The sequence below is a fragment of the Aquarana catesbeiana genome, linkage group LG13 (assembly GCF_042186555.1).
Source record: "Aquarana catesbeiana isolate 2022-GZ linkage group LG13, ASM4218655v1, whole genome shotgun sequence".
Classification (NCBI taxonomy): domain Eukaryota; kingdom Metazoa; phylum Chordata; class Amphibia; order Anura; family Ranidae; genus Aquarana; species Aquarana catesbeiana.
In genome coordinates, this window is record NC_133336.1 from 35,123,920 (window position 1) to 35,196,008 (window position 72,089).

The window sequence follows — 72,089 nt, forward strand, 5'->3', positions numbered from 1 at the left end:
CAGTGTTAGTTTTCCACCACACATAGCGTTTTGCTTTTAGGCCAAAAAGTTCAATTTTGGAATCATCTGACCAGAGCACCTTCCTCCATGTGTTTGCTGTGTCCCCCACATGGCTTCTCACAAACTGCAAACGAGACTTCTTATGGCTTTCTTTGAACAATGTCTTTCTTCTTGCCACTCATCCATAAAGGTCAGATTTGTGGAGAGCACGACTAATAGTTGTCCTGTGGACAGATTCTCCCACCTGAGATGTGGATCTCTCTAGAGTTACCATGGGCATCTTGGCTGCTTCTCTGATGAATGCTATCCTTGCCCGGCCTGTCAGTACAGGTGGACGGCCATGTCTTGGTAGGTTTGCAGTTGTGCCATACTCTCCATTTTTGGATGATGGATTGAATAGAGCTCCGTGAGATGTTCAAAGCTTAGGATATTTGTTTACAACCTAACCCTGCGTTAAACTTCTCCACAACTTTATCCCTGACCTGTCTGGTGTGTTCCTTGACCTTCATGATGCTATTTGTTTACTACGGTTCTCTAACAGACCTCTGAGAGCTTCACAGAACAGCTGTATTTATTCTGAGATTAAATTACACACAGGTGGACTCTATTTACTAATTAGCTGACTTCTGAAGGCAATTGGCTCCACTAGATTTTAGTTAGGGGTATCAGAGTAAAGGGGGCTGAATACAAATGCATGTCACACTTTTCAGATATTTATTTGTAAAAAAATTGTAAAACCATTTATCATTTTCCTTCTACTTCACAATTATGTGCCACATTGTGTTGGTCTATCACATAAAATCCCAATAAAATACATTTACGTTTTTGGTTGTAACATGACAAAGTTACATAGTAGGTGAGGTTGAAAAAAGTCCATCAAGTCCAACCTACAGTGCCTTGCAAAAGTATTCACCCCCCTTGGCATGTTTTGTTGCCTCTCAACCTGGAATTAACATGGATTGTTTGAGGATTTGCATCATTTAATTTACAGAACATGCCCACAACTTTGAAGATGTTTTTTTTTTTTTACTGAAGCAAACAACAAATAGGACAGAATAACAGAGAAAGTCCAATGTGCATAAGTCAACACTTTGCAGAGCCACCTTTTGCGGCTATCACAGCTCCAAGTTGCTTTGGATAAGTCTCTATGAGCTTGCCACATCTTACCACTGGGATTTTTGCCCATTCCTCCTTGCAAAACTGCTCCAGCTCCTTCAAGTTGGATGGTTTGCGCTTTTGAACGTCTGACCACAGATTTTCTATTGGATTGAGGTCTGGGCTTTGACTAGGCCATTCCATCACATTTACATGTTTCCCCTTAAACCACTCAAGTGTTGCTTTAGCAGTGTGTTTGGGGCATAGGCGTGCGCAGCCTGTTGCATTAGGGTGTGCACCCTTAACCGAAGCTTAAACACACATGCGTGTGTGTACGCATAATATATATATATATATACACATATATACACACACACTTTTTATTTTTTTTATACATTTACATGCCGCAGATTCAATTACACCCTCTGTTGGTTTTAGTAGGTGTAGTACCCACTGACAGTGACAAATTTAAATGAATGCCGGTGCTCTGCAAGCACTGTTCCAGTGTGCAGTATGAGCTGAACACACAGCTTACACCTAGGGTGGGGCACAGGAACTCAAGTGACTCTTTGCTAGGACACAGATGGCACCTTTGCATTGTAATTGGAGAGGGGGACCTAGAATTGTGATAGGAGGCGGGCATTGTGACAGGGGGAGGGTACCTGGGCAGTGTGACAGGAGAGGGGGTACCTGGGCAATGTGACAGAAGGGGGGGTATCTGGGCAGTATTACAGGGGGGGGGTACCTGGGCAATATTACAGGAGGGGGGTACCTGGGCAGTATTACAGGAGTGGGGGGGCACCTGGGCAGTGTGACAGGAGGGGGGTATCTGGGCAGTATTACAGGAGAGGGTTTACCTGGGCAGTATTACAGGAGTAGGGGGTACCTGGGCAATGTGACAGAAGGGGGGGTATCTGGGCAGTATTACAGGAGGGGTGTACCTGGGCAGTATTACAGGAGGGGTGTACCTGGGCAGTATTACAGGAGGGGTGTACCTGGGCAGTATTACAGGAGGGGTGTACCTGGGCAGTATTACAGGAGGGGTGTACCTGGGCAGTATTACAGGAGGGGGGTATCTGGGCAGTATTACAGGAGTGGGGGGGGCACCTGGGCAGTGTGACAGGAGGGGGGTATCTGGGCAGTATTACAGGAGAGGGTTTACCTGGGCAGTATTACAGGAGAGGGTTTACCTGGGCAGTATTACAGGAGGGGGGTACCTGGGCAATGTGACAGAAGGGGGGTATCTGGGCAGTATTACAGGCGTGGGTACCTGGGCAGTATGACAGGAGGGGGGGTACCTGGGCAGTATTACAGGAGAGGGGTACCTGGGCAGTGTGACAGGAGGGGGGGTACCTGGGCAGTATTACAGGAGGGTGGGTACCTGGGCAGTGTGACAGGAGGGGGGTATCTGGGCAGTGTGACAGGAGGGGGGTACCTGGGCAGTATTACAGGAGGGGGTACCTGGGCAGTATTACAGGAGGGAGGTATCTGGGCAGTATTGCAGGAGGGGGGTACCTGGGCAGTATTACAGGAGGGGGTACCTGGGCAGTATTGCAGGATGGGGGGGTACCTGGGCAGTATTGCAGGATGGGGGGGTACCTGGGCAGTATTGCAGGATGGGGGGGTACCTGGGCAGTATGACAGGAGGGGGGGTACCTGGGCAGTGTGACAGGAGATTGGCAGGATAACAAGAGTAGGGGGCAGACTAACATAAGGAGGACAGACAGTGTGACAGGAGGACACGTGGAGGGGACACACTATTCTCTCTCACTGTGTCTTATGCTGGCACCGGCCCTCACTCAATCAACACACAGTCACAAAGAATGATAACAATTCCCCCTCAACCCCCCCTCCTCCTGCTCTGAAGGGGAGGGGGCAGGGCTGGACCGAGTTGGTTGCCAGAATCTCTCTTCTTCAGCGGCATCTTCATCAGCAGAAACTCTCAGAGAGAACTTCTCTTCTTCTCCCCCCTGCAGGATACTGGCTCCTTATATATATATAAATAAATGCACACTTACTTTCTTGCTGACAAGTCAGGCAGAGTTCATATCGAGTTGCTTTTTTTGGTCCATCGTGTGTCTGGCTGCCTGCCCTGCTCAGTGCTGTCTCACTGCTCACCTCACTGAGCCACCCGCCTGCCGATATCCAGGCTGAGGCTCCGCTGCTTCTTCCAAGGGAGAGAGAGGAGGCTGTGGGTGGGCGGAGTGCAGATGTATATCACTCCGCCACCACCTGTGGAACCTGCAGCCGGAACTACAGAAGACCCATCGGGAAATGCGGCTGGATTACTCCGCGGCCGTGGTCCCGGCGACACCCTAGTCCCTGCTTAATCACATCCCACTCGCAGCACACAGATGTTTTTGCTTGCCCAGTGGTGACATGAGCTACACAGACAATGTCGCAGGCTCGCAGCAGTCACAACTAGCACTAGCAGTGAGAGCACAGGGATGATTAGGGTGTGCCTGGGCACACCCGGCACACCCCGTGGGCACGCCTATGGTTTGGGGTCATTGTCCTGCTGGAAGGTGAACCTCCTTCCTAGCCTCAAATCACACACAGAGTGGTACAGGTTTTGCTCAAGAATATCCCTGTGTTTAGCACCATCTTTCCCTCAACTCTGACCAGTTTCCCAGTCCTGACTGCTGAAAAACATCCCCACAGCATAATGCTGCCACCACCATTTTTCACTGTGGGGATGGTGTTCTTTGGGTGATGTGATATGTTGGGTTTGCAGCAGACATAGCGTTTTCTTTGATGGCCAAAAAGTTCAATTTTAGTCTCATCAGAGCAGAGCACCTTCCTCCATACATTTTGGGAGTCTCCCACATGCCTTTTCGCAAAATCAAAACGTGCCATTTTGTTTTTTGCTGAAAGTAATGTCTTTCTTCTGGCCACTCTGCCATAAACCCCAACTCTATGGAGTGTACGTCTTATTGTCGTCCTATGTACAGATACTCCAGTCTCTGCTGTGGAACTCTACAGCTCCTCCAGGGTTACCTTAGGTCTCTGTGCTGCCTCTCTGATTAATGCCCTCCTTGCCCGGTCCGTGTGTTTTGGTGTGTGGCCGTCTCTTGGCAGGTTTGCTGTTGTGCCACGTTCTTTCCATTTGGTTATGATAGATTTGATGGTGCTTCTAGGGATCATCAAAGATTTGGATATTTTTTTAAAACCTAACCCTGACTTGTACTTCTCAACAACATTGTCCCTTACTTGTTTGGAGAGTTCCTTGGTCTTCATAGCAGTGTTTGGTTAGTGGTGCCTCTTGCTTAGGTGTTGCAGCCTCTGGGGCCTTTCCTGTACAGTCCTCATTTAGGTGCAGTCCATCCCTTCTATAGCACTGGTGACCGACTGAGAAGTCGGCTCAGTTCTCCAGGAACCCAAACCCCTCCTTACTACACCAGCTCCTCAGCCACTTGTTTACTTCCCTAATCTCCCTCTGCCTTTCTGATGTGGCTCGAGGTACCGGTATTTCTGAGAATACTACCTTGGAGGTCCTTTTCCTCAATTTAGCTCCTAAGTCCCTAAAATCGTTCTTTAGGACACTCCATCTGCCTCTGACTTTGTCATTGGTGCCAACGTGCACCATGACAGCTGGTTCTTCCGCCAGCCCCTCCCAGTAATCTGTCCACGAGATCCGTGATGTGCCGAACCCGAGCGCCTGGTAGACAGCATACAGTTTGGTGCTTCAGGTCTTTGTCACAAATTGCCCTCTCTGTCCTTCTAAGAATTGAGTCCCCTACCTCCAGAATCTGTCTTTCCTTTCCCTTCGCCCCCCCCCCCCACTCTCACTGGAGGAGTTCTTCCCCTGGCAACTAGAGAAGTCCCTCAGCTCCAGCAGTGCTGGTGCCTGACTAGTTTCACCAATGTCACTCAATGGACCTTACTTATTGGGATGTTCCAGCCCAGGATCAGCCTCCCTGGCACTTCCCCCTCTACCCTTCCTGACTGTCACCCATCTACTCTTTCCTAGTGCCTGCACCTCTTTGTCTCCACCCGCCTCTGTGCTGGCCCCTGCCGGCACCTGCCGTGTACGTTCCTGGCTCTCCTTTAGTATGGAGGGACTTCTCAGTGCTGACAGTTGCTTCCCCAGATTCAGAACCTGGGCTTCCAGGGAAACAATGTGCTTACATTTTGCACAGCAGTATTTGCTCTTGATCGGATAATCAAGGAACGCAAACATGCCGCAAGATGTACACCAAGACGCATCTCCACACCTGCCGGGCATCTTACCTAATAATGTAATGAGGATTGGGGATTATACCCTGTCCAAATTAACTTACTAACTTCCTAACTAGCTTCCTGACACGAATACTCAACAATACACAGGTACTGAACAATACAATACACAGGCACTCACAGGCCACGTGCACTTGCAGCCCATGTGCACTCGCAGCCCACGTGCGCTTGCAGTCCACGTCTACTTGCAGTCCATGTGCACTCGCAGCCCACGTGTACATACAGTGCACGTGCACTCGCAGTCCACGTGCACTAACAGCCCACATGTACTCGCAGTCGATGTGCACTCGCAGCCCACGTGTACATACAGTCCAGGTGCATTCGCAATCCACGTTTATTCGTAGTCCACGTGCACTCACAGTCCATGTGCACTTGCAGTCCATGTGTATTCGTAGTCCACGTGCACTCGCAGCCCACGTGTACTCACAGCCCAGTGCACTCTCAGTCCACATGACTTGCAGTCCATGTGCACTCGCAGTCCACGTGCACTCGCAGCCCACGTGTACTCGCAGCCCAGTGCACTCTCAGTCCACATGTACTTGCAGTCCACATGCCCTCGCAGCCCACGTGTACTCGCAGCCCAGTGCATTCGCAGTCCACGTGTACTCGCATCCCACGTGCACTCGCAGCACTTGTGTACTCACTGCCCACGTGCACTCACAATACACAGGTACACACAATAATCAGGTACTAACGATCCACACACTACTCAGATACACACAACACTCAGTCTCTGGTTCCCAGTACATCGGTGGGTACTATTTATCACCTTCCTCACACTCTTTTCACTTTTTTTTCTTGAGCTCACAATGTTGGTTTCCCTCACCCCTTCACTTACCTCTCCTTTACTTCACATAGTTTCAATAAAATATAATTCCTATTTATCACATCTTCCCTACAGAGACCTCACTTGAATGGTCACCCACCACTCACATTCCCAGAGTGCCCTGCAGTTCCTTGTCCACCCCGGAAGGCGCCTGTGTTGGCTGCCGTGGCTGACCTGTCCACCTCAGCTCCTGTCCATAATGTCCATAGATGGCTCACTGCCTTCAGCTGTTCACCATCAACATAGGTCTTTAGTGTGTAGACATGCAATTTTTTTTTTTTGGGGGGGGGGGGGTGTTCTCTATCCCATCTGTGTCTATGTTGATATATGTTAGACCATTTAGAGACTGTATATATCTTTCAACTACAGATACACCAGTGATCCAAATGATCTGGTGGATGGGGGGATTATGGTGTGGGGTTGTTTTTCAGGGGTTGGGCTTGGCCCCTTAGTTCCAGTGAAGGGAACTCTTAAGGCGTCAGCATACCAAGACATTTTGGACAATTTCATGCTCCCAACTTTGTGGGAACAGTTTGGGGATGGCCCCTTCCTGTTCCAACATGACTGCCAGTGCACAAAGCAAGGTCCATAAAGACATGGATGAGTGAGTTTGGTGTGGAGGAACATGACTGGCCTGCACAGAGTCCTGACCTCAACCCAAAAGAACACCTTTGGGATGAATTAGAATGTAGACTGCGAGCCAGGCCATCTTGTCTAACATCAGTGCCTGACCTCACAAATGTGCTTCTGGAAGAATAGTCAAACATTCCCATAGACACACTCCTAAACCTTGTGGACAGCCTTCCCAGAAGAGTTGAAGCTGTTATAGCTGCAAAGGGTGGGCCAACTCAATAATAATGAACCCTACGGACTAAGACTGGGATGCCATTAAAGTTCATGTGCATGTAAAGGCAGTTGTCCCAATACGGTTGGCAATATAGTGTAGATAGTATGGGCCAACTTGGCCCAAACGAACTATTTAAAGTAAGTGTAAACCTGGAGTTTGGCTTTAAAAGACTAAAAAGTCAAAAAAGTGAATTGTTAGGGTTTACGTAGACTAATATTATATAGGATTTGTCTACTGTGCATTATTTAGAGTTATTTCTATCCAACAGCAGGTAAACATACCTGGGGCCCCTTGGGAGGTAACAAAACCCTGAATCAAGTGGAATTACAATGGTTAATCAACCTTAACAGCTGTCAGAGTGGCGTCCATATGGGAAATATACTGTGAAGTTGCAGATTTGTACAGTTAATTCATTTAGCTCAGAGGCAGATCAAGGTCAGTCATTATGACTGTGTCAGCCATAAGTGATGTTTTCCTACCGCTGGAAAATCTCTTGGCCTGGTGATGTGACTGATGGCAGCCATCTTGTTGTCAAGGAGATGTCATCATGTTGTCCGGTAGGAGGTTAACTGAGGGGAGAGGATTCATGTTTTGGTCCTCGATTTATCTTCATTTTAAACATGAAATCTTTCAGCCAAGCTCAGCCAGCTGATGAAATATTAAGACCCATCAAGTAATTTAATATGCTTCAGACGCCCCGTCTTGGTCCAGTGCCATGGCACTTTGTGTTATATCTCAGTTGCGTAATTTAATGGGGCCTACGTGTTCTTTGCAGTTAACTTTATCTGTGTTTGGAGCAAGGCGGAGAAACTTCCAGAGTCTGACACACAGTTGAAAATGTGGAATTACATGTGCATCGAAAAAAAAAAAAATCTGTGTGTCTCGCTGGCTTTCTGCCGCGTTGCAACATTTATAGGCTTTTAAACTACCGTAGAAATAGGCTCACATGGAGGTTGTTATTCTATCGCAAAAATACAGAAGGAGAACGCACAGTATATTCCAAAATCATCAGCTTTTAAAATTAGCCTTTGACATTTTTTTTTTTTTAAACCGTGCTTGAATTTGTGCGCAGCCTTTTTTTTTTTAAGTTGTTGCTTTCAGAAGTATTTACCCAAGCCTAAAAATAACCGAAAACAGGTTAAAAATGAAATTGCTTTACCTGCTTTCCAAAGGGTACGGTATAAAACTGAATCAGCAGGATCACAATTTCAGCAAGCTGTGGGCTTTTAACAGAGAAAAAAACAAAACACAAAGTGATGAAAACGTAATATAAATGTTTGTGCAAAAAAACAAACAAAAAAACAAAACAAAAAAGCATCTTCATGGTGCTACAGTTTTATTCCTTTTATTGAAAGAGAAAAAAATGTGTTAAAATAACCATTGTAAATTAAAAAATGCATGCGTGGAATTATGCCGCGTACACACGACCAGACTTTCCGTCAGAATAGACTCCGACGGTCTTTCTGACGGAATTCCGCTGACTTGCCTACACATGATCACACCAAAGTCCGATCATTTAGAATGTGATGACGTACGACGGGACTAGAAAAAGGAGGTTCAATAGCCAGTAGCCAATAGCTGCCTTTGCGTCGTTTTTGGTCCGTCGGAATAGCATACAGACGAGCGGTTTTCCCGATAGGAACTGATTCCGTCGGAAAGATTTGAAATATGTTCTATTTCTAGGTCCGTCAGAATTTTAGAAAGAAAAAGTCAGATGAAGCCCACACACGATTGGAATGTCCGACGGAATGATTCCGTTTGACCTTTTCTGCCGGAAAATCCAGTCGTGTGTATGCGGCATTACTACAACAAGAATGTAGCGAGGACTTTGGTCCACCATGCTTTCTTAAGTGAGGAGGTGCATGGAACAGTAGACTAGGATAAGGTTCTCTTCGGGTTATGCAGCGTACACGCGGTCTGACTTTTCGACCGGACTTGTCCGATGGACGCCGACGGACCAAATCCGGCGGACAATCCGATCGGGTGTGGGCTTCACCGGACCTTCAGCGGACTTTTCCAGTCGCAAATCTGACAGACTTTAGATTTGGAACATGGTTCAAATCTTTACGTTGTAACTCCGCCAGACCTAGAAATCCGCTCGTCTGTATGCTAGTCCGACGGACAAAAACCGACACTAGGGCAGCTATTGGCTACTGGCTATCAACTTCCTTATTTTAGTCCGGTCGTACGTCATCACGTACAAATCCATGGGACTTTGGTGTGATCGTGTGTAGGCAAGTCCGTTCGTTAAAAAGTCCATCGGAAGTCCGTCAAAAGTCCGTCAAAAGTCCACTGGAAAGTCTGTCGGACAAGTCCGGTCGAAAAGTCCGCTTGTGTGTACGCGGCATTAGAGAACAATGCCCTGTCTTTGGTATAAGCCCTGCACCACAGGCAGGTGAATTTGCAAGATTTTGGTGGAGGGTCAGAATAGAAAGGACAATGCTGAAGAGTCTGCCGAAGGTGTTCTGTACCCAATGACTAAAGCCTCGTACACACGATCGGATTTTCTGACGGGAAATGTGTGATGACAGGCTGTTGGTGGAAAATCCAACCGTTTGCATGCTCCATCAGACAATTGTTGGCCAACTTTCCGTGGACAAATGTTGGTTGGCAGGTTTATACATTTTCTGAGGACAAATGTCTGTTGTTGGATTTTCCGAGCGTGTGTACACAAGTCCGTCGGACTTTATAAGTCCAAAGTACAAACACACATGCTCAGAAACAAGGATGAGCCGGAAGCGGTCGGTCTTGTAAACTTCGTAATGGAGAATTAACATTCGTGGCAAATTATGAAATCTTGAAATGCAGCGCACAATTCTCTTCTTCTTTAATGGGATAATAATGAAGCTGCTTTGCTGGTGATACTGATGGAGTTCTGCCAAACTAATTTTCAAAGGCTTTTATTTTCTAGTGATATCAAGAATAATATTATTATGTTTTTTTTTTTTTTTTTTTGGGCAAGTTACCACAACACCATTATCCCGTAGTTTATAAGATCAAAGATACAACTATGTTGGTGTCCCTTGTCAATTTTACATTGTTTTTTTTTATGTAACTGCCTACTCCCAAACTGTCATTTGAAGTAAAACACATAGCCAAGTATTATTCTACACAATTTTTTTTATTGTGTATTAAAAAATGAAAACAAATAAAATTAGACATGCTATCTGCCAATAGAACTTAACCAAAAAGTGCATTCTATGCATCCAAAAATATAGAAAATATAACAAATCAAATCATTATTATTCAACCAAAAAATAAAATAAAAGTCTCATGCATGGATCCTGCTTCTTAATATAGGGGGTCAACAATGCCAAGAGTTGGTGAAAGCAGGGGTCCGTCATCCGGAGATAATTCCGAAAATCATCTGGATTATTCTCCTGGAGCTGCCGCAGCAAAGGCATATCACATAATTGGTCACCATTAATAAAGCAACCAATTTTTGGTCCAAGAAATCCTCCTCCTCCTGTTCCTGGACTAGACTTGGGTCAAAGCAATAACTCCAAGGCCAATAATAAATAACACGTTATTTCCTGTGATTCCGCAACATGGCTGGTTGACGAACGGCCGTTCAGAAACGAACTGAAAAGCGTAAATCGAAAAGCGCAAAATGAAAAGTGCAAATCAACACTCACCAAACTTCTACTAACATGAAATTAGCAGAAGGAGCCCAAAGGGTGGCGCTAAAGAGCTGAAAAACCACGTAGTACGTCACTACGTTCGTGTTTGTTGGCCGACAATTCCTTGCCATTTGTATGCAAGACAAAATCCAGGCACACGCCTTCGGACAAAAGTCAGAGGTTTTGTCTGCGGAAAATCCGATCGTGTGTATGAGGCTTAACAATACCACAGATGAAACGAGTGCAGCATCCAATATCTTAAAGTGGTTCTAAAGCATAAGATCCCTTTCACAATGAGGAGTTTTTCAAGCGTGTTGGCGTTAAAAAAAAATCGCCTGAAAATCTCAGGATAAATGCTGCCCGTTAAAATCAATGAATGCTTTCACACAGGGGTTGTGCGCTGGCAGTGTGGTGAAAAAAATCCTGCATGCAGCATCTTTGGAGCATATTTGGGGAGCTGAAAAAAGTGACCAAAAAATGCCCCTTTCTATTAAAATGAATGGGAAGCGCCTGAAAAGTGTTTCAAAAGTACCTTAAAAACGGTTTTTTTGGAGCAGTTTTTGAGTACCGTGCCCTTCAAAAGGCACCGCAAATGCCTGAAGAGCGCCTGAAAAGCACCGCAAAAGCGCTGCAAAAGCGTTGCAAAAGCGTTCATTGTTTTATGGGCAGTTTAGAGGCGCCTCAGTGTGAAAGGGCTCTTCAGGTTTTTCTTTACCTTAAGGCCCCGTTCACACCTGATCGATTTTCAGCTTGTAAATCGCTCAGCTCTGAAGCTCCAAAATGCCCAATAAGCAAATGTCCATTCATTTCAATGGCCCCTGTTCACATATGAGTGTTCTGTCTTCTGAAGCAAAACAAGTGAAGTTCAAAAAAGTACCTGCGCTTCTTTTTGGCAGATTACAACTGTCTTTGGCCTCATAGCAATCAATAGAAATGCCTGACTTGAGCAGAAAATCACTCCTAAAACGCTCGTAAAATGCTCAGTCAGCAGCTCTCCACCCCTAATTTCCTCTCCCTCTCCTCCCCTCAGTGCTTTCTATTGCTTTCTATTGGTTAAACAAAAATGCCTGAAGCTGTAAAACGCTTGCAATAAACTTCTAAACTTCTAAAAAAGCTTGTAAAAAGTTGCAAAAAAACAAACATTCTATGCATTAAAGTAGAACTAAAGGCAAAACTTATTTTTTTCATTTTGAATAGAGCAAGGGAGAGTTATAACCCCTGTCAGATTTTTCTTTGCCATCTGTGTCCCATTGCGGAGATTTCCCTTCGCTTCCTGTCCCATAGCCAAAGAGGAAGTGAGAGGAAATCCCTGCAAATTAACCACTTGCCGACCGCCTAACGTAGATATACGTCGGCAGAATGGCACGGGCAGGCAGAATCACGTATATATACGTGATCTGCCTCCCGCGGGCGGGGGGTCCGATCGGACCCCCCCCCGGTGCCAGCGGCGGTCGGCATCTGACTGGGAGCGTCGGGAGGCGAGGGGGAGACCATCCGATCGTGGCCCCCCCCTCGCGATCGCTCCCAGCCAATGGGAATCCTCCTCTGCCTGTGTGTAGTTTCACACAGGCAGAGGATGTGATGTCATCTCTCCTCGGTCTGGCAGTTTCCGTCCAGCGCCGAGGAGAGAAGACATGTAAGTGCACAACACACACACACACAGTAGAACATGCCAGGCATACCTTACACCCCCGATCCCCCCCCCGATCGCCCCCCGATCGCCCCCAATCACCCCCCCCCCTGTCACAAACTGACATTAGCAGTATTTTTTTTTTTTTTTTCTGATTACTGCATAGTGTCAGTTTGTGACAGTTACAGTGTTAGGGCAGTGAATATTACCCCCCTGTAGGTCTAGGATACCCCCCTAACCCCCCCTAATAAAGTTTTAACCCCTTGATCACCCCCTGTCACCAGTGTCACTAAGCGATCATTTTTCTGATCGCTGTATTAGTGTCGCTGGTGACGCTAGTTAGTGAGGTAAATATTTAGGTTCGCCGTCAGCGTTTTATAGCGACAGGGACCCCCATATACTACCTAATAAATGTTTTAACCCCTTGATTGCCCCCTAGTTAACCCTTTCACCACTGATCACCGTATAACTGTTACGAGTGACGCTGGTTAGTTCGTTTATTTTTTATAGTGTCAGGGCACCCGCCGTTTATTACCGAATAAAAGTTTAGCCCCCCGATCGCCCGGCGGTGATATGCGTCGCCCCAGGCAGCGTCAGATTAGCGCCAGTACTGCTAACACCCACGCACGCAGCATACGCCTCCCTTAGTGGTATAGTATCTGTACGGATCAATATCTGATCCGATCAGATCTATACTAGCGTCCCCAGCAGTTTAGGGTTCCCAAAAACGCAGTGTTAGTGGGATCAGCCCAGATACCCGCTAGCACCTGCGTTTTGCCCCTCTGCCCGGCCCACCCAAGTGCAGTATCGATCGATCACTGTCACTTACAAAACACTAAATGCATAACTGCAGCGTTCGCAGAGTCAGGCCTGATCCCTGCGATCGCTAACAGTTTTTTTGGTAGCATTTTGGTGAACTGGCAAGCACCAGCCCCAGGCAGCGTCAGGTTAGCGCCAGTACTGCTAACACCCACGCACGCAGCATACGCCTCCCTTAGTGGTATAGTATCTGATCGGATCAATATCTGATCCGATCAGATCTATACTAGCGTCCCCAGCAGTTTAGGGTTCCCACAAACGCAGTGTTAGTGGGATCAGCCCAGATACCTGCTAGCACCTGCGTTTTGCCCCTCCGCCCGGCCCAGCCCAGCCCACCCAAGTGCAGTATCGATCGATCACTGACACTTACAAAACACTAAACACATAACTGCAGTGTTCGCAGAGTCAGGCCTGATCCTTGCGATCGCTAACAGTTTTTTTGGTAGCGTTTTGGTGAACTGGCAAGCGCCAGCGGCCTAGTACACCCCGGTCGTAGTCAAACCAGCACTGCAGTAACACTTGGTGACGTGGCGAGTCCCATAAGTGTAGTTCAAGCTGGTGAGGTGGCAAGCACAAGTAGTGTCCCGCTGCCACCAAGAAGACAAACACAGGCCCGTCGTGCCCATAGTGCCCTTCCTGCTGCATTCGCCAATCCTAATTGGGAACCCACCGCTTCTGCAGCGCCCGTACTTCCCCCATTCACATCCCCAACCAAATGCAGTCGGCTGCATGAGAGGCATTTTCTTTATGTCCTCCCGAGTACCCCTACCCAACGAACCCCCAAAAAAGATGTTGTGTCTGCAGGAAGCGCGGATATAGGCATGACACCCGCTATTATTGTCCCTCCTGTCCTGACAATCCTGGTCTTTGCATTGGTGAATGTTTTGAACGCTACCATTCATTAGTTGAGTATTAGCGTAGGGTACAGCATTGCACAGACTAGGCACACTTTCACAGGGTCTCCCAAGATGCCATCGCATTTTGAGAGACCCGAACCTGGAACCGGTTACAGTTATAAAAGTTAGTTACAAAAAAAAGTGTAAAAAAAAAAAAAAAAAAAAAAAACACATACAAAAATATAAAATAAAAAAAAATAGTTGTCGTTTTATTGTTCTCTCTCTCTCTATTCTCTCTCTATAGTTCTGCTCTTTTTTACTGTATTCTATTCTGCAATGTTTTATTGTTATTATGTTTTATCATGTTTGCTTTTCAGGTATGCAATTTTTATACTTTACCGTTTACTGTGCTTTATTGTTAACCATTTTTTTGTCTTCAGGTACGCCATTCACGACTTTGAGTGGTTATACCAGAATGATGCCTGCAGGTTTAGGTATCATCTTGGTATCATTCTTTTCAGCCAGCGGTCGGCTTTCATGTAAAAGCAATCCTAGCGGCTAATTAGCCTCTAGACTGCTTTTACAAGCAGTGGGAGGGAATGCCCCTCCCCCCCCAACGTCTTCCGTGTTTTTCTCTGGCTCTCCTGTCTCAACAGGGAACCTGAAAATGCAGCCGGTGATTCAGCCAGCTGACCATAGAGCTGATCAGAGACCAGAGTGGCTCCAAACATCTCTATGGCCTAAGAAACCGGAAGCTACGAGCATTTTATGACTTAGATTTCGCCGGATGTAAACAGCGCCATTGGGAAATTGGGAAAGCATTTTATCACACCGATCTTGGTGTGGTCAGATGCTTTGAGGGCAGAGGAGAAATCTAGGGTCTAATAGACCCCAATTTTTGCAAAAAAGAGTACCTGTCATTACCTATTGCTATGATAGGGGATATTTACATTCCCTGAGATAACAATAAAAATGATAAAAAAAAAAAAATGAAAGGAACAGTTTAAAAATAAGATAAAAAAATAATAATAATAAAGAAAAAAAAAAAAAAAAAGCACCCCTGTCCCCCCTGCTCTCGCGCTAAGGCGAACGCAAGCGTCGGTCTGGCGTCAAATGTAAACAGCAATTGCACCATGCATGTGAGGTATCGCCGCGAAGGTCAGATCGAGGGCAGTAAGTTTAGCAGTAGACCTCCTCTGTAAATCTAAAGTGGTAACCTGTAAAGGCTTTTAAAAATGTATTTAGTTTGTCGCCACTGCACGTTTGTGCGCAATTTTAAAGCATGTCATGTTTGGTATCCATGTACTCGGCCTAAGATCATCTTTTTTATTTCATCAAACATTTGGGCAATATAGTGTGTTTTAGTGCATTAAAATGTAAAAAAGTGTGTTTTTTCCCCAAAAAATGCGTTTGAAAAATCGCTGCGCAAATACTGTGTGAAAAAAAAAAATGAAACACCCACCATTTTAATCTGTAGGGCATTTGCTTTAAAAAAAATATATAATGTTTGGGGGTTCAAAGTAATTTTCTTGCAAAAAAAAATTATTTTTTTATGTAAACAATAAGTGTCAGAAAGGGCTTTGTCTTCAAGTGGTTAGAAGTGTGGGTGATGTGTGACATAAGCTTCTAGATGTTGTGCATAAAATGCCAGGACAGTTCAAAACCCCCCCAAATGACCCCATTTTGGAAAGTAGACACCCCAAGCTATTTGCTGAGAGTCATGTTGAGTCCATGGAATAATTTATATTGTGACACAAGTTGCGGGAAAGAGACAATTTTTTATTTTTTTTATTTTTTTTTGCGCAAAGTTGTCACTAAATGATATATTGCTCAAACATGCCATGGGAATATGTGAAATTACACCCCAAAATACATTCTGCTGCTTCTCCTGAGTATGGGGATACCACATGTGTGAGACTTTTTGGGAGCCTAGCCGCGTACGGGACCCCGAAAACCAAGCACCGCCTTCAGGCTTTCTAAGGCCGTAAATTTTTGATTTCACTCTTCACTGCCTATCACAGTTTCGGAGGCCATGGAATGCCCAGGTGGCAAAAAAACCCCCCAAATGACCCCATTTTGGAAAGTAGACACCCCAAGCTATTTGATGAGAGGTATAGTGAGTATTTTGCAGACCTCACTTTTTGTCACAAAGTTTTGAAAATTGAAAAAAGAAAAAAAAAAATTTTTTTTTCTCGTCTTTCTTTATTTTCAAAAACAAATGAGAGCTGCAAAATACTCACCATGCCTCTCAGCAAATAGCTTGGGGTGTCTACTTTCCAAAATGGGGTCATTTGGGGGGGGTTTGTGCCATCTGGGCATTCCATGGCCTCCGAAACTGTGATAGGCAGTGAGGAGTAAAATCAAAAATGTACGCCCTTAGAAATCCTGAAGGCAGTGATTGGTTTTCGGGGCCCCGTACGCGGCTAGGCTCCCAAAAAGTCCCACACATGTGGTATCCCCATACTCAGGAGAAGCAGCTAAATGTATTTTGGGGTGCAATTCCACATATGCCCATGGCCTGTGTGAGCAATATAGCATTTAGTGACAACTTTTTGTAATTTTTTTTTTTTTTTTTGTCATTGTTCAATCACTTGGGACAAAAAAAATGAATATTCAATGGGCTCAACATGCCTCTCAGCAAATTCCTTGGGGTGTCTACTTTCCAAAATGGGGTCATTTGTGGGGGTTTTGTACTGCCCTGCCATTTTAGCACCTCAAGAAACGACATAGGCAGTCATAAATTAAAGGCTGTGTAAATTCCAGAAAATGTACCCTAGTTTGTAGACGCTATAACTTTTGCGCAAACCAATAAATATACACTTATTGACATTTTTTTTACCAAAGACATGTGGCCGAATACATTTTGGCCTAAATGTATGACTAAAATTGAGTTTATTGGATTTTTTTTAGAACAAAAAGTAGAAAATATCATTTTTTTTCAAAATTTTCGGTCTTTTTCCGTGTATAGCGCAAAAAAATAAAACGGCAGAGGTGATCAAATACTATCAAAAGAAAGCTCTATTTGTGGGAAGAAAAGGACGCAAATTTCGTTTGGGTACAGCATTGCATGACCGCGCAATTAGCAGTTAAAGCGACGCAGTGCCGAATTGTAAAAAGTGCTCTGGTCAGGAAGGGGGTAAAACCTTCCGGGGCTGAAGTGGTTAAGGGAATTCCTTAGGGACCCCCAGGTCACCAGAACTAGTGTCCCCATTGGAAGAATTCCCCTCTATTACTTTTCTGGGGACAACCCAAAATTTGGGATTTTCTTTTCCTTTCACTTTCAATTATAAATGGTAAACAGGACAAATGGAGAGGGTGAAACGGGGGGCACAGACAGCAATAAAAAAATGTCAAAAACAGAGAAAGGGACAAAGAGGTAACAAACCTCAGGACTTTAAAGGTGTTGGGGTATAAAGATCAAGAATTGTCAAGTTGCATAAAATTCAATAATTTTATTTAAATAGAAAGATTATCTTTGTCAATAGATGCAAACCGGACAGCTCCGGAGTGAGCCCGCACGTGTGCCCCTATTAGAAGCAACTTCTATGGTGACACTCACCAAAGAGGAGGAGCACCGGCGGGGGACCCTAGAAGAAGAGGAGTGGGGCTGCTGTGTACAAACCCATTGCACAGAGCAGGTAAGTATAACATGTATATATATATATATATATAAAAAGGAACCTTTAATATCACTTTAAACAGAACCTTTCCATTCCCCAAGAATGTAATCCTAGTGATACCTTTCTTTCGTGAAAACATAAAGACCAACTCCAGGTACAATTTAAAAACAAACTCTTGCAATAGGCTCTCCAATAGGGGTTGTAAAGGTTCGTGTTTTTTTCACCTTAATGTATCATATGCATTTAGGTGAAAAAACACCTGTCCGTGACCGACCCCCCCAGCCCCCCGTTTTACTTACCTGAACCCTCTAACTTGTCCCACGAGGATGCACTCTTTCTCTCTGCCCGGGGTTCTCGGCTCTTGATTGGATAGATTGATAGCAGTGCAGCCTTTGGCTCCCGCTGCTGTCAATCAAATCCAATGACGTGGGCTCCGGGGGGCGGGGCTGAGTCCTGCATTCAGTGTCTATGGACGCCAAATGTTGGACTCGGGAGCGCACCCGCAGGGTAACCCCCCCCTGGGAGAGCGTTTCTCCTAGGGGGTTATCTGATGTGGGGAGGAACCGCGAGAGCCGCCGAGGGACCCCAGGGGACCAGGTTCGGGGCCACTCTGTGCAAAACAAGCTGCACAGTGGAGGTAAGTATGACATGTTTGTTATTTAAAAAAAAAAACCCGAACCTTTAGTGTCACTTTAAGTCTGAGGTTGTGAGAGAGACTGTATTAATTGCCTTCTGTCAGGCTTGGAGTCTAAGCCCCAGCCTGTATCTTCACCAGGGCCCCCGATGGTGGGGGTGGACTTGCAGCAGACTGGAACCAGGTCAAGGCCCCCAGGTACACCCATCTGAAGATGCAGAGAACACATGCATGTGCAGAATACAGATGGCAGGAGACAGGATACAAGCCAAGGTCATGGCACATGGCAGGCAAACAACAACGGTGGTTGAAGCTGGGAGTTGGTACACAGGAAGTCAAACACAGAATACGCAGGAAAGCAGGAGCACTGGGAAACTAGGCAGTTGCTCAGGCAATGCAAGCTGTCTATATATAGAGAAGCAGGCTGGAAGGCGGACCAGGAAGTGACTCAGATAGCAAGAAATTGTGCTGCAAGTTTAAAAATGACTTGCTAAGCTATTGCTAGACTTACCAGGCTTCACAAGTTTGTTGCGCGATTTCAGCATTGAATGACTCCAGATCAACTTTCTTTACAAAGATTCTGCAAGTCTGCTGCAAGTTCAGGTTCAGTTATGTTGTGCAATAGTCATCCCACCACAGGGGTCACTGTGGCTGAATTTTCATGCTGTAGACTTGCAGAGCTCTTGCTGTAGACTCATCATTGCAACTTTGCTCTTGCTAGAGACTTGCTACGCAAATTTGCCACAAATTGGAAAAATGTCAACTAGAACTTGTGCTTCAAGTGCTCTGCAAATGTACAACTCTCCAGTGAAAATGTGCAGCAAGTTACAGACTTACAATTCAACACTGCCACAAATTTGTGGCAGGTTATTCTTGTTCTCTGGATGATAGAAGGGAAAGGGATATAAATCCACCGTAGAGAAGGTGATGCCCATAGGTGAACATGGAAGCCAGCAGCACATGTGAGTAGAACCACAGGTCCAGCAGAACCACTGCAGAAAGGAGATAAGAATTTCACAAGCAGGAATTTTAGGCTAAACTGTGACAGCCTTCTCCTCGCTACAGCAGGTTCCCTTGACTAGTCTTTCACAGCTTCCTCTCCAAGCCGCTCTTGGCTACGGTCACAAGTTTGCCCCTCCACATACAATGTAGGGCTTATAGCATTGTAAGTGATACTACAGAGGGCCCACTCACAGCCCAGAGGGAGCTTCAGGCAGAAGAGAAGAGCTCCTGAAGTGGGGAATCGTGTAAGTAATGCACCCTCTTGCACTACTCCCTAGACCAGGGGTCTCCAAACTTTTTAAACAAAGAACCAGACTGTAGAGGGGCTGGATTGTGGCCAATGTGAGTAGAAAATGCCCTAACATCGGTGGGAGTAAATGACTCATGGTTGGGAGTCAGTGGTAGTAAAAAATGTTTTTTCTTTTTCACATATTACATTATTTTCAAAGTTACATTCAGTAAAAAAAATTAAATAGCACTTGTGGTTAGTAGGAGGAGGAAAAGTGTCCCGTCATTGGTATTAGTGGGAGGAACAATGTTGGGAGTAAACACTGTTAAAGATATAGCACAGGATTTTCTATATGCTAAAAGGATCTTTCACGTGGGATACTATTAAACCTATTGGTACTGAGCACTTACATTTTTCTATTATTATTTGGACTTAAACTTTTATTTTATTTTAGAATTGTATGTTGTATAATAGTCAATTATTATTATATGTAAGCACTATTCACACACAGAGCATACACTCTTATGGGTTATGTTTTGTGATAGCAGCTGCACAAATTTGCACAAGAGTATTGTGAATATATACTGTATATACATATGAATTAATTCGCATTAACCGTATCCTTCAGTGGAAACATCTCAACTTATTTATTTGGAGAGGTGTTAACATACTTTAGGGCAGCCTTTCTCAACCAGGGTGCCCAGGAATCCTGGGGTGCCTTGAGGTTTCTTCAGGGTGGCTTGGCAAAATGCCTAAAAATTGCCCAAAAATTGTATACAAGCCAGCATATGGATGAAGGCTGCCTTTTAGTTACACAAAGCCACAGAATTTCATTGTGCAACATTACAACCTACCAGCTGCTGACGTCCTAATGACCAGGCGTGGATTGGGACAAAAAATAGGCCTGGGCAGAGAGCACAGGGAAGAACCTTGAGTACATGGGGTGGGGGAGAGCACAGGGGGGCTGGAGAGCACGGTGGGGGGAAGCGGAGAGCATGGGGGGCTGTAGAGCACAAGAGGGAGGCGGAGAACACTGGGAGTAAGAGGAGAGCACAAAGGGGCCGGAGAGCATGGGGGATTGGAGAGCACAGGGGGTTGGAGAGCACAGGGGGAAGCAAAAACATGGGGTGGGGCGGAGAGAACACAGGGAGGGCAGGAGAGCACGGGGGCAGAGAGCACAGGTGGGAGGCGGAGATCACTGGGGGGGGGGTCTGGAGAGCACTGGGGGCACTTGAGAGCATTGGTGGAGAGGCGGAGGGCACAGGGGGGCTGAAGAGCACTTGGGGGGAGAGCATGGGGGGAGGTGGAGATCACAGGGGGAGGTAGAGAGCACAGGGGGAGGTGGAGAGCACAGGGGGGCTGAAGTGCACTGGGGAAGAAATGGAGGGCACAGGGGGCAGCGGAGAGCATGGGGGGAGGTGGAGAGCAAAGGGTGGAGGTGGAGAGCATGGGGGGAGGAGAGCACAGGGGGGAGGTGGAGAGCACTGGGGGGGGGGCTGGAGAGCACTGGGGGAGAGGCAGAGGGCATGGGGGGCAGCAGAGAGCATGGGGGTAGTTGGAGAGCACAGGGGGGAGGTGGAGAGCACAGTTGGGGCTGGAGAGCACTGGGGGAGAGACAGAGGGCACAGGGGGGCAGCTGAGAGCACAGGGGGGAGGTGAAGAGCACTGGGGGGCTGGAGAGCACTGGGGAAGACACAGAGAGCATGGGGGGAGTTGGAGAGCACAGGGGGGAGGTGGAGAGCACAGGGGGGCTGGAGAGCACTGGGGGAGAGTTGGAGGGCACAGGGGGGCAGTGGAGAGCATGGGGGAGGTGAAGAGCACAGGGGGAGGCAGAGAGCACTGGAGGGGCTGGAGAGCACTGGGGGGGAGGCGGAGGGCAAAGGGGGGCAGCAGAGAGCACAGGGGGGGCTGGAGAGCACTGGGGGGGCAGCAGGATAAGAGGAGCGGGGGGGGGCTGTATATAGAAGAATAATTCTCTCCATCTTCCTCCCGCAGTCTGAAAGCCTGCGAGAGGAAGAGGAAAAGAGAGCAGAAGCAAGCATTCAGAGACTGTGGGAGGAAGATGGAGAGAATGATTCTTCTATATGCAGCCACCCCCACCGCTCCCCCTATCCAGGTTACGGGGGGCGCAATCACGTTCTCTCTAATCCGGCTCCATGGTGTCTGCAGCAGGTGTCTCCTCTAGCTCCTCCCCCTTCGTGGTCACACCCCCTGGCACAGACGGCTGAACTACACTGGCGGCTGTGGAGAAACCGAAGGTGTCTCCTCTAGCTCCTCCCCCTTCATGTTTCCACCCCCCTGGTGCAGATGGCTGAGCTGAACTGGCATCCAGGCGGCCGCGGAGTTGCCGGTTGAGCGGCGCGGCTCAAAGAGCAGCCCAGCTGCCAAGGACATGCGGCCCGGCGGCCCTGGCCCACCAGACAAGTGCCCGGTTTTCCCCAATGGCCAATCCTGGCCCGCTAACGACCACTGGCATGATCAGTGGATAAGGAGGATGTTAGTCGCCTACATAGCATCTATATTTGACCCTCCCTTGCCGCTCTCCATCAGCATTGGGGTCACTTTAATGATGGAGAAAAACCGAGGGAGAAGAGAAACATTGGCATACTAGTCAGTACCAGTGTGCAAAACTGTATTTACTTTGGAAGAGTAAATCACCTCTAACATTGGGTGTCCTTCGTGTGTGGATGTTGCTGCTTTATGTAAAACTATTATAATAGTTACATTTTAGAATGGGATGCCTCAAGACTGTCCATAATTTTTAACGGATGCCTCGAGAGTGTCCATAATTTTTAGAGTACCTTACCTTAAAAAGGGTTGAGAAACACTGGGTTGGGGCATATAGTGGTAAGTGTGACATTTAAGTTATCTACAAATGTTTGGTCATTTAGTGTAAGGCCAGTAAAATAACATGGTTGGGGGTATCAGGGAAAGCATACTTATCTCCAGTTTTGCATAATTCAGGGCCTACATAGCCCTTGAAAGATCTACATTTAAAAGTAACAATAATAGTTCTTTTATATAAAAATAACTTGTATTTTCTGTTAATAGTTCTTGATGGTACAAAAAAAAAAAATGTTGTTATAGCATCTTTCGTAACTCTATAAAAGGAAAACGAGACATGTGGGAGATTTTCTTAATTTGTTTGCATCTGTCCTGCTCAGCATATGAGCGTACCATTCTTCTCCTTTGTTTCATCAACATATTTTTTTTTTGCAGTGCTTTCATGTTTTCAGCAATTTAGTTGTAAAATGTTTGTTGTTTCTGTTGCCAAAGAGATAATAAATACCCAAGGGGCCATTAAAACAACAGCATAATAGCCAATTGTCACGTTCTGTTATGTAAGGAGATAACAGATCTCAGTAATAACGTGCGGAGAGCAGATCAAAACCCATCAGATTGTGACTTATTAAGGTGGCATTATCTTGAAAACAAACATTGTTGTAGCATCAGGTAAAAATGAACCTTGGCATTGCTGCAGGTGGCTGTTTTATCTTGCCAGAAACTGGGAAATGCTGAACCATGCTGATGAATAGTGAAAAGAATGGATACCCAAAAATAAAATTATATTCCTGCTAACACGGTTCTGAAAGACTAGGAGCCTAATGCCGTGTACACACGGGCGGACTTTTCGACCGGACTGGTCCGACGGAACGAATCCGTTGGACAATCCGACCGCGTGTGGGCTTCATTGGACCTGCAGCGGACTTTTTCGGTCGAAAATCAGACGGACTTTAGATTTAAAACATGTTTCAAATCTTCCCGACGGATTCGAGTCCGGTCGAAAAATCTGTTCGTCTGTATGCTAGCCCGACGGACGAAAACCGATGCTAGGGCAGCTATTGGCTACTGGCTATGAACTTCCTTATTTTAGTTCGGTCGCACATCATCACGTACGAATCTGTCGGACTTTGGTGTGATCGTGTGTAGGCAAGTCCGTTCGTTCGAAAATCCATCAGAAGTCCGTCAAAAGTCCGTCGGAAAGACCATCGGACCTTTGATGCCGAAAAGTCCGCCTGTGTGTACGCGGCATAAAGCTGTTGGCTGATAGTAGATGGCGAGCCAACACTTCCGTAGAAGGAGATGACTGGTAGGATGAGTCAGTCCCTGGATTCTTATATAGAGTGCAGAGAAGAGAGCACCAAGCCAGGAGTATAAAGTCTACAACTGATTTTATTAAGAGTTGTTTTTCCATAAAAGCCTATGCAATTTTAAGACTCAAAAATCCTCCTTTATCAGGCCTTGAAAATACTGGAGGCAAAGTATTCTAAACTTTTAGAGCCACAAAATTGTAAAGATTACTGCTTATACTAGGATACATTCTTATTATCCCATGATACTCCTTTTGAGGAAAGTATGGAATAACAGAATCTTTTACGAAGAGGATTAAGTATCCACTAGCTCCCATCCACTAAAATGGGAGCCAAAGAACTACAAATGGAGATTTGGAGTAGACAGACCACCAAAATCATTTGGGTATTGCAAGGTTTCTAAGCGAATCTTAGGTTGCTTTTTCATCTCGAAATAGGCCAATAATCTGCTTTAAAAAATTGAAGGACCTCTGTTTTTTAAAAAAAATGAAGACATGTTGGCTTGGCAGCCTTGGTTGCTTACATGTCCTTAAACAGCAAGATCTATCTGCCATAGTTCCTAACTATGTTCCCATCCATCAGAAGGTTCTGAGTATTCCCGTCCACCATTGTGTGCTCTAAGGCACTCTCTAGAATGTGAAATATATGAAAAATAAGGACATTGGCTTTCTCCCACCTACATCACCAAGGAAATGAATCACACAGACATCACCATTAGAGACTTTGAGAGATATAAGAGATTCCCAGGCTGCTTTACTCATCTGCATCCACCAAAAATACATTATATTGTCAAAAGTATTGAGACACCTGCCTTTATACGCACATGAACTTTAATGGCATCCCAGTCTTATTCCGTAGGGTTCAATATTGAGTTGGCCCACCCTTTGCAGCTTTAACAACTTAAACTATTCTGGGAAGGCTGTCCACAAGGTTTAGGATTGTGTCTATGGGAAGTTTTTAATCATTCTTCCAGAAGCGCATTTGTGAGGTCAGGCACTGATGTTGGATGAGAAGGCCTGGCTCGCAGTCTCCCCTCTAATTCATCCTAAAGGTGTTCTATCAGGTTAAGGTCAGGACTTTGTGCAGGCCAGTCAAGTTCCACCACCCCACACCACTGGAATCAGTCCAGGCACCACGTCATCATGACAATGAAGTCTGGATCTGCCAGGTGCCTGGCCTGATAGCTATCTCAGCCTCTCAGCGAGCTGCTGAGAAGGCTGCTCCTCACCCCTTCACAGCTCAGCGCTCCAGTGAGCGTGGAGGAGCAGAGCAGGAGAGCTGCTGATTGACAGACAGCAGCTCTCTGCTCGGGGAGACAAGAGAACCGGCGATGTTCGATGGCTCGGTTCTCAGTGCAGAGATGCCGAGGGACAGATCGGTCCGATGCTGCATCCACCTAGGTAAGTATGATTATGGGAAAAAATGGATTCCCATACTTCTCTTTTAAGAGCTCCCTTCACAGGAACTAAGGGGCCAAGCCCAACCCCTGAAACACAACCCCACACTATAATCCCCCTCCACCAAATGATTTGGACCAGTTCACAAAGCAAGGTCCATAAAGACATGGATTAGCAAGTTTGGGGTGGAGGAACTACAACCCGATAGAACACCTTTGGGATGACTTAGAGCGGAGACTGTGAGTCAGGCCTTCTTGTCCAACATCAGTGCTTGACCTCACAAATACGCTTCTGGAAGAATAGTCAAAACATTCCCATAGACACACTCCTAAACCTTGTGGACAGCCTTCCCAGAAGAGTTGAAGCTGTTTTAAATGCAAAGGATGGGCCAATTCAATATTAAACCCTACGGACTAAGACTGGGATGCCATTAATGTTCATGTGCGTGTAAAGGCAGGCGTCCCAATACTTTTGGTAATATAGTGTATGTTTTTGGTGGACTAACCTTTAAACTGAATTCATTATTTTATCTGATGATCATTTTGAAATCATGGTGTTTAGTTCTCCTGTCTAAATATCGCTACAGACCTACTTATATTCACTGTGCCAGTTCTCCCCTCACAGCTCCTGCCTCCATCGCACCTGGTGACAATATCCAGCATTTGCTGGTGCATATTATTTCTTCCCCTGTGACAACCTAGCAGCCAATTGCTAGGCCTGAGCACTGTCACATGACCAAGGAAGTGATGGCACTGCAGGGGAGGGCTGGTATGGTGAGTATACGGGTCAGGGAGGGCCTTTGCATTGAAACTGTCACTTTGCCCTCCACGGGCTTGAAGAATTGAACAATTGTCTTTTACATACACGTGCCAAAAAAAAAAAACCACTGCTGTGCCCCACATCATAATAAACAACTAAAGTCATATAAGACAAACACCGCCAGACCCACTAGTAGCGCCTGGCATAGCACACTCTGACGTCAGCCGTGGAGATCACATGGCCGCCCAGCCTCTCCTGCAGTAGCCCTGGAAACCGGCCGAGAGTCAAGTGACCGGCCTGAAGATTGCGCTAAAATGGTATTTATAGCGCTAGTTTTTATTAAAGACTAATGCCGTGTGCTATGCCAGGATATAATAGAGGGGCTGGCAGTGTGCATTTACAATTTTTAATTTTACTAAAAGCGAAGGGGGGGCAGAGACGGAGACACACAGACACGAGCTGACAGGCAGGAAGGAGGGGGTGAGGGGGAAAGAGGAGAGCAGAGAGGACAGCTGCGTATGACGGAGAGGGGTACAAACTGACCACAGTGGTCAGGGCTCAGAAGCCCTGGTTATCGTAGTCAGTACAGAGAGGGAATAGAGGAAGTGGCAGGTTCAGGGAGTTTTTTATAACAGTTTAGAGGGGGCAGATTACCCGACACAAGCACTGTGCTGTTTAATCTGCTTTAAGGGACCAGGAAATACTTTTTTTTTTTTTTTTTGGGGGGGGTTAACAAACACTTTAATGAAAAGTAAAATGGACCAATTTGCCAGTTCATTAAGCTAATTGTTTCACCTATTGGAGCAAATCAGCAATTTGTGGCAAACATCCAATTGCCATGGACCATCCAGATTTTCTCTGAGACCAGGTTCTAGGAATTTTTTTTCCCCATCAGCACCCAAGGATACTGCTGCAACCCTATTTGCTTTTGGACTTTTTCGTGCCCTGTTATTCCACTGAATTTTCAAGCTTTATCGACAAAAACAATTTCAGCACAAAGATATTTTTTTTCCCTATTTTGTATTGAGCTCTCCACTCTCTGCCTGTAATTACTTTGCCTGTTCTGGGTTTTAAGGATTGTGTGTTAAGTATATTTTAAGTACTTCTCGTCTTCTTACAGAGTATCTAATTTAAGTGAGTAATTCAGCTTTTATGTAAAGAGCGCTCAGTCAGTCTAGAGTCTCAATTACAGTAATTTGGTTCATACGTACACTGATAAGTGCGTTAGAGTTATTTTTTATTTCTAAGATTTCATTAGAGTGGACTAGGCAGCTCCATGCTTTAGAGACAGTTAAAGACGAGTTATCTGCAAAAAATATGGAAAATTCTGCAAATAAAGTGCAATCCCAGCTTATAAAACCTTTATGCCCAGACTACTGTTTTGTAATATGCAGTATATGTTGTATTGCCCATAGATATTTAGGGGAGTTCAGGCTGAATGACACAGCAAAGATCCATTTATTATTATCTGCAGCCTTGACTTGCTATGCTCTAAAAGCTCTGCTTTTTTTTTCTACGATGTACAAAGCCCATGGGAATGAACACATCAACTACACTGCTATACCTTAGCTGCCCCAAAACAAACAAGAGGTAAAAACAGGATTTCCTGAAGGAGGGGAGCTATGTTATAGTGAGCGCAGGGGCGGATCCAGGGGGGGGCAACGGGGCAATTGCCCCCTCCGAGAAATGCAGGTGACTGTGAGAGCAGGGTGTGTGAGAGAGCCGCCGGGCGGCTCCGTGAGTGAAAGAGGAGCCGGGCGGCTTCGTGACTGAGAGAGCCGCTGGGCGGCTCCGTCCGTGACTGAGAGAGCCGCTGGGCGGCTCGGTGACTGAGAGAGCCGCTGGGCGGCTCGGTGGCTGAGGGAGCCGCTGGGTGGCTCGGTGACTGAGGGAGCCGCTGGGTGGCTCGGTGACTGAGAGAGCCGCTGGGCGGCTCGGTGACTGAGGGAGCCGCTGGGCGGCTCCGTGACTGAGAGAGCCGCTGGGCGGCTCGGTGACTGAGGGAGCCGCTGGGCGGCTCGGTGACTGAGGGAGCCGCTGGGCGGCTCCGTAAGTGAGGGAGCCGCCGGGCGGCTCCATAGGCGAGAGAGAGCCGCCGCTCAATGTGTTTGTGGGCGGGCTGCTGCCTGCTGGCCAATCAGGGAGCCGGCAGGCGGGGGAGCAGAGAGATGACATCATCTCTCACCGCCCGGCGCCCGCCCTGCATCCCTGCAGTTCAACTTCCCCCCCTCCATGCAGGCAGCTGCGGCAGCAGAGAGATTATATTATCTCTCTGCTGCCTGTCTCTGGGACACAAGAGACCACCTTAGCAGGTGGCAAGTGACAGGCGACGTGGCAAGTGACAATCCGCAACCTGTGGCAGGCGACGTGGCAAGTGACAATCCGCAACGTGGCAAGTGACAATCTGCATCTGGTGACAGGCGATGTGGCAAGTGACAATCTGCATCTGGTGACAGGTGACGTGGCAAGTGACAATCCGCAACATGTGGCAGGCGACGTGGCAAGTGACATGGCAAGTGACAATCCGCAACGTGGCAGGCGACGTGGCAAGTGACAATCTGCATCTGGTGACAGGCGACGTGGCAAGTGACAATCCGCAACGTGGCAGACGACGTGGCAAGTGACAATCCGCAACGTGGCAGGCAACGTGGCAAGTGACATGGCAAGTGACAATCTGCACAGTGGCAGGCAACGTGGCAAGTGACATGGCAAATGACAATCTGCAACGTGGCAGGCGACGTGGCAAGTGACAATCTGCATCTGGTGACAGGCGACGTGGCAAGTGACAATCTGCATCTAGTGACAGGTGACGTGGCAAGTGACACACTTGGGGCTCCCACTGATTCTGCATTATGGTGTTAAACTATTTAATTTTTTATAACAATATAATGCGCTTCAATCATCCTGACACCATAACAACCATGGTGCCGTGATGATTGAAGCGCCAACACCAGCCATTTCCCCGATAAATGTACCCCAAAAAAATATATTTTCTGGCAGTGCCCCTCCCGAGACTAGACTCTGGATCCGCCCCTGAGTGAGCGTTAGCACAAAACCTTAAGTGCTACAGAAATTGATGAATAATAATTCAATAATTAAAAAATTAAATGAGTTCAGCAATTTATAAGTATAGTATGCCTTAAAAAAAAACTCCTTAACAGAGAGCCAAACAAGTTCCATTGGTAGAATAGCGCTGCCAGGGAGGACGGCGCCTGACAAGACAATACATAACAGGGTGAGGACTGAAGGTTTTTTTATGGAAGGACCTTGTTTGGCCAACATTTTGATATCCCTTTATTACCACTTTGGTTCCTGGTACTTGTATAAACACCCATGTTTGAGACCTTTATTTTGGGGACCTTCGTGGGGTACTTTGGCTGAGCTCAGGGGCTGCAGAGAAACCTTCAACCACACCATCTGCCGCAGTGACGATTTAGTCTTTGCTTGAACAATTGCACATTTGAGCATTGCACCATTTGTCCTATGTTGACAAACTGTCCAACATAGATTCTCCTATATAAATATCCCTGACGAAGGGCTTGAACCCAAAACGCGTTGGGTACCAAATATTGTTCTCGGATATTGGAGAGTAACAATACATTTATTACATGTTAATTTGATATGTTTGCAATGATCCTGTCATTTGCTCTTGCTCTATTTTTATAGATCATCACATGTGTGATCGATCATATTTTATATGTTCCAATAAATATTGATTTTACATAACTTGGTAGTGTTGTTGCCATTTAAAGTCCCATTTCAGGAGGTATTTCCATTTTTCTATATATCCAGGGATGTGGCAACCACCTACTATATTCTGACATGGTGGAAACATTTATATTGGTAGCCCATGTCCACAAACCCTACATCAGTTTATATTGTCTCCAAATCTAAACTGGTATGTACATGTGAGTATATTTGAATTTTAGATATGATGTAAGTACACTATATTACCAAAAGTATTGGGACGCCTGCCTGTACTTTGTGGGAACAGTGTGGAGATGGTCCCTTCCTGTTCCAACATGACTGCACACCAGCGCACAAAGCAAGGTCCATAAAGACATGGATGAGCGAGTTTGGGGTGGAGGAACTTCAACCCGATAGAACACCTTTAGGATGACTTAGAGCAGAGACTGTGAGTCAGGCCTTCTCGTCCAACATCAGTGCCTGACCTCACAAATGCGCTTCTGGAAGAATGGTCAAACATTCCCATAGACACACTCCTAAACCTTGTGGACAGCCTTCCCAGAAGAGTTGAAGCTGTTATAGCTGCAAAGGGTGGGCCAACTCAATATTGAACCCTACGGACTAAGACTGGGATGCCATTAAAGTTCATGTGCGTGTAAAGGCAGGCATCCCAATACTTTTGGTAATATATTGTATGTGATGTAGGTCATAGCTGAGAAGGTCAGAAGTTCCCTGCTCTGATCCTGCATGAGCAGTACTGTTATCCAGCATAATATAGTACAGACATATTTTATTAGTCCTTCTTGTTTAGTAATCTTTTCCATATACCCATGACCTTCCCCAGTAATGATGATTACTAGCAATTCAGAAGACAGATTATTAGCCATGGAAGGCTAAAGAGTTAAAGAGGAGTTCCACCCAGGGGCTCCATTAAAAAAAAAAATAAATAAAAGTCAGCAGCTACAAATACTGCAGCTGCTGACTTTTAATTTGACACTTACCTGTCCCGGGATCCAGCAATGCGGGGGATCGAAGCCCCGCTCGTCCCCCCCCTTCGCTCGTCGGCGCCGGCATTTCAACTGTGGGCGCCGGGCTGTGGCTTCACAGCCCGGCACCCAGTGCGCATGCGCGAGCGGCGCCGCGTGCCGTGATTGGCCGCTCAATCACCTGGGACCTGTAATGGGTCCCAGATGATTGACAGGAGGGAGGGAGCAGAGCCGAGCCCTTCTTGTGCCTGGGGGGGGAAGTGATGTCACCAGCCCAGGCAAAGGAAGAGGCAGACTATGAGGGACCACCTAGCAACAGGCATTTAGAGGTAAGTAAAAAAAAAAAAAATATTCAAATTTTTTTTTTTTTTTTTTTTTTTTTTTTTTTTTACAATTTTTCAGGTATTTTTGTTTTTTTGGGTGGAACCCCACTTTAAAGAGGACCTTGTGGCTTCACAAAACGCATGCACAAGTGATGCTGCGCTCTATGAATGGTCCGGCAGCCTCATGGGATATGTTAAACGTCTTAGAAGGTTGCAGACAGGAAGGGGGGAACTTCTTCTCTGATCACCTAGGTGGCCAATGAAGCCAATAGGCTGTGGCCGATCACCTTGCTACATGCTGCTATCTGCAATATTTATAACCAAGTTCAAAAGGGTTAATTCCTCTGGGAAAGACCAATTGTCTTTGATCTCCTTGGGTTTAAAGGTATTCTAGCGATACGGAATTAATGAACATTGGTACTCTCACTTCAATTCTCTTTCTTCCCCATTCTGATGCTCGGTTTGAACTTCAGCAAGTCGTCTTCACAACGTTTAGATGCCTAAATGCATTGAGTTGCTGCCATGAGATTGGCTGATTAGCAAATTTGTGTCACCGGGCAATTGAACAGGTGTACCTAATAAAGTGGCCGATGGGTGTACAACTCTATGGTTGGACTCAAGAAAGAACTAAAAAAAAAAAAAGAACGGTAAGTAAATAAAAAAAAAAAAAAACCTGGATGATTTCACATCAGCATGCAGAGATGCATGGAAACTGTTGGCGCTATATAAATCCTGAATAATAATAATAACAATAATAATGTGAGTTGTAGTAAAATGAGCGAAAGGTCTGCTTTAATTACAATAATATAACACAAAAAAAAAAAAAAAAAAAATCTTTATTCAAAACACACAGTATACACAGACATGTTTCAGCTATAATCTCTGAATTTTTAGACCAAAAGGATGGCGGTAAGGGACATTTCAGAGACAGATGTAAAAAAAAAAAAACACAGATTTTTACATACTGTCCCTGGTTTTACTGAGGCTGGCAACCCTGATGGGGCCCCCTAGTGGCCCAGGGCCCTCGGGCAGTGCCTGAGTGGCTCAATGGTCAGTCTGCCCCTGTGTACATGTGTATATACACTGACGGTGTCAGTAGAACAATGGATTTTGTCAGTAGGGTAGAGATTGGTGTCAATAAGGCAGTGGATGGTGTCGGTAGTTTTTTTTTTTATAATTTTAAATATTTTTTACAGTTTTTAAAAATAATTTTATTTCATTTTCTTTTTTTAGGAGCCCAGTTGATAAAAAAAAAAAAAAAATAATAAAAAAAAAAAAAAATCAGGTGTCTTAAAGGGGGAAATTCGTGCAATACAGATTGATTAGGCTGTGCCCAGGCTCACCTGGCACACCCTGTTGCGCACGCCTATGTCATTCATGTGGCTGTAAGTCTGCTAGCCATTGAATAAAGAGCAGTTCGTAGCAACCAATTGAACGGCGCCTTTGATATTTTCAGGCCCCTTTCACACTGGGACGGTGGGGGCGTCGGCAGTACAACAGCGCTATTTTTAGCGCTGCTGTACCGTCGTTCTTGCAGCGGTATTCGGCCGCTAGCGGTGTGGTTTTAACCCCCGCTGGCGGCCGAAAAAGGGTTAAAATCCCTCGTACAGCGCGGTATTGCTGCGGTATAGCCGCGCTGTCCCACTGATTTCAATGGGCAGGAGCGGTGAAGGAGCGGTGAATACACCGCTCCAAAAAAGCAGTTTGCAGGACTTTTTTCACCGCCCTGCCTGCGCACCGCTTCAGTGTGAAAGCCCTCGGGCTTTCACACTGAACAAACAGCAGAGGCTGTTTAGGGGCGGTTTGCAGGCGGTATTTTTAGCGCAATACCGCCTGCAAACCGCCCCAGTGTGAAAGGGGTCTCAGTGCCAGTGTGGGAGAATAAAGGGTATAATCTGGTTAACTGATATTCAGAAACGATTGTGTAGGAGGCCAGGCTGAAACATAATGCTTTACCCTTCCCCGTCCACTAGATGGCGGTAATATCTTCTCACATTCTGCAGAGTTTGCCTTATGCTCGTCTCCTTCTCTAAAAGAGGGAAAATGATCTGTAAATTCATTAAAAAAAGACAAGTCTTACACAATTTGATATATGTTGTAGCACCGCATGGTGTAGCTTTTTGCTTCAATTATGTTTGCTGAATTTTTCACAAATAACAGTTGGACAAAAAAAAAGAAACAGAAAAAGCAAATGGTCCAGCGCAGGCGGAGGTATAGCTAATAGGAAATAACAGAAAATGGAGAGGGGTTGCAAACAGGGGGTCTTATATGAAGAAAATTCTAATAAGTCATAATGACATATTTCACTGAAGTCCTTGTATTATATGACAGTCATTGTAAAGCTGTCATAGATAATCAAACGGCTTTCCGCTGTCTATGAAGATGCGATAGCTTTGTCCTTCATGTTTATTAAAGCCGTATTAACCACTTCAGCTCCGGAGGGTTTTACCCCGCCCCCCTCCTGACCAGGCCATTTTATGCGATACGGCACTGCGTTACTTTAACAATTGCGCGGTCGTGCAACGCTGTACCCAAATAAAATTTATGTCTTTTTTTTCACACAAATAGAGCTTCCTTTTGGTGGTATTTTATTGCCTCTGCGGTTTTTATTTTTTGCGCTATAATAAAAAAAAAAAAAAAAGACCAACAATTTTGAAAAAAAATTTTTTTTAAATTTCTGCTATAAAAAACATATCCAATATAAAAAAAAGGAAAAATTCTAATTTCGTCAATTTAGGCCAATATGTATTCTGCTACATATTTTTGGTAAAAAAAATATAAAAACAAATCCCAATAAGTGTATATTGATCAGTTTATGTGAAAGTTATGGCGTCTACAAACTATGGAATATATTTACGGCTTTTTTTTTTTTTTTTTTTTTTTTTTTTTTTACTAGTAATAGCGGCAATCAACGATTTTTAGCAAGACTGCGACATTGCGGCAGACAAAATGGACACCTAACGGACACTTTTGACATTTTTTTGGGGGACCAGTGACACTAATACAGTGATCAGTGCTAAAAATCTGCACTGTCACTGTACAAATTACACTGGCAGGGAAGGGGTTAACATCAGGGGCAATCAAAGGGTTAAGTGTGTCCCTAGGGGGTGCTTGCTAACTGTGTGAGGGGATGGACTGACTGGGAAAAAAAAAACCCACAGAGATTTGTGTGAAAAGATAAATAAAAAGGACGGCGCTAATTCATCATCTCATAAATCATTAACAAAAAGAAAGAAAAAAGTCCACATAACACTTCATGAGGTTATGTGAACTTTTTTCTGTTTTTTTCTTTTTTTTTGCTAATGATTTATGAGATGATGAATTAGCGCCGTCCTTTTTATTTATCTTTTCATATGTTAATGGGTGATCAGTTCTTAGCAGGAACACAAGATCTCTATGTTCTCCCCTGTCAGATTGGCGATCTGCCTTGTTTACATAGGCAGACTGCCGTTCTGCCTCTCTTGGTGAATGATTGGCGGGGGTGAAGGCAGACATCACGCGCCCGCTGGACCCGCTGATTGGCTCCCCCTCTGGCCAATCAGCATGCGCGCCCCCCCGCTGTCTATTCGCACAATAGAGCCACCCTTCCGCAGTATATCTGCGGTAGGAGGTCTTTAACCGCTAGCCGACCAGCCGCCGGAGTTATACTGCGCCAGGTTGGCACGGCTGCGCAAATCGCCATAGCTATACGTCGCTCCTTTAAGACGTTATAGCAGGCGCGTGTACACGCCGCCGCGTGTCCCAGGAGCCGATGCGCATGCCCGCTGGAGACCCGCGATCGCTCGTGACAGAACAAGAACGGGGATGTGCGTTGAGTAACCACACAACTCCCGGTTCTCTCAGGGGAGAGGAGACAGATCGTGTGTTCTTACTAAGTAGGAACACCGATCAGCCTCCTCCTCCAGTCAGTCCCATTTCCCCCCTACAGTTAGAACACACCTAGGGAACACATTTAACCCCTTGATCGCCCCCTTGTGTTAACTCCTTCCCTGTCAATGACATTCATATAGTAATCAGTCACGATTTTTATCTCTAATCGCTGTATAAATGTCAGTGGTCCCAAAATAGTGTCAAAAGTGTCCGATCTGTCCGCCGCAATGTCGCAGTCCCGATAAAAATTGCAGATCACCGCCATTACTAGTAAAATAAATAAATAAATAAAAATGACATAAATCTATCCCCTATTTTGTAGACGCTATAAATTTTGCACACACCAATCAATATACGCTTATTGCGATTTAAAAAAATTTTTTTTTACTAAAAATATGTAGAATACATATCGGCCTAAACTGATGAAGAAATTTGTTTGTTTTTTTTCATTTTTTGGGGGGATATTTATTACAGCAAAAAGTAAAAAATATTATGTTTTTTTGAAAATCGTTGCTTTTTTTGTTTATAGCGCAAAAAATAAAAACCGCAGAGGTGATCAAATACCACCAAAAGAAAGCTCTATTTGTGGGGAAAAAAAAAAATGAATAAATTGATCAACTCAATATTGATCCCTACAGACTAAGTCTGGGATGCCATTAAAGTTTATGTGCGTGTAAAAGCAGGCGTCCCAATACTTTTGACAATATAGTGTACGTGATTCTGCACAGGAGAGCTGCCCTGTAGCAATAAAAATGCCATGGGGCCGACGGCAAGTGGTTAAGTTGACTTCTTCGGAGACGAAATGTGGACAATACCCAACGTGCTGCTATTAACCTCTTGTCGCCCGCACTATAGCCGAAAGACGGCTACAGCACAGACCTAAATTGCCGGAAGGGGCGTCCATGTACGGCCTCCTGTGTATGTGATGCCTGCCCACCCCCTGCAGCTTACTCTGTTATCAGCGAGTCTATGAGATTTGGCTGATAACAGATCGGAGTAAGGGGCCAATCCCGACCCCTTACCATGTGATCAGCTGTCAGTCAATGACAGCTGATCACGTGATGTAAACAGAGCCGGTAATCGGCTTTTTTCCCCCTCACGCTGAGAGAAAAATGAAAAGACAATTTTTGTCTGGAGTAAACGGGACATCGGTCCCGCACACTACAGACCCACTGCTGCTAAGCCCACCAGTGCCACCTACCAGTGCATATCAGCAATGTTAAGCAGTGCCTACCAGTGTCACCTATCAGTGCCATCCGTGCCACCTATCAGTGCTGGTCTATCAGTGTCACCTACCAGTGCCCATCAGTGCCACCTACCAGTGCATATCTGCAATGTTAAGCAGTGCCCACCAGTGCCACCTACCAGTGCCACCTATCAGTGCCCATCAGTGCCACCTATCAGTGCTGGCCTATCAGTGTCACCTACCAGTGCCCATCAGTGCCACCTACCAGTGCATATCAGCACTGTTAAGAAGTGCCCACCAGTACCACCTATCACAGTGCCTACCAGTGCTACCTATCAGTGCCCACCAGTACCACCTATCAGTGCCACCTATTAGTGCCCACCAGTGCCACCTATCAGTGCGCACCAGTGCCACCTATCAGTGCCTGCCAGTGCCACCTATCAGTGCAGCCTATCAGTGCCCATCAGTGCAGCCTCATCAGCACACATCAATGAAGGAGAAAAATACCTGTTTTATTTTATTTTATATACAGTATATATATTTAAAAAAAAAATTCCAAATGACATTTTTTTTTCTATAACATTTAAACTAATGTTATTTGGAGTTGGCTTTTAATTTGTTTGCCACTTACCTAAAGTCCATTTTTTTTCCCCAAATATTTTTTATTCAGAGTTTTATAGGTTTACAAAATAGAAAATAAATAAAAAAAAGAAGGGAATAAAAAAACAAATGAAACAATCACCATAAATCAGCAGTGATCAAATTGTCCCACAATACAATAAAGTCCATTTTTTTTTTACTAATCTCACATTAAATGGTGATAACTGATCCCCTTTCAAGAGACATCTTTCCATTTGAAACTGTATTTGAAGCCAATTTTTACATTTTTTTTATAAAATGTGGGGCAGCGTTAGAACCTTGATCAGGGTTTGCTTTTATGTCTGAGTGCGCCTCACTCTCTCCATTAGTCCTGGACTGGTAACCGTTGTTACTGGCACTAAATGTCAGAAATATTTTAATTTTGAGTTGTCACTGGAACAGGTATAGAGGAGAACATCTTCTGGAATATTCGTTCCAGTGACACCTGTCTGTCTGCTGGTATGAGGAAAGTTAGATTTTATTGCTATCCCTATTTTATCTTTTATCTATTCTATCTATCTAGTATTATTCTTATTAAATAGCAATAATAAAAATGATATTAATATAATTATTATAATTATATTTTATTGTCATCCCAAATATGTGTTATATATTAAAAGGTATGAAATGAAGATCCCAGTGAACAATAATAAAATCAAGACAAAATAATAAAGAAAAAATCTATATATATAAAATGAAAGTCTAAACAATAATAATAATACTATTATTATAATTAAATAAGTCATAACAATTATAATATTATTAATATATTTTATTGTCATTCCAAATACGTGTTATATATAAAAGGTATGACATTTGTTTTTTTATGTCCCAGTAAACAATAAAATCAAAATAATAAAGAAAAAAAATATATAACATAAATATGAAAGTCTGAATAATAATAATAATAATAATAATAATAATAATAATGTCATTCCTATTATTATTCTTATTAAATAACAAAAATACTAATTATATTATTATTATGATATTTTATTGTCATTCCAAATATGTGTTATATATGAAAAGGTATGGAATTAGTTATTTAGGTCCCAGTGAACAATAATAAAATCAAGACTAAAATAATATAAATCCGAAACATAATAATAATAATAATAATAATAATAATCCTATTATTATTCTTATTAAATACAAAATAATAAAAATGATCATATTATTAATTTTATATTTTATTGCCATCCCAAATATGTGTTAAAGAATATTCATTCCAGTGACACCTGTCTTAAAGATTTCCCTCTTTTTGTCACATCTTATCTCAAATTCTCTTGCGTCTCTAGACAGGAAATGAAAAAAAATCTCCCCACATATGAGGAAAGTAATTTTTTATTGCTATCCCAAATATGTGTTATTCTGTATATGAAAGGTATGAAATTAGGTATTTAGGTCCCAGTGAACAATAATAAAATTAAGACAAAATAATAAAGTAAAAAATATATAATCATAAATATAAAGATGAAAGTCTGAATAATAATAATAATAAAATAATAATAATCCTATTATCATTCTTATTAAATAACAATATTATAATATTATTATTATATTATTAGGAATAATGCCAATTTAACGTGAGAAGCTACTACACAAAAACATTAATTGACAGCAAAACAAATAAAAAAAAACAAAACAAAAAACACAGGGGCTTTAGTTATTGAAAACGAAAAAAAAATATAGGTATTTAGGGGTGGTTTAGTCCCAGTGAACAATAATAAAACAAAGACAAACAAATAAAGAAAATAAACACGTATGCAAACATAAATATGAAAGTGTAAATAATAATTATTATTATAATGTTAATATTTAAATGAATATTATAAAAAATAATATTAAATCAACACCAATTTAATGTGAGCAACAACTACACAAAAAAAGAAGTACTACAAAAAAAATTCATAGACAAAAAAAAAGCTTTAGTTATCTAAAACTGAAAAAAATAGGTATTTAGGGGTATTTTACTCCCATTGAACAATAATAAAATCAGGACAAACAAATAAAGAAAAATAAATAAGTATGTAAACTGTAATGTTTGGGGTATTTAGCTCAAGCGATAAATGCGTTTTTAGTGCAGTGAGTCCACATCAGACAGGCATTATAGTTAAGGGCCTGGTAGCCCACGTTTATTAAACCGAAAAACAAAAGCAAAAAGGTCCATTCAGGATTCCCACGCAGGGGTTTAACTTCATTAAGCACTCCAAAAATAAGGAAAACATACCAAGCCACCTGGCTCTCTTGTCAGCAGTTCCTCTGCTTGCTCTCAACAGATTTGGCAATTCTTTACAGCCCCCTGGACTCACTGGCTTCCTCAGTCTCCCCGACTCTCAAGGCTGGCCAGCCTTTCCCAGTCCCTGAGCAAAGAATCCCCTTTACATAGGCTGCAGACTCCCACAGGGCAGACCACTCTCCAGACACAGGTCTGTCTTCACACAGCAGTAGCAACAAGCTACACACACTCCACCCTCCTCCACCCTCTGCTCTCACTAGCCCCTCGTTATATGGGCTGTGTGCACCTGGGCACACAACCTGCTGGCTCTCCATAAGACATGGACACAGGGTTAGAGATCCCATCCCTTTTCCCAGTGACAGGGACTATTACAAAACATACATATAGAAGTGTGAATAATAATAATAATGAATTATTATTATATTAATAATTAAATTAATATTATAAAGATAATATTAAATTAACACCAATTCAATGTAAGCAACAACTACACAAAAAAAACTACTGCAAAAAAAAAAAAAAAATCATAGACAAAATCAAAACAAAACAAAAAAAGGCTTTAGTTATCTAAAACTGAAAAAAATAGGTATTTAGGGGTATTTTAGTCCCAGTGAACAATAATAAAATCAAGACAAACAAAGAAAAATAAATTAAGTATGTAAACATAAATAAAAAAGTGTGAATAATAATAATGAATTATTATTATATTATTAATTAAATGAATATTATAAAGATCAAGATAAAGATAAAGATAAATTTAACACCAATTCAACGTGAGCAACAGCTACACAAAAAAGAACTACTGCAAAAAAAAATTCATAGACAAAAAACAAAAAAAGGCTTTAGTTATCCAAAACTAAAAAAATAGGTAGTTATGTCACAGTGAATACTACTACTACTACTGCTCCTCCCGCCACTACTACTACTACTACTACTACTAAAATTATCAAATTAACACCAATTCAATGTAAGCAACTACTACCCAAAAAATTCATAGACAGCAGAGAAAAAAAAAAACAATACAAAAAACACAGGGACTTAAGTTATGTAAAACTGAAAACAAAAATTTTAAGCTTTAAATATACTTTAAGCATAAAAGGCTTTAAGTTCCATGACTGTGTTTTTATTAGACTATACAATAGAAGCTGACTTCACCTTTATCACTGATGTCAGTACTAAGGATCCATGGAAAGAAAGGCCTAGTCATAAAATACATAAATATTTCCTCCACGTCTGCTTTGGGGCATCACCGCTTTTTCATCAAATAATCTTCAGGCGGTAAATGTAATATTGAGGATCTTTGCCAATCACAGACGGCATTGCAGGTAAATGAAAAAAAAAAAAAAAAAAAAAAAGCAGGAATCTTGTAATTCTGTCTTATCTCCAGCACACAAAATGTTATGTTGTCGTATTTCTTCTAATGGCTGTAGTGCGGCTCCCGATATTCCTGTCGGTGCCTTGCTCCGGGAATCAGTCATACACATAATGCTGTCAGATGATGAACACACTAAAAATCCATCTTTTTTATGAATTTAGTGCTTAGCTGGTATCTGTCTCTGGCAATCTCCAGCGTGCAGAAAAGATGCCGGACCACAGAATAAGTTGTGTACAAAGAATAAAACTGTTACTTATAGGCCAGCAGATATCCTACAGAGAGGAGGCAAAAACTGTTTATCTACAAAATATGAACCATTTATTTTAGTATAAAATAAACTGTCATGGACGGTGTAGCAATAGTCACAGCAGACAGTGGAGGTGGTATGGGGGCCCAGCAGCATAAAGGGGGTTAGCACTATGGGATTCAGTCCGACATCAGTAGCCTTAGCAAGAATGGGTCATTCACTGAATGTACTGGTTGTAAACCCTCACATATGGAGAAGAGACGCTTGAGAGGGGGACATAATAGCGATGTACAAAAATCTCAATGGGTGTCTCAGCATAGGAAAAAAACTATTCAGTCTCAGGGGGTGTAAGAGGACACGGGGGCCACACAATGAGATTGGAAGAGAAGCGGTTTAACCTTAAGATGCGCAGGGTTTTTTTTTTGCTGTCAGGGCAATAAGGACGTGGGACCTTCTTCCACAATTGGTGGTGGCTGCGGGGAGTATGGATATTTTTAAAAGACCCTTATGCCCTGTACACACGGTCGGATTTTCCGACGGAAAAAGTGTGATCGGATTGTGTTGTCGGAAATTCCGATCGTGTGTGGGCTCCATCGAACTTTTTCCATCGGAATTTCCGACACACAAAGTTTGAGAGCAGGCTATAAAATTTTCCGACAACAAAATCCGATCGGTTAAATTCCGATTGTGTGTACACAAATCCGACGCACAAAGTGCCACGCATGCTCAGAATCCGATCGTTCTGAACGCGGTGACGTAAAACACGTACGTAAGAGATGAAAGCTATTGGCTACTGCCCCGTTTATAGCCCCGACGTACATGTTTTACGTCACCGCGTTCAGAACGATCGGATTTTCCGTCAACTTTGTGCGACCGTGTGTATGCAAGACAAGTTTGAGCCAACATCCATCGGAAAAAATCCATGGATTTTGTTGTCTGAATGTCCGATCAATGTCCGACCGTGTGTACAGGGCATTGGATGTGCATCTTAAAGAACACAACATACATGGATATGGGAAATAAGCATTGGCACTGACACATGTACACCTACACAGGTTGAACTGGATGGACTTTTGTCTTTATTCAATCTTACCTACTATGTAACTCTATAAATACACAAAAGAGGGGTTCCAAAAGGTAACCCAAGGTCGGACTTTAAAGGCACAGTAAACAATAAAGATATGAAAAAACACTAATATTTATTGAAACATAGATGTGAATATATACATGGTAAAAAGAAGGGACTTAGAAAAAAAGTTAAAAATCATATACATGAAAATTCATAATATATGTTGTGCGCCCCAGTGCGTCAACGCGTTTCGCTGTTAAGCTTCTTCAGGACACATTCGGTTGGTTGCAAAAAAAGGAAAAAGGTCTCACTATCTAGAATAAAAATACATAATTATAGTGACAGTAGCATATATTTATAAAAAGGAAAGACACTGTTTTTGTCTAGATAAGAGATCATGGCATGTGCATACACATCAGGACTAAGATAAAAAATACCTTGCAGGAGAGTCAGCCTTGTTCAACAAGTAATCAAAGAGGGAAAAGTTTCCAATAAAGAAAGGGTTGGCTCACAACAAGAGCAAGTCGCAACAAGAGGATTCACAGGAGCCGATTAAAACCATGTAAAACCATAGCTTAGATTATATATAGCTGATATATGTTTCTTAAAAAAAAAAAAATGTATATACCTGCTGGCTGTACTCTGAGCAACACTATGCTATACACTCTATCATTCAGAAACATTGGCATATTCTGCTAGCCGACCCCATACTCTAAGTATCTGAGATCACAAGCTGAAATAACATACAGGCGCCCTGGGTCAATTAGGGATCGTCTTGTACAAAGCCAATCTTTTTCGCTGTTGGAACTGTGACTTCTGCCATTCACTTTTGGAGGGACCTTCCGTTGTCCTTCCAAATGGGCAGATAAAAGAAAAAAAAAGGCGCCTCTAAGTGCAGAATTAAAACTTTTAATATCCCCAAACAAGATTAAAAACACTTACAGAATCAAGGATAAGAGGAGACATAACATGGATGTATGAAGCAGGTGATTTGGCATCAGGAGGTCTCAGTGTATCACAGCTTTCCAGGGATAACGATATGCAGCAGCAGAAGGTCCCAGGATAACCAGCAGGTGAACACCCCAGGCTCTGGGAACACAATTGCGTCGTCTGAGTCAGCGTGGAGCATGAATCCCGGAAATGACGGCAGCGGGAAGGGACAACAACCAGCATGGACTGCAAACAGTAAATATGTCATCAAAATGGGACGCGTTTCGGAACTACTGATTGGTTCCTTCTTCAAGCCAATGACCCAAGGTAGACCAATGGGTGTATAATCTACAGGCTACATCATACCCTGGTCTGAATGATATGCTTAGTTTTATACCGTTCCTATAGATACCATGCTATAGAGTTTTTTAGGCACTTTTTTTGTGTCTCCCTTTCCTTGAAATGTCATACCTCAATTTGTTGTTTGTTTTTTGTTGTTTTTTGCCGTTTTTGTTGTTTGTTTGGGTTTTAATCTTTCCATACAAACACTGTTATAGTTTATAACAGTTTATGTCAACTCACATTATAGTGGTAATAAGCGAAGAGAAATTCTCCCCAAATAGGGTTATTTATAAATATGATGACAACAATACTATGCTATGTGAGCTATACAATGTAACATGCATTAAAGCTTAAATGCTACTATTAAATGTATCTACTTGTAAACAATATTTTTTATACTTTGTACTTATTGGATTTATTTTGTTTGTGGTATTGGGACATTTTAGTGTATAAAGCACTATATGTCTTGATGACCGCAACTGGCATGTGTTATGTTGGGAGAGACTTCCTTGCAGGGATAGGAATTTTTTGGTTTGGTTTTGTGCAGAGATATGTGTTTTTTTAATGTATTTTTTCTGATTGATCCTTAACTTTAGGGGGCATTTTTTGGCCTTGCCTGCCCTATGATGATGGCACCGTTAGGTATATGCATCTTATGTTTGGAATACATTGCGCTGACGGGTTTGCTAATATATTTGCGAACGTCCCTGCCTGTTTGGGGCGGGTCCGCTTATGTGGCCTCTATGTGCTGTGCCCTTCCTTCCAGGCCGGACTGTGCGCCGCTCGTATGTTGCAGCCTTTATTTCCGGCGTCGGCGCTTCCATCGTGACATCACGGCGCAGTCGTCGTAGTGACGGCGCTCTTGCAGTGGGACTCTGTTCACACAGGCGCCATCTGTTGACGGCATCACCAGCAGACTAGCCTCTCTGTCCGGTTTGGCGCAAATTTCTTGGCGCCAAATATAGCTATAAATAGTTCTTTCTATCCTTAACAAAATGAAGTGCTTCTCACTCTCTCCCAGGGGATTATCTTTACAGTGTCAGAAATATGAGTAAGTGTATTTGTCTCTATACCCGCACTCTATCAGTCCTTTTGTTTAGAATGATAATAGGGGTTTCTCAATGTATGCAATACATGAATTGTTTTCTTGTAGACTCTTTGAATGACAACAATTTAGCTTGGATACTGAGCACTTTACTTGGGTATAGCTGAGCCTCCATATTGGTCACTCTGGTTTAAAGGCTCTTCTTTCGTATTTATACAACTCTTGTATGCCTGCTTTTTGTTCTCCATTCAATATCTTATCCCCTGTCTGAAGTTAATACATTAGGATACTCGTCTCGACGAGCCAGAAGGTATATACAATTTTTTTTTTTAGAAACATATATCAGCTATATATATAATCTATGCTATGGTTTTACATGGTTTTAGTCGGCTCCTATGAATCCTCGTGTTGCGACTTGCTCTTGTTGTGAGCCAACCCTTTCTTTATTGGAAACTTTTCCCTCTTTGACCACTTGTTGAACAAGGCTGACTCTCCTGCAAGGTATTTTCTGTCTTAGTCCTGATATGTATGCAAACGCCATGATCTCTCATCTAGACAAAACAGTATCTTTCCTTTTTATAAATATATGCTACTGTCACTATAATTATGTATTTTTATTCTAGATAGTGAGACCTTTTTCCTTTTCTTGCAACCAACGAATCCCGAATGTGTCCTGAAGAAGCTTAACAGCGAAACGCGTTGACGCACTAGGGATCACATCATATATCATGCATTCTCATGTATATGATTTTTAACTTATACCATGTATATATTCACATCTATGTTTCAATAAATATCAGTGTTTTTTTCATATCTTTATTGTTTATTGTGCCTTTAAAGTCTGACCTTGGGTTACCTTTTGGAACCCCTCTTTTGTGTATTTCCAAATTATTTATGGATGAGGCAATGTGAGTGCTTTCTTTCTCTCATATTTGTAACTCTGTAAATCACACTAAACCCTGCATTTTTTGCACTTAAAGCAGCTGATTTAATCCCCTGCTGAGTATGCAACGTCTTTATCTTTTAACCCTTGCCTATGTTCCAGTTAATTTGGTGCCATGACTGCTGCCCCAGGTTTCCTGTTTAAGGGCGGCACCTTTCTCTTACAATAGTCTATAGAGCCACCCTTGCATGCAGGGACTGGAGTTGCGTATCCCAAAGCTTTATAAAATATTTTAGACCCCTTTCACACTTGGGCCGTGGCCGCGTTAGCACTAAAGCCCTGCTCGTTTTAGTGGCGCTTTAGCGCTGCTTAAGCGGTGCTTTACGGCTGCTAGCAGGACGCTTTTAACCCCAAAAAAGGGGTTAAAAGCTCCCGTGTTGCAGCGCTTCCGAATCGCTTCCGAATCACCTGTGTATTGTCTTGTTGTGTACCTGTGTATTGTCTTGAGTATTAGTGCCAGGAAGCTAGCTGTTAGGTAATTTGGACAGGGTAAAATCCCCAATCCTCACTAAATTTAATAGGTACGATGCCCGGCGGGTGTGGAGAGGCGGCTCTTTGTACATCTTGCCGCATGTATGCGTTCCTTGATCATCCGATCGAGGGCGAATACTGCTGTGCAAAATGTAAGCACATTGTTTCCCTGGAAGCCCAGGTTCTGAATCTGGGGAAGCAACTGTCAGCACTGAGAAGTCCCTCCATACTAAAGGTGAGCCAGGAACGTACATGGCAGGTGCCAGCAGGGGCCAGCACAGAGGCGGGTGGAGACAAAGAGGTGCAGGCACTAGCAAAGAGTAGATGGGTGACAGTCAGGAGGGGTAGAGGGGGAAGTGCCAGAGAGGCCGTTCCAGGACTGGAGCATCCCAATAAGTACGCTCCATTGAGTGACATTGGTGAAACCAGTCAGGGACCAGCACTGCTGGAGATGAGGGACTCTCCTAGCTGCCAGGGGAAGAACTCCTCCGGTGAGAGTGGGGGGGCAGCAAAGGGAAAGGAAAGACAGATTCTGGTGGTAGGGGACTCAATTCTTAGAAGGACAGAGAGGGCAATCTGTAACCAAGACCTGAAGCGCCGAACAGTATGTTGTCTACCGGGCGCTCGGGTTCGGCACATCACGGATCTTGTGGACAGATTACTGGGAGGGGCTGGGGAAGACCCGGCTGTCATGGTGCACGTTGGCACCAATGACAAAGTCAGAGGCAGATGGAGTGTCCTAAAGAACGATTTTAGGGACTTAGGAGCTAAATTGAGGAAAAGGACCTCCAAGGTAGTGTTCTCAGGAATATTACCGGTACATCGAGCCACACCAGAAAGGCAGAGGGAGATTAGGGAAGTAAACAAGTGGCTGAAGAGCTGGTGTAGTAAGGAGGGGTTTGGGTTCCTGGAGGACTGGGCCGACTTCTCAGTCGGTAACCGGTACTATAGAAGGGACGGACTGCACCTAAATGAGGAGGGTGCAGATCTGCTGGGAATGAAGATGGCCAAAAAGTTAGAGGGGTTTTTAAACTAGGCGATGGGGGGGAGGGTCCAGAGACAGTGATAGCCAGCGCGGAAGATATTCCAGAGGGTAGTATTGGGGGCATTAGTGGTAGGTTAACCAAAGCACAAAAACACAAGGTGAGTATAGTAGCAAGTCCTAGTTGCAATCTTGAAACACCCAATACGAGGACAATATGCGACCAGTCTAAACTATGTGGCATGTTCACCAATGCCAGGAGCATGGCGGACAAGATGGGTGAACTAGAGATACTGTTGTACAAGGAGGATTTGGATTTTGTGGGAATTTCAGAGACCTGGTTCAACAGCTCTCATGATTGGCTGGCAAACATTCAAGGGTATACCCTATACCGCAAGGATAGAGAAGGTAAAAAAGGGGGAGGGGTATGCCTATATATATCAAGAATAATGTACAAGTGAGTGTGAGAGATGACATCACTGAGGGGGCTAGGGAGGAGGTGGAATCTTTATGGGTAGAGCTCCAAAGGGATGAAGCTAAGGGGAAAATAATACTGGGAGTATGCTATAGGCCCCCAAACCTGAGGGAGGAAGTGGAGACGGATCTCCTATCACAAATTGGATTAGCAGCAAGGATGGGAAGTGTTATCATAATGGGGGATTTTAATTATTCAGACATAGACTGGGCGGAGGGAACCGCGCATTCATTTAAGGCTCGCCAGTTCCTTAGTGTCTTGCAGGACAATTTTATGGGTCAGATGGTAGACGCACCAACTAGAAATAAAACATTACTAGATCTACTGATTATCAACAATACAGACCTGATAACAGATGTGGTAATACGGGGCAATTTAGGTAACAGCGATCACAGGTCAATTAGTTTCAGTATAAATCACACAAATAGGAAACATGAAGGGAACACAAAGACACTGAATTTCAAAAGAGCCAACTTCCCTAAACTACAAACCTTGCTAAAAGGCATAAATTGGGATAAAATATTAGGAACAAAGAATACGGAGGAGAGATGGGTTTGCTTTAAGAGCATATTAAATAAGGGCATTAGCCAATGTATCCCATTGGGTAATAAATTTAAAAGAGCGAACAAACATCCTGGATGGCTTAACTCCAATGTAAAAATGCATATAAAAGCAAAGGAGAAGGCCTTCAAAAAATACAAGGTTGAGGGATCATCCTCAGCATTCAGAATTTATAAAGAATGCAATAAGAAATGTAAGGGTGCAATTAGGATGGCTAAGATAGAACATGAAAGACACATAGCGGAGGAGAGCAAAAGAAATCCCAAGAAATTCTTTAAGTATGTAAACAGTAAAAAAGGGAGGACAGACCATATTGGCCCCATAAAGAATGAGGAAGGACATCTGGTTACAAAGGATGGGGAGATGGCAAAGGTATTGAATTTATTCTTCTCCTCAGTCTTCACAAGTGAATCGGGGGGCTTCAGTAACCAAAACTGCAGTGTTTATCCTCATGACACATCACAGGAAGCACCTACATGGTTAACAGAGGACGGAATTAAAATTAGACTTGAGAAACTTAACGTTAATAAATCACCGGGACCAGATGGCTTGCATCCGAGGGTACTTAGGGAACTCAGTCAGGTTATTGCCAGACTGTTGTTCCTAATATTTACAGACAGTCTATTGACTGGAATGGTACCAGCTGATTGGAGAAAAGCCAATGTAGCACCAATATTTAAAAAGGGCCCAAAAAACATCCCTGGGAATTACAGACCAGTTAGCCTAACATCAATAGTATGTAAACTCTTGGAGGGGATGATAAGGGACTATATACAAGATTTTAGTAATAAGAATGATTTCATTAGCAGTAATCAGCATGGATTCATGAAGAATCGTTCTTGCCAAACCAATCTATTAACCTTCTATGAGGAGGTGAGTTGCCATCTAGATAAAGGAAGGCCCGTAGACGTGGTGTATCTGGATTTTGCAAAAGCATTTGACACAGTTCCCCATAAACGTTTACTGTACAAAATAAGGTGCGTTGGCATGGACCATAGGGTGAGTACATGGATTGAAAACTGGCTACAAGGGCGTGTTCAGAGGGTGGTGATAAATGGGGAGTACTCAGAATGGTCAGGGGTGGGTAGTGGGGTTCCCCAGGGTTCTGTGCTGGGACCAATCCTATTTAATTTGTTCATAAACGACCTGGAGGATGGGATAAAGAGTTCAATCTCTGTATTTGCAGACGATACTAAGCTAAGCAGGGCAATAACTTCTCTGCAGGATGTGGAAATCTTGCAAAAAGACCTGAACAAATTAATGGGGTGGGCGACTACATGGCAAATGAGGTTCAATGTAGAAAAATGTAAAATAATGCATTTGGGTGGCAAAAATATGAATGCAATCTATACACTGGGGGGAGAACCTCTGGGGGAATCTAGGATGGAAAAGGACCTGGGGGTCCTAGTGGATGATAGGCTCAGCAATGGCATGCAATGCCAAGCTGCTGCTAATAAAGCAAACAGAATATTGGCATGCATTAAAAGGGGGATCAACTGCAGAGATAAAACGATAATTCTCCCGCTCTACAAGACTCTGGTCCAGCCGCACCTGGAGTATGCTGTCCAGTTCTGGGCACCAGTCCTCAGGAGGGACGTACTGGAAATGGAGCGAGTACAAAGAAGGGCAACAAAGCTAATAAAGGGTCTGGAGGATCTTAGTTATGAGGAAAGGTTGCAAGCACTGAACTTATTCTCTCTGGAGAAGAGACGCTTGAGAGGGGATATGATTTCAATTTACAAATACTGTACTGGTGACCCCACAATAGGGATAAAACTTTTTCGCAGAAGAGAGTTTAATAAGACTCGTGGCCACTCATTACAATTAGAAGAAAAGAGGTTTAACCTTAAACTACGTAGAGGGTTCTTTACTGTAAGAGCGGTAAGGATGTGGAATTCCCTTCCACAGGCGGTGGTCTCAGCGGGGAGCATTGATAGCTTCAAGAAACTATTAGATAATCACCTGAATGACCGCAATATACAGGGATATGTAATGTAATACTGACACATAATCACACACATAGGTTGGACTTAATGGACTTGTGTCTTTTTTCAACCTCACCTACTATGTAACTATATGTAACTTTTCAGGTGCATTGGAAGTGCTGCCCATTCATTTCAATGGACAGGGCGTGTTGGGAGCGCTAAATACAACACTCCCAAACCACCCCAAAGATGCTGCTTGCAGGACTTTTCCTAACGTCCCGCAAGCGCACTGCTCCAGTCTGAAAAGTCACACTGAAATGCATGGGAGGCAGATTTCAGGCGCTATTTCTAGTGCTGAAACGCCTGAAAACCGCCTCAGTGTGAAAGGGGTCTTAGATAGAAGTTCTGTGTTCTATATGCCCACATCCTATAATTTACTTATATCACATCAACAAGGTTGTAGCCATGAACCTTTTCAGGGAATATAAAAAATGACACCATATGAACAATTATATAAAAGCGCAAAATGTATACATAATATTTAAAATCACATACCCTTTGTCCAGAAAATGCCTTACCAATCATAACTTGAATGTAAGCAAAGGGCTTACCTCAGCCGGCTGATTATCAGAAATTCCCAGATCCTCTCAAGCTCCTGGTTTCCAATTCTCAGGGTCACCTGTAAATCCCCTCCTGGCTGGCTCGCCAACAGTTCTGGAAATTTTATAGATAGGCAAATCCTATTCTCATATTGATTGGTTCCAAATTAATAATAACCACTGCAGTAGGGAACAGACACAAAAAGATATACTCAGCATTTTTCCTAATAACTGTTTTGTTTATTTGATCAATTTTGGTTTTTTATACACATGATTATACACAGAGAAATAGTGTCAGGGAATTGGCTGTGAAAGTACTGGTAATCTTGCCAGTAGAAGAAATGGGCACCATAGGCACATCATGTGACAGATGGTTCCCCTATATAAGGCTGCCTCTGTCTGACCCAAGTTGCTGGATTGTCTTCTGCTCTTCCCTGTTCCTGAACCTGTGTTATACTTCCAAGCGATTCCTGTTGTGACCTCGGCTTGCCTCCTGACCTGCTCTGATCTCCTCTCCAGTGTTTGACCCCGGCTTGGCTCACGGACTTTACTATACTTGGACCTGCCTGATTACCAGTGTTTGACCCCCGGCTTGACTCACAGACTTTGCTATACTTGCACCTGCCTGATTACCAGTGTTTGACCCCTGGCTTGGCTCACGGACTTTGCTATACTTGCACCTGCCTGATTACCAGTGTTTGACCCCTGGCTTGGCTTACAGACTTTGCTATACTTGCACCTGCCTGATTACCAGTGTTTGACCCCTGGCTTGGCTCATGGACTTTGCTATACTTGCACCTGCCTGATAACCAGTGTTTCACCCCCAGCTTGGTTCACGGACTTTGCTTATCACTTACCTGTGATTGACTCTCAGCTGACCTCACCACAGCCTCCAATCTGCCTTCTTGTGTTCTACCCTCAGCCAGGCTTTTAATAAGTGTCCGGACTACTCCTTGTTATCTTCTCAAGCAAAGTCTCCAAGTGATCATCAGCTCAAGCCTTCTCAACCTGCTGGCAACCCGTGCTTCTTTGAGCCCTATACCTCCTGTACCACCTTCAGGGGTATACTGCTCTTAGCCGCAAAGGGGGCCTCTCTCAGCATCTTGGCCTCAGAAAAGGTACCTGACAATAGGTATGACATTAATATTACAATTGTAGTTTGATGGTAACAGGGGGAGTAACATAGGCAGGCTAATTTCTAATCAGGACTCAAAAGAATGCAAACATGTAATCAAAACATTATTAATGCCGTGTGCACAATGAGTGCAGTGTGCAATACATAGGCAACACATACAAAATAGAATACAGTTATATATAGAATGTACAATTTCAAGCACCATGCCGATTATAGGGTTCACACATTATTTTATTCAAAGATCCACATGTGGACTCAACGTGTTTCAAATGATCTTCCTCAGAAGCACATGTGAATGAATATCAATGTCATGCAACCAAGTCTCTCTAAAATCAAAAATGTGAAAAGTCTGCTGGAAACAAATAGGTGTGAGACATCTTTTCCAAAATGGGGGCCAAGATATTCTGAGAGCCGTCAAATCTCTGCCAGGGGACATCATCGCCAAGCACACTGCCCCATGTAATTCTATGTTCCAAAGAACATGGAATTGGCTCTCCTATCTTTTTAATTCAGGTAAATTAAGGACCTCTAAACGAGTCTATTGTGGGATATTGCCTGGACACGCTAGATCAGTGGTCTCCAACCTTTTTTGGCACCGAGGACAGGCACTGTGGAATAAAAGCGTGCCAAGGCCCGGGTGGGGTCTATGTGGCTTTTCGCGGGCTATTTGTCGAGAAAATGGCTGGTGTTAGCGCTTCAATCATCACAGCACCATGGCTGATATGGTGTCAGGATGATTGAAGCTCTTTATTTCTGTCATTACATTGTAATATAAAATGAAATAGTTCAACTCACCATAATCCAGACTCTGCCATCAGATGCAGAGTGTTACTTGCCACCTTGCCTGCCACCAGATTTGGTTTTACACTTTCCATGTTGCCTGCCTCCAAATGCTGTTTGTCACTTGCCACGTCACCTTCCACCAGATATGGTTTGTCACTTGCCACGTCACCTGCCACCAGATGTGGATTGCCACTTGCCACCAGATGTGGTTTGTCACTTGCCACGTCACCTGCCACCAGATGTGGATTGCCAACTGCCACCAGATGTGGTTTGTCACTTGCCACGTCACCTGCCACCAGATGTGGATTCCCATCTGCCATCAAATGTGGTTTGTCACTTGCCACATCACCTGCCACCAGATGTGGATTGCCACCTTCCACCAGATGTGGATTGACACTTGTCACGTCGCCTGCCATCAGATGTGGATTGCCAACTGCCTCCAGATGTGGTTTGCCACCTGCCATGAGATGTCATTTGTCACTTGCCACATCACCTTCCACCAGATGTGGATTGTTGCTTGCCACATCGCCTGCCACCAGATTTGGTTTGCCACCTGCCACCAGATTTGGTTTGCCTCCTGCCACCAGATTTGGTTTGCCACCTGGCACCAGATTTGGTTTTTCGCCTCCCACCAAATGTGATTTGCCTGGTGGCAGCACATGACAGTGAGAGAGAACAGCGGTGATGCGGGGTCAGCGGTGAGAGATAAGCTCATCTGTCTGCTGCCCTGCCTCACCTCCAGCAGTGTATCGGCTCCGCTGTGTGGGCAGTAGAGCGGTGATCTGGGCGGGCAGTGAGAGATGATCTCATCTCTCTGCTCCCCTGCCCCACCACAGTGAAGCGCCCCCCCCTGCAAGGGCAGAAGAGCGGTGATCTGAGCGGGCAGTGAGAGATCATCTCATCTCTCTGCTCCTCCGCCTTACTGCAGTGTAGTGGCCCCGCTGTGTGGGCGGAAGAGCGATATTCCAGGCAGGCGGTGAGAGATGTCATCTCTCTGCTTGCCCGCCGTCGCACGTCAGACAGTGCAGCCTTCACGGCCCGGCTGCAAAGAAGCCACGGCCCGGCAGTGGGACGCGGCCCGGGGGTTGGGGAACACTGCGCTAGATGACTTGTTGTACCCTATAATTTAAAGGAAAAAAGAAAACTGCGCTTAGTCAAAAAATACTAAACATTGAAAAATAAGTGATGTAAATGAAAAATCACAATTAAATTGAATTCATAAAGTGTAGTCCAAAGAGCAGCAGCTTAATGTGTGATAACACAAATAAGGATATAAAAAGAAAGATAGGAAGCTGCGCTAATTACTGGAAAGTCCATACAATTGCTTGTAGATAAATTGGCAAACAGTTCAATCTTAATAAATCAAACACCAGGGTGAACCAAATCAAATCAAACCTGCCGCCACCTTAAGAAAAACCTGCTTACCAGCTGGCAAGCAAAGTCGGGCAGGTGGCTTAAACCCAGCCAGGGCCTTTGCTTGTACAGAAGATCAGCTGATAGACTAAAAGCTGGATGGTTAGATGGATGTTCAAAATGCTCCGGACATCATACGACCTGCAGACAGTATCTGAGGAGAAGTTCACTGCGACATAACAGGGATAAACTAGTGAGAAATTCCACAGTGCCCTGTCAGTGCCATACAGAAAAGTTGAAAAATGTTTTTGGACTGCTGGCCTTAAGAGGCCGACACGTCTGAAAAATTGAGGACTTGTAAGCATCTGACCATCCTAGTGGAAAGCAGGGGATCAATTGATCCCCTGGCATCCCAGTCTTAGTCCGTAGAGTTCCGTAGAGTTCAATATTGAGTCCCATATTGGCCCACCCTTAACAGCTTCAACTCTTCTGGGAAGGCTGTCCACAAGGTTTAGGAGTGTGTCTATGGGAATGTTTGATCATTCTTCCAGAAGCGCTTGACCATTCTTCCAGAAGCAAATTTATGAGGTCAGGCACTGTTGTTGGACGAAAAGGCCTGGTTCGCAGTCTCCACTCTAATTCATCCCAAAGGTCAGGCCAATCAAGTTCCTCCGCCCCAAACTCACTCATCCATGTCTTTATGGACCTTGCTTTGTGCACTGGTGCACAGTCATGTTGGAACAGGAAGGGGTCATCCCCAAACTGTTCCTACAAAGTTGGAAGCATGAAATTGTCCAAAATGTCTTGGTATGCTGACCCCTTAAGTGTTCCCTTCACTGGAACTTAGGCTGGATTCACACCTATGCAGTTTTAGTGCTTTTTGGATTTTGCATATCTGCACTACAGTCCATTTAACATGGTTTCCTATGGAACACGTTCTGTAGAGCAAATCTGCAAAATGCAAAAAGCACAAAAATTGCAAAGGTGTAAATCCAGCCTAAGGGGCCAATAATATTATCACCATAATCCCTCCTCTACCAAGTGATTTGGACCAGCGCACAAAGCAAAGTTTGTAGAGACACGGATAAGCGAGTCTGGGGTGGAGGAACTTGACTGGCCTGCACAGAGCCCTGAGCTCAACCCAATTGAAAACCTTTGGGATGAATTAGAGTGGAGACTGCAAGCCAAGACTGCAAGCCAGTCCAACATCAGTGCCTGACCTCACAAATGGGCTTCTGGAAGAATATTCAGACATTCTCATAGACACACTCCTAAACCTTGTGGACAGCCTTCCCAGAAGAGTTGAAGCTGTTATAGCTGCAAAGAGTGGGCCAACCCAATATTGAACCCTCCGTACTAAGACTGGGATGCCATTAAAGTTCATGTGTGTGTAAAGGTAATACTTTTGGTAATATAATGTATCTCTCAATCTTGGGAGAAAAGAACAGTTGCACAAGGTTCTCTGCCATAAATTAAATGGAGAATTAAGAGGACTTCCTGATGAATAGCATTGTGGCAGTGTTTCCTGAATAGCGCTGACTGGCTTTAATGTATAGCTTCTTCTGCTCATGTTCCATTAAAGCAACACATAATCCACGAGAGGCAAGAGCAGAAGCCTCTTATAACAGTTATAACAATTACCAGTCTTCATATTGTAGCACATCAGACTTTGAATGCTTTAAAAAACATTCCATTGATATGAAAGGATGATTATTGGAACAAGAAATATTGTGCAGGATTTGCATTCAGTACAGTATCTCACAAGTACACCCCTCACATTTTTGTAAATATTTTACATTGTACATTGTAGCAAAGTGTCATTTCTTCAGTGTTGTCACATGAAAAGATATAATAAAATATTTATAAAAATGTGAGGGGTGTACTCACTTTTGTGAGATACTGTATATGCTTATGGTGCCCAGAGGAAAGCTGAGCCCGGAAACGAGGCAAAGCAAATGTTCAGTAAAAGAAGGGACATCCATCATTTAATGCTGAAGGACAGAAATCCAGATTAGCCTTATTTCTATTAGAAAAAAAAAATGTATATACCCTAATTCCATAAGTCAGAGCAGGCTTTTTCTGAAGGATTTTATTGACAAAGTCGAATGCGCTTTAAGATATGTGATATTTATGTATGAACATAAAAAAAGCCGTACTTACCTAGCAAGAATATTTGCAGAAGACTTTTACTTTTAAGAAGGGACTATCAAATATTTACTCCACTTTCTTCAAGGAGAATGAAGATATAAGTAGGCTTATTTGTCCCAGGTGAACCGTACCATGGAGTCTGCATTCCTCTGACTAAAGTTAGCCAAAGACATGAGATAGAAATGTAAATTGAAGCACCACACCACTGCTAAAAAGTGCAGATACGACTTTATTCTAGTAAAAGTCAGGGGGGCCATCCAATCCATTAAGTATCCAACACATTTCCGGTGACCTAGGATGCACCCTTCATCAGGGTTTGATTGTGAATGGCCTACAAGTGAGCTGGACCTTTGTTGTTATTTTTCCAGTGTGATTACAAGCACAAGACTTGTTAGCCACTGGTTTGGCAGACATGAGATTGCAGATATAGTAGATACATAGAGACGTAAGCGAAGGACAAAAACGGACTGCCCTAGAGTACCGTAATTGGAAATTTTTGATGCTTGCTGTTGGTCACTGGAGTGCATGGGGGGAATTTGGATTGGTATATACCATATAAGGTCAACCTGGATGTAAGAGTACTTCATTGGATCTATCTGATGAGCTAATGTGACCTCATGTAAATTGTTACATAAAAAGGCATGTACAGGGAGAGAAAAAAGTATTTGATCTCCTGCTGATTTTGTACATTTGCCCACTGACCAAAAAAATTTCAGTCTATAATTTTAGTGGTAGGTTTATTTTACCAGTGAGAGACAGAATAACAACAAAAATATCCAGAAAAACGCATTTTAAAAAAGTTATAAATTGATTTGCATTTTAATGAGTAAAACAAGGAAATGATCCCCTATCAATCAGCAAGATTTCTGACTGTCTTCTATAGAGGTAACGAGCTAAGATTAGGAGCACTCTCTTAAAGGGCATTCAAAATGGGTCATGGATGGGTCTTCCAGAATGACAATGACCCAAAACACATGGCCAAGGCAACAAAGGAGTGGCTCAAGAAGAAGCACTTTAAGGTCCTGGAGTGGCCTAGCCAGTCTCCAGACCTTAATCCCATAGAAAATATGTGGAGGGAGCTGAAGATTTTAGTTACCAAAGGTCAGCCTCGAAACCTTAATGACTTGGAGAGGATCTGCAAAGAGGAGTGGGTCCCTCCTGAGATGTGTGCAAACCAGTGGCGGAACTACCGCCATAGCGACACACGCGGGCGCTATGGGGCCCGCAGCTGTTAGGGGCCCGGACCCGGTGAGGACAGGTGGCTCCGCGGGTGACAGCGGGCGGCTTTGCGGGCGAGAGCGGGTGGCTTTGCGGGCCCGCGGGTGAGAGCGGGCGGCTCCGCGGAACCGCGGTGAGAGCGCGGGCGGCTCCGAGGGCTGTCAGGCGGTGAGTCAGCTGGGCGGCTCGGCTCGTGTGTGAGTGGGCTGGCCAATCAGGGAGCTGGCAGCCGGGGGTGCATAGAGATGACATCATCTCTCACTGCCCGGCGCCCTCCCTGCATCCCTGCAGTGCAGTCCCCCCCCTCACTGTGCAGGCAGCTTCGGGAAGCAGAGAGATGACCTTATCTCTCTGCTGCCTGACTCTGGGACACAGCATGAAAGTGACACAGCAAGTGACAATCCGTAATGTGTGACAGGTGAAGTGGCAAGTGACAATCCGGGACGTGGCAGCAAGTGACGATCTGTAATGTGTGGCAAGTGACAATCCGGGACGTGGCAGCAAGTGACGATCCGTAATGTGTGGCAAGTGACAATCCGGGATGTGGCAGCAAGTGATGATCCGTAATGTGTGGCAAGTGACAATCCGGGATGTGACAAGTGACAATCCGTAATGTGTGGCAGGTGACGTGGCAAGTAACTATCCGTAATGTGTGGCAGGTGACGTGGCAAGTGACTATCCGTAATGTATGGCAGGTGACGTGGCAAGTGACAATCTGTAACATGTGGCAGGCAACGTGGCAAGTGACAATCTGTAATGTGTGGCAAGTGACAATCCGGGACGTGGCAAGTGACAATCCGTAATGTGTGGCAAGTGACAATCCATAACATGTGGCAGGCAACGTGGCAAGTGACAATCCGTAATGTGTGGCAAGTGACAATCCGGAAAGTGGTAAGTGACAATCCGTAATGTGTGGCAAGTGACAATCCATAACATGTGGCAGGCAACGTGGCAAGTGACAATCCGTAATGTGTGGCAAGTGACAATCCGGAAAGTGGTAAGTGACAATCCGTAATGTGTGGCAGGTGACGTGGCAAGTGACAATCTAATGTGTGGCAAGTGACAATCTGGGATGTGGCAAGTGACAATCGGTAATGTGTGGCAGGTGACGTGGCAAGTGGACAATCGGCAACATGTGGCAGGCGACATTCTGCAACGTGTGACAAGTGACAATCTGCATCTGGTGGCAGGCGACGTGGCAAGTGTACAATCCGCAACGTGTGGTGGGTGATGTGGCAGGTGACATTCCGTGACAAGTTGCATCTGGTGGCAGGCGACGGTGGCAAGTGACACGCTCAGGGCTCCCACTGATTCTGCATTATGGTGAGTTGAACTATTTCATTTTATATAACAGAACAGAAATTGGTTAGAAGACTGGAGGTCAGCAATGTGTGTCCTTTAGGAGCTGCATACAGTATACTGCATACTTTGTTGTTCAAAATTAATATAAGCTGTTGCCTGGGTACTGTGCCACCTGGGTGCGGTAATCTGTTGTTCAATGGCATTAGTTCTTTTTTTTTTGTGGAGGGGGCGGTTTGCGGGGGGGGGGGGGGAGCGGTTTGCAGGGGGGGGGGCCCATACAACATTTTGCTTTGGGGCCCTGTGATTTCTAGTTACGCCCCTGGTGCAAACCTGGTAGCCAACTACAAGAAACGTCTGACCTCTGTGATTGCCAACAAAGGGTTTTGCTACCAAGTACTAAGTCATGTTTTGCGAAGGGGTCAAATAATTATTTCACTCAATAAAATGCAAATCAATTTATAACTTTTTTAAATACGTTTTTCTGGATATTTATGTTGTTATTTTGTCTCTCACTGTTAAAAAAAAAAACTACCATTAAAATTATGGACTGATCATTTCTTTGTCATTGCGCAAACATACAAAATCAGCAGAGGATCAAATACTTTTTTCCCTTACTGTATACCTCCTTTCAAAAGCAGACAGAAACATGTAAAGTGACACTAAACTCAAATGCAAAAAGAAACAGACGATCGGACATTCCGACAACAAAATCCTGGATTTATTTCCGACGGAGGTTGGCTCAAACTTGTCTTGCATACACACGGTCGCACAAATCTTGTCGGGAAAATCCGATCGCCAAGAACGCGGTGACGTACAACACGTACGACGAGCCGAGGAAAATGAAGTTCAATAGCCAGTGCGGCTCTTCTGCTTGATTCCGAGCATGCATGGAATTTTGTGCGTCGGAATTGTGTACACACGATCGGAATTTACGACAATGGATTTTGTTGTCGGAAAATTTGAGATCTAGATCTCAAATTTTTGTTGTCGGAAATTCCGACAACAAATGTCCAATGGAGCCTACACACGGTCGGAATTTCCGACAACAAGCTCCCATCGAACATTTGTTGTGGGAAATTCCGACCGTGTGTACCCGGCATTAGAGTAGAAGTCCAGCCTACTCCTAACTAAGCTTAAATCTGCTCCCACCCAACTTCTAAGCACTCTCTTAACTCCATCTGCACTGACCCTGGCTTGTTCTTGACCTCCACTTCTGTCGGCTCCATTGGCTTCTATTGCACTGATTTGCTCCTGACCCGGCTTGTACCCAGACCAAGCAACTGCCTGTCCCTCTGTAACTAATCTGTCCTGCCAGTATTTGACAAAGCTTACACGACTCTGCTTCCCGACACATCCTGCTGTGCCTGCTTTCTTCAATCTGCTACCAGTGCATGCCTCACCTGCCTGCTGTCGCCAGTGCCAGCCTGCTTCAGTCTGCCATCCACTAGCTGCCCTCTAGCTTGTTGGAGCCATCTGATGACTTCTCCTGCCTTGCTGCTAGCAAGACTTACAGGCACTCATGCCACTCTGTACTCCTGTGCCTCCTGTCTACACTATAAGGGGCCCCAAGTCAGAGGTGTAAGAGAGGCCTTTCTCATCTAATCAGGCTCTTCTACCAGGTGCGTGATAGGCATAGGCTGGACTTCTACTTTAAAGTGGTTGTAAACCTCAGACATGAAGTATGAAGGCTGGCAGCCTATTCTTGCATAATCAATGCTTGGAGTTTGTCAGAATTTGTGTTTTTTTTTTGTTCACCCACCTCTTGTGGATTGACCACAAGTTCTCAATAAGATTAAGGTCTGGGGAGTTTTCTGGCCATGGACCCAACATTTTAATGTTTTGTTCCCCAAGCCACTTAGTTATCACTTTCTCGAAAGGGCATTGTTCCTCACCAAACTGTTCTTGGATGGTCTGGGGAAGTTGCTCTCAGGAGGATCTTTTTGTACCATTCTTTATTCATGTCAATGTTCTTAGGCAACAATGTGAGCGAGCCCACTCACTTGGCCGAGAAGCAACCCCACACATGAATAGTCTCAGAATGCTTTACTGTTGGCATGACACAGGACTGATGGAAGCGCTCATATTTTCTTCTCCGGACAAAGTTTTTTCCGGATGCCCCAAACAATCGGAAAGGGCATCTGGAAAAGACCTTGTCCGGAGAAGAAAGAGAAAATGACTTTACCCCAGTCCTCAGCAGTCCAATCCCTGTACCTTTTGCAGAATATCAGTCTTTCCTCCCAGATTCTTTTCCTGGAGAGAATTGGCTTCTTTGCTGCTCTTCCTGACACCAGGCCATCCTCCAAAAGTCTTCTCCTTACTGTGTGTGCCGATGTACTCACACCTGCCTGCTGCCATTCCTGAGCAAGCTCTGCACTGGTGGTGCCCCGATCCCGCAGATGAATACACTGTAGGAGAAGGTCCTGGCACTTGCTGGACTTTCTTGGGTACCTTGAAGCCTTCTTCACAAATGCAGTGGAAATGTTTTTTTTATGAGATTAAGTTCATTTTCATGGCAAAGATGGACTTTGCAATTAATTGCAATTCATCTGATCACTCTTCATAACATTCTGGAGTATATGCAAATTACCATCATAACAACTGAGGCTGAAAATTTATATTTGTGTCATTCTCAAAACTTTTGGCCACGGCTGTACTTGTCTCAATCTGGAGCACTTAGCGTAATTTCTGTCTGTTACCTCCTTCCTCTGCTATCTGCTTCAATCACTTATGACAAGTTTTTCCTGACACCAAGAGAAAAATGGTAACAGGGGAGGGATCTCCAGCTCATTGATAGCCTCAGCTCTGTTCTCATGTGCTGTGTAAAGGGAGGTGTGTCCCTTCCCTTCAATCAGCTCTCCAAGCTCTCCAGAATGCTCAGACAAGCTTTAAAAATGTGGGACTTTGAATGGATGTGGAGAAGACTGCAGATAAACGGGTACAACAAATGTAGAAGGATTTGTTTCATCTATGTGTATCACCTCAGGCCAGTCACTTCACTTGGTATATACAAGGGTTTACAACCACTTTAACTCAATAAAGTACCTTCTTTTGCTCTCAGCCTCCTCCAAATTTCCAATTTCCTTTTTTTTGCTGCTGTGCTACGTCCGTCCTTCATGGCCCCACTGTATGTAGGAAGGTAGCCAAACAATTTTCACATAGTTAGATTGCAGCTAATAGAGACCACTGGAGTAGCAGTGCCTACTACATGGACTTTTGGCATCCGGGGGGGAGGGGGGGATCCCACAGGTATGGCACATACTGTACATTGGTCCAAGCTGTAAAAATTGCCATAACTAAGCTTCAGCTCCAAGCAGCTACTTTCTCAAATCAAATGTCTCCGTTTCAGCACTGTGGACAGCGCCATAGCCTTACTAATTAAGGCTGGCTTAGAGCTGGAATGTCACAATATAGTCTTTTTTTCTTATGCTGAGACTATTTCTGTCATAAATACTGTCAACCAGGTTAAGTGGAACTTTAGATATACCACTGAAATCTATACTATGCAATACATTCCTATATATATATATATATATATATATATATATATATATATATATCTATCTCTTGTGACATTGGGGGATGTCTAGCTCAGTGGTAGATGCCTTTTCAGTAAGTTCACAGCGAGCAGGAACTTTAGTTTAAGGGCATGGTAGCCCACTTTTATTAAAAGGAACAAAATAAAGGAAAGTTCATACATGCACTTGGATGCCCACACAGGGGTTCTTCTCCCAAAAACAATAACACATGAAAAATGCCAAGCCACCTGGCTCTCTTCAGCAGTACTGCCACTTAGGCTTTACGCTTCAGCCCTCTTGGCCATATAACAGGGTTCCCATACAACTACTGTACCTCTTTTCAGCTTCCTTGCTGCTCAGGCCTTCCACTTCAGGCTCCCCTCTGTCTCCTTAGATGCACACAGCTTCAACGCACACAGCATCTATCTAGAGAGCAGCCCCTCACTGCTCTGATAGTCAGACTTGGGTCTCTGGCTTCCACTAGTGCACACCTGCACTCTCTGGACTCCTCGGGAGGGTGAAGCCCAGAACCCTAATCCTGACCCTGCTATAAGCCCACGACCCACCTACTCGATCAACCAGCCAGACTCCTGGCTGTTCCCAAAACCCGGTCCCAGGATTGGAGATTCTGCCCAACCCATGACGCTACGGAATCTCCGGGCTCCAGGTCCCCAAATGGATTTTACAAACTTTGGAGGAAACTGATAAAACAGATTCCTCCACATTAAATACCCCTGGAGCCCCTCAACCTGCCTATTTGAGAAGCCTGGGCGACAATTACTAGGACAGGGAACTGTACTGTCACTATCTATATATATATATATCTATAGATATATATATATATATATATGTATATATATATATATCTAAATTTATAGATAGATATATATATAGATATATCTATATATCTATATCTATATATATATATATATATATATATATATATATATATATATATATATATATATATATATATATATAAAACGACGGGACACTTTCTCCAATGCAAAATTTATTTATATCAAATGCTCTTCAAGGCTTGAAGAGCATTTGATATAAATACATTTTGCATTGGAGAACGTGTCCCGTTGTTTTTTCTATTGGATATTGGTGGAATATTGGGAGTCCACCTTGACACTGATTTCTACATTGAGAACCGGAGGAACATTTGAAGTAACCCACCCAAATTTTATATATATATATATATATATATATATATATATATATATATATATATATATTAGAGCTGCACGATTCTGGCCAAACTGAGAATCACAATTTTTTGCTTAGAATAAAAAGATCACTATTCTCGCGACGTAAAATCTTTCACATTAAACAAAAAAAAAAAAAAAAAAAATGGGCTAACTTTACTGTTTTTTTTAAAATTGTTTTTAATTTAATTCATTAAAAAAAATTTTTGCAAAAAAATTGCATTTGAAAGACCGCTGCGCAAATACAGTGTGACATAAAATATTGCAACAACCACCATTGTATTCTCTAGGGTGTCTACTAAAAAAATATATGTGTTTGGGGGTTCTAAGTAATTTTCTAGCAAAAAAAATAATTTTAACTTGAGACCAACAAATGTCAGAGAAAGGTTTAGTGTTTAAGTGGTTAAACTTTTTTCACTTACACAGGAAGTCTATTCCATTGACAAACTGTTACAATGTTTATACTTAAGTTCAACTGATAAAGAGTGTTTTGTTTCTTGGCAGACTGCCCGGTTTTTGCTGCATACAGTCTGACAAAAACAATGAATACATATATAGAAAAAATGCAGCGCATAATGAGTGTGTGAGGAATCAAAACTCAAACGATTCTGAATTGGTGCTTGAAAAAATAGTGCTTAAAAAACAAAAGCCAGAAGGCATATAATAAACATAAAGTCAATAAGCGACAGGGAATCGCATGAGCAGTGTGCCACCAAAGACGTGGAAAGGGAAGTCTTGACATGCCCCTGTTGAAGACCCCTAGGTCGAAACGCGTCGGGCTCATTCACCATCCTCCATGTTGCCCATTTCTTTTTATATACCGTGATCACGTTTTTATTGTTTATGGTTGTTTTAGAAATAGAAACACCCCTTTTTACCTGTACCATGTGGAGGCATATTTTTTCTCTCTCCATATCTTCTGAATGAGGTTAAGTGCCTATAATAGCTCCACAAGTGACGTTCTTGCCCTCCTGATCCACACCTCGGCCGTCTACTGTGAGGACCTACCTGGTTGCTCCTGGAGATCCATGCAGACTACAGCTTAGAGGATTCGAGTGTCAAGACTTCCCTTTCCACGCCTTTGGTGGCACACTGCTCATGCGATTCCCTGTCGCTGACATGGGAATCCACGGGATCTGGTAAGTCTTTTACACATTATTTCTGCCATGATTGGTCCATCCAGTTGAAATGTCGGTTTATGGTGAAGTTTGACTTCTGACAACTATCGGAATACCACCACCCCTTGGAGTATACTCATCCTCCTGTGCAGTGGGACATTATATCTCTCATATTCACTTTCACTTATTGACTTTATGTTTATTATATGCCTTTTGGCTTTTGTTTTTTAAGCACTATTTTTTCAAGCACCAATTCAGAATAGTTTGAGTTTTGATTTCTCACACACTCATTATGCGCTGCATTTTTTCTATATATGTTGTGAAACTACAAGTCCCATGGGAGTCATGTTTGTAACTGTCAGCCTTGCAATGCCTCAAGGGACTTGTAGTTTCGCAACAGCTGGAGGGCTCCAGGTTGAGACCCCTGTCGTAGACAGTATAACTTATCTCACTACTCTATTTTCTATATAGACACTGAATTAAAGTGAGTAATAAAGCAGTGTAGATATTTATCATGTTTAGCTCTTGAATGGGAACACGTTGAGTGCTGATTATACATTTCAGACACCTTGGAAGCATAAGCCTATGCAGAAGTCATGAAAACCCGAGGCAGTACGGGAGTCATCTTCCCCAGACATGGAATATTTATCTTCATCTGTACTCTATGAAGCATGCTTTTCATAGCAATGATTACTTAAGTGGTTTACTATGAAGACAAATAAGGTGTAAAGTTGTTTGTGCCCATATTTATTTTATTTTTTTCCCTATAAAATATTTTTTCTTCCTTTTATTTGTATAGTCATTAACCTTTGCCTGATGTAATACAACTTGCTGCCAATCACAGCCTACTGGCAGTTGGTGGGTAACAATTTTAAAAGCCAATCCCAGTTTGTGAGTTTACTAGCACATGGAATCTTGTGCTGACTTCTATCTCTCTATCTCCCCTTCTTCCCACTGCGGCTACCATTACAAAACCAAATCATGACATCACTCGCACCCAATTAATTATCTATAACCACTTGCTGACCCAGCCTTTTTCTGACATTTGTGGTAAAAATTTGTATTTTTTTGCTAGAAAATTACTTAGAACCCCCAAACACTATATATATATTTTTTTTTTTAGCATAGACCCTAGAGCACTGATGGTGAACCTTGGCCCCCCAGATGTTTTGGAACTAAATTTTCCATGATGCTCATACACTCTGCAGTGTAGTTGAGCATCATGGGAAATATAGTTCCAAAACAACTGGGGTGCCAAGGTTCGCCATCACTACCCTAGAGAATAAAATGGTGGTCGTTGCAATATTTTGGGGTGGATTTACTAAAAAGACTGTAGCAACTGCAGTTGCTCCAGAGCTTAGTAAATGAGCATAAGCTCTGCTGACTTCCATCATCCAATCACGTGCAAGCAAAAAATGCAGGTTTCTTTATTTTCCTTGCACGTGATTGGGTACTCTTTGCAAAGTGAAGCTTTATCTAATTTACTAAGCTCTGGAACAACTGCCCTTTGCAAAGTGCACAGTCTATTTGCCTTTAATAAATCCACCCCTTTATGTCATACTATATTTGCGCAGCAGTCTTTCAATCGCAATTTTTTTTTGGAAAAAAATACACTTTAAAAGCGGAGTTCCACCCAACTTTACTACTTGGTCTTAAATGAAAGACCACCCCTCCACCCCTCCACCCCTCGTTTTTGGATATACATTTTTTTCTTACCTTAGTAGTAAAAAGGTGAACTTTTGTCTCAGCCTCGCCTCGGTGAGGTACGTCATTTCCTCTTCTGGCTCTGCCCCTCCCACCCCCGCCCCCCCGCTGCCTTCTGGGACCTGTATGTGTCCCAGAAGACGACAGGCCCATCCAGAAAGAGCTGCACGACTCGCACATGCGCAGTAGGAAACCTGAAGGCTCCACTGCCGGTTCCCCTTAGTTACAATGGTGGCGCTTGCACCCTAACCAGTGAACGGATCGGCCTGGGGGGCCGACATCGCGGGCTCCCTGTACAGGCAAGTGTACTTATTAAAAGTCAGCAGCTACAGTGTTTGTAGCTGCTGACTTTTAAAAAAAAATGTTTTTGATGGTGGAACTCCACTTTAATGAATATTAAAATAAACAAAAAAAAAACAGTGAAGTTAACCCAATTTTTTTGTAAAATGTGAAAGATGCTAATATGTTAAAAATGTTAATAGATACCCAACATGTCATGCTTTAAAATTGCGCACACTTGTGGAATGGCGACAAACTATGGTACCTAAAAATCTCCATAGGTGAGACTTAAATTTTTTTTACAGGTTACCTGTTTAGAGTTACAGAGGAGGTCTGGGGCTAGAATTATTGCTCTCGCTCTACCGATCGGGGCGACACCTCACATGTGTGGTTTGTACACCATTTACATATGCAGATGCGATTTACGTACGTGTTCTCTTCTGCATGCAAGCATGAAGGGATGGGGCGCTTTTTTTTTCTTCTCATTTATTTTACTTTTTATTTTTCAGCTGTCCCTTTAATTATTAATTTATTTTTTTATCACTTTTGGATCTATTACAAAGAATGTAAACATCTCTTGTAATAGAAATAAGCATGACAGGTCCTATTTATTCTCATTTGCCTTTAAAAGCAAAAAAAATGTACATTTTGCTTAAAAATAATAATAATAATAATTAAAAAAAAAAAAAAAAATCTGTCTGCCTGAGAACAGAAAGTGATGTCAGGCGTTGCCCCTGTCCTCCAAGGTCATAGGGGCTTAACTACGTAGGGCTGGGGAAAAAAATCGCTTTAAATCTTGAATTGAGTTAAGAGGTCAAATCGATTCAATTTTTTTTTCTCTGCGCCAGTCCTGAGGAGCTGCGAGCAGGAGTTTTTAGTCGAGGCCGAGGCTTCGGCCTAGTCCGCGGCTTCGGCCTAGTCCACGAGGCCGGACGCCGTGGACTAGGCCGAAGTCGCAGCCTCGCCTAAAAACTCCTGCCTGCAGCTCCCCAGGACCGGCGCGGTGTCCAAAAAAAAAAAAAAACTTGATTCGAATCGTGAATCCAGTTTTTTTTAAGAAAATCGATGATTTTTAATTTTTTTTGGAAAATCTCACAGCCCTATAACTATGGCTTCAGTACGCTTGGAAAAGACCGGGTAGCAGCGGGGGTGGGGGACCTCTCCTTCCGCCTATAGAAGTGATCTGCCACTGGGATCATTTTCATCAAAAAGCCGACTGCCTGAGGAAAAAAAAAAAAAGATACCGGGGTTATGATGACATCTAGCTGTAGCCATAACCCCGGTATTTAACTGTAAAGTAATGACGTACATTTACGGTTAGAGTGGAAAGTGGAGACAGCGAGCCAGGCCTTCTCGTCCAACATCAGTGCCTGACCTCACAAATGCATTTTTGGAAGAATGGTCAAACATTCCCATAGACACACTCCTAAACCTTGTGGACAGCCTTCCCAGAAGAGTTGAAGCTGTAAAAGTTCATGTGCGTGTAAAGGCAGGCGTCCCAATACTTTTGGTTATATAGTGTACATACAGTTGTGTTGACCTATCCATATGAGCCACATTTCTGTGCCCTTTTTCTCCACTTGCCCCCATGCGATAAACAAAATTCAGGTTTTACAGAAGTCTGCCATCAATAAATTCTGGTTCAGTCCTTTCAGAGCTTTCCCGGCTTCTTTTATAACTCAGAGGAGTCTGGCAGCTCCGTGGCACTAAAATGAACATGTTCTTTTTTCTTTTTCTTTTTTTTCATCCGTAATAAAATAAGTCATAATAAAAAAAAGCTGAAGAGATCTGGAAAATACAGAGCAAGCAGTTTATTTCTTCATTACCTAAAAAGACAAAAAGACCTATTTTTTTTCTTCTCTTCTTGATTGTACAAAATTGTCTCAGCATTCATTCTCTCGGTGTATCATTTAATAATCAGCAGAATTTCCACACAGCTGCTTTTGATGCAGTTACTTTAGAATAAAGGTGCGATATAGCTTTCAGAAGTATGCACTTATTGTACAGGAATGAATTTTGCCACACACGTGAGACGAAAGCAGAAAAAGATGACCAGTTTTTTAGAATAGAAAATAAAAACGCAAGCTTGTGTTGGCCAAGTGTACATACTTTGGCACTGAGCGGACACTGGCCCTGACACTGCCAGGTAACTAGCATTGTCAGAAGGAAGCCAGCATTGGCAGCCCCATACTTTGCTTATGACAGTTGGACCTCAACTGGCAATTTCCCTATAGCCTCCCTCTAACATTCCCCTCTCCATGTTACAAATTTGGCATACCTTTCTCAGCAGGTACTTGATTCCTCTTCTTTATTCCTCATCCAGGCCAAGATGACATTGTGCTAGGTATGACCAACCCCCCCACAGCCTCCTGGGTTCCCATCATACACACCTGGAGATTACAGGACTATCCGACCCCAGCTGGCCAATCTTGCACATGTGCAGTAAGGAGCCAAATGTAAGCCAATAGGAAGTGATAGCCATCTCCCAAATCCAAGATGGCAGTGGAGAAACCTAACAAGCAGTGAATACAAAGGGTTTTAGGAAAACAGTGCTGGACCTTTTGGACTGATATGTCTTTCTCAAAAGTCAACTTGTAGCTGCTGACTTTTATTTTTATAAAGACGAGTGAATATCCTATTTAAGGTACCCATAAGAAGTAAAAAGAAGTAACAGTCACTCAGGCCAGATTAGGTCATGGGCATATATCTATGTGCAGCCTACTTTTTCATTAGTAGTAAATAGATAAGAACACCACATGGTTTGCCAAGAACTGGATCAACTGCTGGTGGCACTGTGGTTAGAACAGAAGAACAGAACAGAGGAGAACAGAAGGTTGTAGTAATGGAGTCCACCAGCAGTTGTTTCCCAGCAGCCATCAGATCTCAGTAATCAGTCTTCCCCTGATGCTGACTGCTGGGATGGTATTTAGTCCCTCTCCTACTATTCCCTGGTGCTTTGATGTTTGCCCTGCTAGCCAGATACTGCTTGCTGTTTAATCCTGAATCTAATCTTGCTCCTGTCTTGTACTTGTACCTTTTACCCTAGTGCCTGATATCTGCTACCCTTGTTCCTGATCCCAGTCCTGGTTCCCTCCCTTGCATCCTTGCATTTTCCTTGCATCTCCAGTAGTACCCTGTTTTTTCTGTGTTCCCCAGTTTGTATCTATTGTATATAGTTAGTTTGCTGGTTAGGCTTTTTGTTGCTTAACTAGATTGCTTGTAAGGTACTTTGTAATTTGGTTATGGTTCACGTGTATCTTTATGTTTGCTGTGTATCCTTTTTGCTGGTGTTTGGATGAGTTTTGTTTCACTGATAATAAACTTGCTTAACCACTTGCTTACTGGGCACTTCTACTCCATTCCTGCCCAGGCTAATTTTCATTTTTCAGCACTGTAGCACTTTGACAATTGTGCGGTCATGCAACACTGTACTCATATGAAATTTTTATCATTTTTTGAGGCCGATAGAGCTTTCTTTTGGTGCTTTCATTCTTTTAGTTTGGTTATAACATTCTGCAAATAAGTAATTTTTTTCCTTCACTGATGTGTGCTGATGTGGATGCACTGATGGGCACAGATAAGCTGCACTAATGGGCACAAATAGGCTGCACTGATGAGGCGGCACTGATGAGGTGGCGATAAGGAGGCTCTGACGAGGGGGCACTGATGGGTAGCACTGATTGGCACTGATAATCAGGGCACTGATCAGTGCCACAATTATCTGTGTACATGTCTCCTGTCAGGACTGCCAGTTACCGACTCTACTCTCCTCACGCTGTGACAGTGCCTGAGGAAAGGGGAGGAGCAGATAACCGGTAACTGTTTACACTTAAAGTCCTTTCTTGTATTAAGAGAGGTATGGACTCCAGAGAGAGAGATATCATTCTGCCCCCGTACAAATCATTAGTAAGACCTCATCTGGAATATGCAGTTCAGTTTTGGGCACTAGTTCACAAAAAGGATATCGGGGAACTGGAAAAAGTGCAGAGAAGGGCAACCAAACTGATAAGAGGCATGGAGGAGCTCAGCTATGAGAAAAGATTAAAGGAACTGAATTTATTCTCTCTTGAGTAGGGATGAGCTTCGAGTTCGAGACAAACTCATGTTCGACTCAAACATTGGCTGTTCGCCAGTTCAACAAACAGCGAATAATTTGGGGTGTTCGCGGCAAATTCGAAAGCCATGGAACACCCTTTAAAAGTCTATGGGAGAAATCAAAAGTGCTAATTTTAAAGGCTTATATGCATGGTATTGTCATAAAAAGGGTTTGGGGACCTGGGTCCTGCCCCAGGGGACATGGATCAATGCAAAAAGAGGTTTTAAAAAGGGCCGTTTTTTTGGGAGCAGTGATTTTAATAATGCTTAAAGTGAAACAATAAAAGTGTAATATTCCTTTAAATTTTGTACCTGGGGGGTGTCTATTGTATGCCTGTAAAGGGGCGCATGTTTCCCGTGTTTAGAACAGTCTGACAGCAAAATGACATTTCGAAGGAAAAAAAGTAATTTAAAATTACTCGCGGCTATAATGAATTGTCGGTCCGACAATACACATAAAAGTTAATTGATAAAAACAGCATGTCTGGTCTGGTATGGATTTTAAGGGGAACCCCGCGCCAAAATTAAAAAACAAAAATGGCGTAGGGTCCCCCGAAAAATCCATACCAGACCCTTATCCGAGCGCCCCCCCTCCTTAACCATACCAGGCCACATGCCCTTAACATTGGGGGGGTGCTTTGAGGTAGCCCCCCAAAACACCTTGTTCCCATGTTGATGGGGAGAAGGGCCTTATCCCCACAACCCTTGGCCGGTGATTGTGGGGGTCTGCAGGCGGGGGGACTTATCGGAATCTGGAAGCCCCCTTTAACAAGGGGACTCCCAGATCCCGCTCCCCTCGTGTGAATCGGTAATGGGGTACAAACGTACCCCTACCATTTCACAAAAAAAGTGTCAAAAAGTTTAAAAAACCCAAGAGATGGTTTTTGTCGAGTCCTTTATTAATTTCTTCTTCTTTCTGCTTCTTCTTCCATCTTCTTTCTTGTGTTCTTTTGCTGTTCTTCTTCTTCCTCCATCTTCTTCTTCATCTTCTTCTTCTCCATCTTCTTCTTCTCCATCTTCTTCTTCCTCTGCTCTTCTCGTCCCACATCTTCCTCCAGGCTTCTTCTCCGCTCCGTCCGCACAATCCGCCCCAGTGGGAGTCTTCAGCCGTGTGACGCTTCGCTTCTACTGACATTTCTTATATAATGGAGGGAGGGGCCACCCAGTGACCCCGCCCTCCTCTGACACACGGGGAATTCATGGGAGTTCCCTGTGGCTTTCCCCATGTTGTCAGAGGGGGCGGGGTCACAAAACCGGCTCTGACAGTTCAAGGTTTAAAAGCATACGTAGTCTGGTTTCAGTTCCGTGAGTGCAGCCATGCAGATCTGGCCACTACTGCTGCTGGATGCCTGCCGTATCCCTGACATGGTTATTTCAAGCCCAGTAAGCCTTTACTGATTGTACTATATATATATATATATATATATATATATATATATATATATATATATATATATATATATATATATATATATACATATATATATATATATATATAATCTTTTTACATTAAAATACTTAAGATTAAAATACTATATACAATTAAAATACTATATACCTTTTTGGCTGATCTGTATACCACGGTCACATGATAATCTGCAGGGTCTGCCCAAGTGCTGAGTGTTCAGGTAGGAGGAGATTTCCACTACAGCCTGTGTCCTTATGCTGTTATGGGAGGCAGATCATTCATCAATCAAGGTGTGTCATCCCACCCACTGTGTTCTTTTTTAGTTACTGGGCATGGAGGAGGAGGGAGGGACTGGGCTTTTATATAGGATCTATATACACACCCACATGTGTGATGTCAATATCATGTGACCTGAAAAAAGCTCAGCTTAAACAGGAAATATTCTCTCCAGTAATAGAAACCAAACTGAGCATGTGCAGCAGGACTACCCTCACTGTGTCTTATATGGCCTTGCCAAGAGATACCTTGCAGGAGGGGGAGGATCTGTACATAGAGGATCAAGGAACATAGAGGATCAAGGAGCCTTTTTACACAATACAGAGGATTACCCCTTAAGTTCCACAGTGAGTATAACAAGCATGCTATTCTGCATATACAGACAGATTTTACTGTTGTGGGTTTAACCTCCCTGGCGGTATTCCGAGTCTGGCTCGAGGTAGCAACCAAAACTGTCCCTGTACATCAAAATTGGTTTTAGACCAACTAGAAAACAGCGATAATAAATTAGAATCACTCGCAGAATTGAGCGATAGTGATTTGTGGGGAGATCTGTCATCAAACACTGAAAGTAACGACAGCGACAATTCTGCAACTGAGCACATTTCAGTGTTTTTGATTTGATTACATTATTGAATAATTTTTATTATTATTATATTATTATTTGGTATAGTTATTTATAGTTATTTATTATATTATAATTTATGATTTTGTGTTTAAAACTTTATCATACCCGAGATGTCTACTAGACTCTTGTTTGGACAGATTTAAGTGAATTATTCCTAAGAATTACAGGCCTACAATATAAAACACCAAATTTTCATGCAAAATAATTGTACCGCTTTCAGCATCAAAAATATAAAATAATCATACCGCCAGGGAGGTTAATAACACCTCATATCAGGGTTCAGCATTCCACCAATACTACTGTATCTAATTTCCTGTTAAATAGATCTTGCTTACCCTTTGTCAAGCTGGCTAATAAACATATGCCCTCAGATAAGCTAAG